The following is a 60,948-nucleotide window of genomic DNA, read 5'->3' as shown; positions in this document are numbered from 1 at the left end:
TAGAGTGTGGCCCAAATGAATTCATTGTGAATGGCCCATTAAAATTCCACCTTGCAACCCACTTACGAGCAGCCCACAAAATTTGAGCCTAAAATTAAAGTCAGGCCAATTTCACTTTGGTTTTCCCTTTTCTCTCTATTTTCACCGTTTTCTATCTCATTATTTTTTTCGACAGATATTTTCAATCTGCCCCTTTTTTTCTCTCAACAAATCATTCTTCTTATCCTCAACAAATCTTGGTGATTTGTTACCTGATTCTTCGGGAGTTTGGTGGAGGATTTGGGCGTATAAGTGCACCCTATTCCCTTTCTGTGTGGGGACGAGAAAAGGGAGAATACTTTGCGTATTTGAGTACGAAAAAATAGAGTGAAAGAGAGAAACCTTTTTTGAGAAGAAAAGCTCGACTTTTTTCGATGAATTCGAGCTTACTTCTTTAGAGGGATATACCGATGAGATTAGGGTTTGAATTTGGGTTTCGTTTTTCCTTTGGTTTTTTTCGTTGGGATACACTGTGTGTGTAAGCGTGTGTGTGGATGTTCTGAGTGTTTGGAAGCCCCACTTGGATCTTGGACGAGGACGTGGAGAACGAAGACTGAGCTGGATATTGGAACCGTCACCGGAGCAGCCGTCGCATAATCTATCATTCGCAATTTTGTGTGAATTGCTCGGTTCTGTTCCTTACCCTTATTTATTTTCGGCATTAAATAAATCATGTTTTATTCTATGTACTTGGGTATTAATATTTAGAATAAAATATTGTGGATACGTGATTGCTTCACATTTTGCTTTCATAACTTGTTTATATTAAATTGTTGTCTACGCCTATAATTGTCTTCTGTAATGGCTATTATTAGGATTAATAGTTTATCTTTAAATTATTTCCAATAAATTATTATAGCTACATATAAATTGATTATTTCTATGGCTCTGTTGAATATTGTTTCTCTGGACGGATATCCAACAACATATCTTAGAAAGAGAAGGATCTTGGTCATTCTTAAGCCCCGAATATGACGTAAGGTGGAGTGAACGTGATAGCACATGAGCGTCAAAAATGGTTTGGATGAGATCAAGGATATTGAAGAATCTAAAGGAAGCGATGGGGGGTCAGGACAATGATCGGTAGGAAATGAGGGTCGCTCGCCATACTCAATAAAAATGATCGGTTGGTCCGCACTATTGGTTCGACTGGGCCGAATAAAAGTCACATCAAACGGTATGCCAAGATTGTCCTTAAATCCATCAATAGAGAATTGGGTGACATATATTGGAAAAAATTCGCAATTCTTTCGCTCCTCGAGTTTCTTCGTCTTCAGAACATCTTTCTTGGTTCGTCCCTTTTTAGGTTTGTGGGGCAGTTTTACTAAGCAATGTGAACATCAAAAAATTCTTCAACGATATTCTAAAGTGATTAATAGGAAAGCAATGATAAGTCCCCATCAATAGGTCTTAATAGAAGATCAGAGGATTCTAAATATAGCGAATCAAGAAAAAAAAAATTGATTCAAATAAATTTATTGTTCTTCCAATCAAAACCAACAAATTTGTTCAACATCACATAAATAAAAAGCAATTTATATCAGCAGGGTAATAAACCAGACACTAGCATTTCTAATAACTATTAATTTGTTCCTTCTTATTAATTTAATGTTGATACTTGAATTTAAATATATTTAAATGAGTGGTTTGATTTTAAAATATTAAATTTTAGTAACAATATTTTTATTATAAAGATTAGGGATGCAAGTTGAAACGGAATTTCTAATTTCCGTCGGTACCGATCCGAAAATTTTCGATTTTGGAACAACTTTTTTCATTCCGACTTCCAATATTGTCCGTCTTTTTGGATTGGAATTGGAATTATATAAAAAAAATTGAAATTTCGATTTTCCGATTCTATTTAATTGCCGAAATTAATTCTGAAACATACACCTACAAATAATATATATTATATAATACTTATTTTAAGTTTCTTTTTTTGTCGGAAACAGTAATTTGATTAATGTTTTGTTTTAGGATTTCGACATATTGAATTGTTGTTAGAAGTTATATGGATATTATGATGTGGTTTATTTTTATCTATTTTTTAACTAAAATTTAGTAGTTATCAATTTTACTTTTATCGACGTGGATGTTCTTATTTATGAAAAAATATGAAAAATTTTGAAAATTTTCCCTAAGTTTTGAAAATTTAAAACTTATTTGATTTCCGATTTTTTTACGAAATTCCAAAATTTTCGCGTCTTTTGGAATTGAAATGATTTTTTTAGATTCCAAAGATTTTGGAATTCGAATTGAAATTGATTTTGTACTTCCGATTTTTTTTGGAAATTTTCCGAAAAGACTTATTCCGATCCGATCATCTTACTTTCACCCCTAATAAAAATAAATATTGATATTTTGTACAATTTTTAATAGTTAGTTAAATATCTTAAATACGATACAATACAATATGTGGAGGAAAACAATGCGCGATATATATTCGATTTGGTAAAACCGGTTGTTTCGCCGTTTCCGTTTCCGTTTCCTGTTTTGTCATGTCCTCGCAGGCCTGTTCCTGAGAATTCGGGGGCCCTAGGCGAGATTTAAAGAACAAATGAAAATAGGGGCCCCTATTTGATAAACCATTTTTTTTATTAATGGGTGTTCGAAATTGAATGTATTAAAAATATATAAATAATATTTTTCTAAAAATGATGAAATATAAGATTATGGGGGTTTGGGGGCGCAGCCCCCGGAATATTTTTTGAAATTTATGAATATAAAGTAGCTAAAAATGTGGAAAAAAATTCAAAATTAACAATATGAATTGCCGGTTCACTTCCTCCCGTGACGTATAATCTTTATAGCAAATAGACTTCATAAATATTTATAAACTTGAATACACTAATGAATATTGATTCATATTTTAGAATAAAATTAAGTAATTAAGATATTATAAATTTAATATTTAGGGGCCCCTAAGTTAAGAAAATTGTAAAAATATCTATTGATCATTTAGCTTAAAGTTATTTTAGAACCGATGTTCCAAAATATTATATATAATAAATTTTTAAAAATAAGTACTAATATATAAAGTGTAAATAAAATATTTTGGGGGCCCCAGGCAACCGCCTACTTCGCGCCCCCCTCAGAACCGGCCCTGTGTGTCCTCGTTCCCGTGTCCGTGTTTCAGAACTTATAACTTGACCATTTTGTCCAAAAATATAAAAGTTGGTCTAGGGACGGCCAAGCAATAAAGGTTCAAAGTTAGCTTAGGGACTCAATCAAAAACAAAAAGTTTAGTTAGGGACTAGAAATTAATTAACGAAAAGTTATTCAATACTGGCTCAATTTTTTACAAGGGCCCCACATATACAACTTTATTTTTTTGCCTTCAAACCCTCGCAATAATTTTGTCGATAAGCTCTGTCGTCTGTCCTTTGTCTCTCTCTCCTCTCTCTCTCTCTCTCTCTCTCTCTCTAACATTCAGACTTTTACCGTGATGTGAAGCTGACCCGGCCCGGACTTCTCTCTCTCTCTCTCTCTCTCTATCAGTGGGGCATTTTCTTTCGCTTTTCACTCTTTTCGGAGCTTTTCTCTCTCTAAATTACAGCTAGGCAGCTTGCTTCAATGGCGACCCAAGAGCTCAACAAACCTTCTTCACTCCCTTCGTACCCACAGGTTAAAAATTATACCTAATTTTCTGATTTGTTTCTGTCCGAATTTTCCTCCATTTCGATTTTGGTGTACTGTATCCTTCGAACAGCTATAATTTTGTTTCTCTCTCTTTAATTTTAATTTTTTTTTACTGGGTTGAATTGTTATCCTTTTTCTGTGTGTGATTTACTGCTTGAATTGTTATATTTTTTTTTTACTGTTTAAAATAATTGAAAATCTTCAATTTTGCAGGAAACCCTACTTAAAAAAAAAAAAAAAAAAACAACCTCATTTTTTGATTCCTTTTTCGAGAAGACAAGAATTGGTTACAGTAATTTGTTCCAATTAAATAACAATTAAATAATTTTCGGAAAAATAAATAAATTAAATAAATATAATTTGTGATCTGAGCTTTTTCTTGTGTCGAAATTCGAAAAAGCTTAGATCTTTCCTCATTCTGATGATTTCTGTGTTAACCCAGTAAAATTTCATTTTCAAGGAAGTGAAATTATGTTAAAAATGTCACCTTTTTCCCCACGTTTGATTTTTATTTTTTTTTATTTTTTCACTGCCTAGATGATTATGGAAGCGCTAGACGAACTGAAACAAGCCGAGGGGGCAAACAAATCATCGATATCCAATTACATGGAGTCCAAGTACGGAGAAATGCCACCTGGCCATGCAGAATTCTTGACACATCACCTAACCAGAATGAAGGAGGGCGGCGAGCTTCTCTTCGTCAAGAACAACTACCTCAAGCCCGGCCCGGATGCACCTCTCAAACGAGGCAGAGGCCGCCCCCCAAAGGCAAAGGAGCCTCTACCCCCGGGGGCCACTGCCCCCACCCCCGCCCCTGCCCCCGGCCCCACTAGGCCAAGGGGCCGGCCAAGGAAGGATCCAAATGCACCCCCCGCCCCCAAGAAACCGAAGCCTCAGGCGGGCCCGCCGAGCATCTCCAAGACGGGAAGGCCTAGGGGAAGGCCGAGGAAGGTCAATCCACACCCATTGCAGAATGTAGCTGAGGTTTGAATCTTTTGTGTGATTCGTTTTAGGTTGCTTTAATTATTGAATTGTATGTGTGTCATGTGTGTGTGTTTTCCTTTAAAAAAAAGACTTTTAGTGTCTTGTGTGTAGTAGTGTCGTTTGGCTAACTTTGATGTAAATTTGTGAAGTACGCTCGGTGTCTAGTGATGTTTGTGGAGTTTCAATGAGTAGGGATTTATCTAATTTTATTCGACGGGGTTCGCTTGTTGATTTTTGTGATTGTTGCGTTTATTGCCACCCGTAATCTTGGCAAGTGTCGGGCATCGTTTGATAGATTTGATTGACCTTGATATGCAATGATTTGTTTGAATTAGAATTCAATATTTCATATGATGAAGTAGAATTGTTTTTTTCTCTTGCAAATGTGGTTCGTTTTACAAGGAAATAACACTCAAATATGTACCATCGATCGATCATTAGATGAATTGTCTTGTCGAAGTTTCTACGGTTCTGATGATTTGGATGTAGAAATAAAGCTTTATTTAGGTGGGATTTGGCAGGCAAGTAAAGACATTTTCTGTCTGTTGCTAGTTTCTTTGGAAGGTTGGAATATTCCCTTTTGATTGCACAAACACACACACATCATTCAAAAACCTAGTATATAATTAATCATATGTCCTTGTCTACTAAACACTTGGGGCCCACCATGGAATCTTGATTTTATTCCTAGTGGAGTATTATTTAGGTGTCGAAAATTTGTTTCGAAGGTACAGAAACTACTGTATAGATGTGAATCGGATTTTTCCAGTTACAAATTTTTATAATTACGTCTTGTCGATATACATTGCTGCCCGTTTGATAGACTTGATCGGTTTTCATGCATTACTAATCAATGTCGATAGTCCGTCGGATTAATGATTTGCTTGATAGTGGATTTGATTATTGGGCAGATTAGAAATCGACTCCCGTCGAACGGGGGCTTGAGGCTTACTGTATTGACTGTTGACGCATCAAAAGTTATGAATTTATGTCTTTATACAAAATGAATTCCCTTACAAGAATAAATATCATCACAATAAAAAAAAACTATGATTCATCAAACTATATTGAGAATCCACAGTGACATCTCGTTACTCGAGCCCCGACACCTCATCAAAAAACAGTTCACTTGTCGGACTCTGAAAATGATTCTCCGTCCCCATAGGCATTATTCAATCGCTGGCGAGTAATGATGGAAGAAAGAAGCTGATACCACTTCGATAGTGCTTGCGCCTCGTTTTTCCTTTTCTCTTCACTTTCTCGTCTCTCTTCTTCTTCTAAATATGCCTGAAAATACATTGTTTATCATCAAATTCAACAGAATCATCGAAAACCAATCATCGGCTTTCTTGAATAGTAGCAAGTTAATTTCAAGAACTCAACTCACCTGTAGAACAGCATCCTTAAACTCCGTGCAAATGACAATACCCTCGAATAAAGGAAAAGACTGGCCGTTTTTGAATTCAAATCCAACAAAAGCATGAGCAAAATCGATACCCAGCCTTCTTGCAACATGGACTACCCTTGGCAGCCGCAGATGGACTGTACCCGGTGGGAGGCACTTTTCAGACCACACATCCACTCGACCACGTTCATTCTACAAATCATACATCCGAGGTTAGACAACCGAGATAAAAAGAGGCTTTTTTTTCTTTTCTTTTTTTAATTAAAAAGGACATTTTGACACAAGTTACGGACGAGAAACAAGTGGCGGAGGCAAAATCAGGTCAGATTTTTTTTTCTTTTCATCTCTAACAACATAGTATAGATGTCATGATCTAACTATCAGCATTCAGTACAACCTCAAAATGGAAACACGTGTCTACCTTAGGTACAATCCCGTTAACAGCTCGAGGAACAACAAGTGGTTCGGTTTGCCACTTCCCATAAAGGACAGTATTCTCTTGATGATCTTCTTCACCGTTGTCATTATCATCTGCATCTTCTTCTTTGCTACACTTCTGTGAACGCTTCAGAACCTATACGAAACAGAATAAAACATCCATATTCTTTAAACCGCTGATCAAAATCGGAAATTATTTATCAAAAAAAAAATTAATTAAAAAATGAATAATTCCACAAAAATATTATATATATATATATATATATATATATATATATATATATATATATATATATATATATATATATATATATATATATATATATGTATATATACCTTAGCAGGAACTTCGGCAGCTTTCACTTGCAACCCCTCACGCAACCACCCTTGTTTAGTATGAAGTGTTTGGACACAAGTACGAGGATACACGGCATGCCCAGAACAAAATCCCAAGACGGGTCCTTTGGGATACAGAATCTGATACTTCTTAACCCATCTTTCAATCACATACAAGTGATGATTTCTGTATGCCTAAAAAAATCAGAAAATAAAACGAGAAAAATCATAAACTGCATTTTTCTAACCATGGTACGAACACTGTTTGAAATGAAAATGCATCGTACTTGTTGATTGGTGGGAAGTGGTTCAGTAAGTGCTCGAGTTTGTAGTTCCATATCTTCTAGGGAGCTCCTGGCACCAGTTGCTCCCGACTCCAACTCCTTCAGTGGTGCAAGAACTGCATCCCACCAGATCGAATTGATTCGTGACGATGCTACCTTGTACCATTTCGTGCAATATCTGAAATGATTTTTACTATTATTAAGTAATTATATTATAGGACGGAGTACTTGTATTGGAAGATTTAACAATACAACATAAGAGTTTCGTCAGTATGTGCAGATTCTGGAGTTTCATTAAACCAGATTTGAATGCAGCGCCCTGATTTGTTTTTAGAATTATTCATAAAAAAATGCTAAAACAAGTAAAAATTTATATATAATTTTAGGGTAAATTCCACTTTCCCCTCTTGTACTTTGGCTCGATATTACTTTACCCCCTTCTACTCTCGATTGCATCGATTTGCCTCCCTGCACTTGAAAAATTGTCTCAATGTGGCCCTCGTTGTTGGTCTTGTTAGTTGTCAGACATTTGACCGTAACACCGTTTGATCTAAGATTTGAAATTACAAAAACGCCACCTCTCTCAGTTTAAATAATTATTAAAAAAAATTAAAATAATAAAAAAATCAAGACAACGAGAAAACAGAGTCCAAGACGCCAGCCACAATATATATATATATATTTTTTTTTAATAATTATTTAAACTGGGAGGGGTGATTTTTTTGTAATTTTCAGACTTAGATAAAACGGTGTTAAGGTCAAAGGGCTGAAAACCAACGACGAGGGCCACATTGAGACAATTTTTCAAGTACAGGGGGTAAATCGATGCAGACGAGAGTAGAAGGGGGTAAAGTGATATCGAGCCAAAGTACAAGAGGGGAAAGTGGAATTTACCCATATTTTTAATTACAGTATAAATTTTAGTATTATTATTTTAGTACTATTTTAGCCAATTAATCAACAAAAGATGAAAGATTTCGTACCTTCGTGTCACGTCCTTAGCCCCATTTCCAGCAAAAGCAACTACATATCTCAAAGATTTTTTGCATGCAGCAGCTGCAGCTTCTACTTTATGCTCTCCGTCTACAATCGCATTGACAGCATCGACATGCACCCATTTTCCCGTCAAATTCTCTCCACTACAGAAAACCTCCGCCCAATAAAGTGGGGCTCCAACTTTCTTCGATCCAATAGCCGTAGATATCCCATTCGATTTCTTCAGTCTTTTAGAAAGTGGAGTGAGATTCGAGGAAGTGCTCGGTGATTCTGACGCCGTACTGATTTTACAACTTTCGATCGCTGTGGCCGACATTGCCATTTCCAACTGCATCTGAAATTCAACATCTCCTTTCCTCTTCAATTCCTCGGATTTCACGGGTAACGGTTCGGAAGTTTCGGTTGGGGTTTCAGACATTTCAAGTTTTGGTTCGTCAGTGGTAAGAGAATCTCGGGATTCGAACAAGCGCTTTCTTGATTTATCTGGTGATGATTTCTCAGTGCGTTCGGAAGAACAGCTGGGCCCGGCAACCATCAGTGTCGATGAGCCGAATACGTCTTTCAGTCTCTTGCTTCCGACTTCCGTGACGGACTCTGATTTGTCAGCGTCGGGCTTCAAAGAGGCCACATCCAAAATGGAAACAAACCTGAGGAATCACAATCTTAGGTCATAAAGCATAACTATGTCGTAAATTATATACACAACAAACAAATAATTAAACATCGATTATTAGTGGTTTTCTATAAGAAGCTTTTGTGGTTTCGGGAATAAGATCACGACATTGCTCCCGAACCAAGAGTTTAGGTGATCCTACCTCCAGAACAACATTAACTTGCAAGAAACAGGCTGCAAAATCTCAGCTTCCTATGAAGAAAATAATCGCTCACAGTAAACTTTTCACCCATTCCCACTCAGCTTCATTACTTCCTAATAAGCTTATGTTCGTTAAATCATGCTTAACAGATGACAGGAGAATGGAGGTCACCATTCGAGAGGAACTTTATGACAAGTCCAGCAGGTGACCGTTCTAGACAGTAGAACATCGATAGCAACAATATGTATTACTAGAAAAAATAAAAAGAAAAAACGTAAGCACAATGCAGGTGTTATCGACAAATCTAGAACCACATGTAGCTATTACCATCGTCAGTGCATGGTGGAACTACAAATTAGCCATGTAACTTGGGGTTATGCCGACGGCCTGAAAATTGTCCTATTCAGTTATTAAAAAAAAATTAAATTTACTCCTGCAACCATTACAAGAGCTCGGAGTTGATCCACTTTTTTGCTGGAAATCTTGAAAAATAAACTACACGTAAACAACAGCATTCTTTTTTTCGGAACACACGGATTAGGGCCCCGACTTCAGCTCTTATGATTTTGAGTGCAGAAGGTTTTTGCAATTCAGTACCACATCAATCAAACAAGAGATCCTATGTTTTAAAACAAATGCCCCTTAAATTTGCTTAAACAGGTTTCGAGTCCCCGAATTTCCAACTTAAATGGTACTTCTAGTACAAGTAACATGTACTAATTATTATTATTTGCATCACCAAGAGTTTAATCCTATATCCATCTCTGGAGGCTGCTTCAAAGGTAAACCATTGGATAATAAGTTCCGTACTTTAGGCACAAGAACAAGAAAGTATGGCCAGAATCCATTGGATATTTCATAACAGAGATCCGATGACACAACGAGAATGGAGTGGAGTTATCAAACAGAATTTACAATTTTTTTGTGTTAGTAAATTTTCGTACCGAGTTGTCAGGTTCAAAGCCCTGAATAGTGCCACAGATAATGCTGCAACCTGCACGGATAATAACAAAGGAGAATCTTCAGATAAAGTACAAGACCTAATGTTCGTACATTGAATTCGTGTTTAATGCATATGCCAGCTAACTAGTGCTTTAGCTTTGATATTTATCGCTATGTAGATAAAACGTGTTTAATGAATAAGCAAGTGAAAACTAAATATGTAGCAAACAAATTCCGGAATTTGTTATTATCCCCGACAAATTGAAAAACTGTATCAATATCTTATACATTAAAATGAGCAGTAGATCCTCGTTTCTGTTACAGAATTTAGCTCTTTAAATCCATGCGTAACCTGACTACATATACCATATCAGGTTTATGTAAACTAATATCGTAGAAAATAAAAGCAGCAAAAATAAAAAGTGATATCAGCTGAATGATCCTTTTTATGATTTACAGAAGTACGCATAATTAAAAATCCCAAAAATTAACGCAAGGCACGAATTGGACATAAAAATGGGGGTAAAATAGTACCGCTTCTGGCGACCCCTCTCGAGTTTCCAACGTAGACGCCAGTGCTAAATGACATGGCGTCTCGGCGGCAATCGGACTTCGTACATGGAAATTGTTGTGGAACTGATTATAAGCAGAAAATGATCGCAGAATCCAATGTCAAAACTTAATTATCGGTTAGCAAATAATACGAAGAAGAAACCGACACGAGAGATATCATACCCAACTGACAAGAGGGGATAAATTACTAGCAGTGAGTGTGGGCGAATCGGCTATCTTCAGCAAGGATGTTGGAAGGAGAGAAAGTAGAGAAGCCTGCAATTATTCGGATATTCTTGTTAAGGAGACTTTTATTATGCTTCTCTTTATCTCATTGGCTAAAAACAGATAAAAGAAATCATAAAGAAAGAGCAATGGATGAATACATTATTAGGAGAGAGCAATGTATAAAATGGCTTGGATCAAATATTAATAAAATGGGTAAATTACAAACACCCCCTGAGGTATGGTCAAATTACGAAAAAACCCCTCTTGTTTGGATAGTTACATCTACCCCTCAACTATGAATCTTCTTACACCTCCACCCTTATGGTGTCAAATTCAACATAATCATCTAAATTCCGTAGAATGTACTCTAGTTTGTACTTGTTTTGTGTATAAATACAGTTTCTGATGCACCAAAATCTGATATATATACAAGCCAAAAAACACGTCTTATGACCATCTTACTTCAAAATGTGGAGATCGAATGGGATAAAACAGGTACAAACTGGTGAATATTCCACATAATCTAGAAGATTCCACTAAATTTGAAACCGCAAGGGTGGACGTGTAAGAAGATTTATAGTTGAGGGGTGGTTGTAATTACTCAACCAGGAGGGGGGTTTTCATAATTTGACCATACCTCAGGGGTGGTTGTAATTTACCCTAATAAAATATAAGCTAAAGGAACAAAAAACGAGACAACGTAACAATATAACCTGAATGAGAGGATCATCACAAGCGGAATCCACCAACCTTCCCCTTCCCAGTAGACAAAGCAAATGAGCCTTGTGCACAAACTCAGCAACATCCTGTCACAAAAACGAAATATGTAATTTAGATGGCACGAAGCAAACGAGCGCAAAAAAAGGAAGGCAATACTTTCGCAAATTGACCTTCTCTTCTGCAGTAGCTCTTTTAGCAGGCTTCCGCTTCGTCAAGCAGTTAGAAACATCAAACTCAACAGAAACTCCGTCGACCGAATCTTCTTGGAAATCTTTCATGGAAGATAATGTAGGAATAGACCCGTTTTCCCACTCACAATCATCATCATCTACATCATCATCCTTTGCAGGACTAAAAGCATATTCCGTTGCATCCCTGCTGTAAGATTCAGGGTCGGCTGTATCATTTCCTCCGGTGGGCCCCACGGGATTTTTCTCAATGTCGGTCGATCCTCCCTCCATCTAAAAGGTGGTCCAAAAAAGAAATATCAATAAGGGCAAAGAAAACATCAAGCTTCCCTCATATACCCTCGTTTACGCAATAATAGGAGCTAATATTAAATACTCTTATATATTAATATCCAAAAAATTAGAATTCTTGATTCTATTCGGATCCCAACTTATTTCTTGTTTCTGAAACTGTACTCCGTGACAAACCGTCTATTGTGACACGGACTTTGCTGCATCAGTCCTTAATAAATATGTAATCGGAGATAATATAACAAACACGCATAAACAACTAGAATGCTGTGCCTTTTAACTAAATCTCCATTACAACTTACGAAAGCCTTGGGGGGAAATTACGAAATATAATACAAAAGCAAATCGGCAGTTGATAATACATACAAAACGATCCTGAAAATAAGCGATGAGGAAAATACTAAAGAGCGAAACTCGCCTTGGCGGCAGATTCACAGTGACGCAAGTAACCGATATCTTCTTTATCGAACCCTTTCTTAACTCTTTTCAAAAGTTTTCCGACGGCATCTCGAGAAATGTTTGGAAGGGTTTCTGATATTTCAAAATGCAGCTATGATTACTGAAAATGCCCTTGAAAAAAGCTTCACTAAATTCAAAATAAATAGCAAAATGAACACAATAAACGAAACCATTATCGTCGATGTTGTCTGACACGTGGAGGCCTTCGATTGCTTCCATTTTCCCTACACACACACACAGAGTAAAAATTAAACTCAAAAAACCAGATTTGGTGTTAGCCCAACAGCCAAATTGCAAAAACTAACTCGGAATTTTCAAAAAAAGGAATGAAACAAAAAGTAAATGATTCAATTAAAATTGCAAATATGTGACTTGAAAAGTTTGAATTTTGTTGATTTTAAACACAATTGGTAAGACTAATTTCCCAAAATTTCACAAAACACAAAGCCCTTAGGAAAACAAAACAACTGCGTGTGTGTGTGTGTGTGTGTGTGTGTGTGTGTGTGTGTGTGTGAAAATGCGATTGAGGAACAAACCAACTGATCGGGGGCGCTTGGCTTGGCTTCTGGTTCGCATTCTGTAAAAATGGCTGGGTGGGTGGTTGGAGGCGACGGAGGCCGGCCGGTACAATTTAGAGAGAGAAACAAAACTCGCGCGAGGCGCAATTTATTCAAGAGAAGCACCACTTTGGCGGTTTAAGAGTGTCCGGCAGGCCGGAATCCCCTGTGGACCGGGTTCGATGTTTTCTTTTTCCTTTTTTTTTTGTTCTTTTTATTCTTTTAAACACAAAAACTATGTAGCACGGATACGGACACGGACACGGCGAAACGAGAAAACAGACATGGGGAAACAGAGAAAACGGCATATACAAAAATGGGGATACGTGAACTTGGGGGAAAATATATAAATATTAAAAGTAGATCGGTATATTTATAGATTTGCTATATAATCATATATGAGTTTTTGTTTATATATGAATTCTTGTTATACTATTCTATACGAACATATTCAAAAAAATTTTTAGGGTAAATTCCACTTTTCCCCCTTGTACTTTGGCTCGATATCACTTTACCCTTTTATACTCTCGATTGCATCGATTTGTCCCTTGTACTTGAAAAATTATCTCAATACGGCCATCGTCGTTAGTCTTCATACATATAAACTCTGAAATTACAAAAAAAAACCACCCCTCACAGTTTAAATAATTATTAAAAAAAATTTAAAAATAAATTGTGTCTGGCGTTGTGGACTTTGTTTTCTCATTGACTTGAATTTTTTATTAGTTTTCTTTTTGTTTTTTAAATAATTATTTAAAGTCGGAGATATGACGTTTTTGTAATTTCAGAGCTTAGTTCAAACGGTATTAAGTTCAATGTCTGATAACTAACAGCGAGAGCCACATTGAGACAATTTTTCAAGTCCATGGGAGGGCGAATCGATGCAATCGAAAGTAGAAGGGGGTAAATTGATACCGAGCCAAAATACAAAGGGGGGAAATGGAATTTACCCTACATTTTATTACCAACTATCAATTTGCAGTTGATCATTAAATCATGTAAATAATTAGGGAGACAATAAAAATATTCAACAATTTGCTCATCAAACATGTTTATAACTTTTCAAAAATTGCAAAATGACTCCATAAGGTATCCGACAGGTGTTCTCGAGTTTCGAACACAAAATGTATCTGAAACGTGGAAACGTTACAAAGTTGAATTTTCCGTGCTTCATTTTTTCTCATTTCCCCCCATAATAAATCTAGATTTGTTAAGCTAAAGTTTGCAAAAACTTCATCTAAATAATTCCAAGACAAACAAATATCACTTTATATTTTTTTTCTTTTCAAATTTTATTCTAAAATAAAAATTTCCAACAAACTTTAGACGTGATTTGCCAGTTGCTGTGTTTTATACTTTTATTTCTTCTCCGAAAATATAAACAAATGTTAATTTTATTCTCAAATTCTTTCTCCACCAATTTTTTTGTCAAAACAAAATGGAAATATGCCCCAAAATAGGGATAATCATATATTTTCATCACTAATGTTTATACTATTTTCACTTTCAATCCCTCTAAACAAAAATATTCCAATGTTACCAATTCACGACACATTAGATCCATCGATTAGTTTGACCGTTACCACCTAACATGAAATTAATGTTTAACATTAGCTAAAGATATAACATAAGTTTAGAGTCTTGTGTGGGATGATTTTTGTGTGCGCTTTGTGGGAAAATAAGGGAAAATGAAGAGATAAGATGAAAAGAGAAATGAATTTCGGTGTCAGGGGACTCTAGAGGGAAACGATTTTGATTATGCGTATGATACTATAATATAATTTTAGTACGGGATTAAAATCAACTCCAAAAGTCATGTGCGATTCTATTTATTTTAGTACGAGTCTGTAGATTTATCGAAACCGAAAATCGAAACCAAAATTAATAAAACCAAAATCGAAACCGAAATCCGAAAACCCGAAATTCGAAAACCGAAACCCAAAAACCAGGGTTCCTTAATTAAAAAAAAAAAAAGAAAAAGAAAAAAGTAATAGAGAGGACCCAAATTATTAGCCGGGTCAAATTTGGGTAAAGCCCAAACTGCGGCCTAAAATAAAGCCCATATCTCTCTCCGTCTCTATAAAATACTAATTTCCGGCTCCCTATTTTAATTACGCCTTTTCTCCTTTCTCTGAAACCCTAGCTCCTTCGTAGAAATTCTCCCTCTTCACAATCAACTAATTTATTGTCAGATCTTGTATCGCTCCTTCCTCGATTTCCTCGATTTCCTATATCCACTGCTGCTGCGGATCTTGCGTTCCGAAAGATCGAAGCTTTTTGTTTGTTGTTCTTCCGATCTCGGTACCTTTCTTCCCATGTTATATATACAACATATATTTAGATTTATTGTGAAGAATTGTGTTTATTGTTGTAGATCCTGAACTATTTTCCTTTATTTGGTGTGGGTATTGTTTCTTCCATATATGAAATCGATTTTGGCTACGAGAATTCTTTTGGGTTTCGTTGTTTGTTACCTGATTTTATGTTTATTGACTTTGGCATGTTTGATTTTTGATTTGTAATTATTTCGGATGTGTAAAGATCAATTTTTTATCGATTTGTTGGAGTGTTTCCTTTTACAAATTTACACAATTTTGTGGTCTGGTTTAATCTGTTTTGCTTAAAAAATTGGTATACGTTAGTTGGAAGAAATTGAACAGATTTTGTGTAGTGCTAGGTCAATTCTCTGAATCTGCCTCTTGACCATATCTCTATGATTACTTTTTTTTTTCACAAATTGTTTCAAAGGTTCTGTTTTTTTATTGGATGCCTTGCTTCTGTTAGTAACTGTTGCTAATTATATATTGTATATGTTTTTTGTTTTGCAGATTTACTTTTCTTTTCAAGAGACCTATTGGTTTTATTCTCAATGGCATCTTTGGATATGTCGTTGGATGATATGATAAAGAACAGGAAAACTATTGATAAAGCAGGCAGAGGAAATGGCAGGCCCCGTCGTGGAAGAGGGGCAGCTGGGCCATCCAGAGGCGGACCCATCGGTGGGAGATCGTCATTTGGGGCTCCCCGCAGAAATCCACTTGGAGTAAATGCTCGTCCGTCACCGTACAAGATTGCCAAGGCAAGCTCAAAACTGTGGATGTCTTATGCATAAATAGAGAAATCTGCTATGATGTAGTTTCGCCTTTTAATTTCGAATATGAGAGATTTGAAGCTATCAAATACTGGGAGACGACCACAGTTTCTCATCAAGGAAAAAACCCGTCTTATATTAAGTTCCTGACGGTTCTTCTATTCTTGTCGGTTTTTGTGAAAGTGGAGATTGGTGGAATTCTGCTTAGCATCTTATATAGAGGAGCTCCTTACCTAAAAACTTAAAAGATTTCAAACTTTTTACCCCATCTATATTGATAACTATTTAATCGAGATCTCTCTACTTTGTCATTGCCAATTGTAAGAGGGGACTATTTAATCGAGATCTCTCTACTTTGTCATTGCCAATTGTAAGAGGGGGGAGTTTATGATGGATTCCTTTTGTTTTGTGATGGATACCATGGCTGTACGGAATGATTTTGGGGGCGAGATTTCAGTCATATTCAATTCATGGCTGCTCACAGAGATGAATTCTTTCGCTGAATTTCAGAACGGGAGCTCTCACCTTTTGCATGGCACTGACTGACATGCTGTGGGTCAAATTTCAAGCCCCTCGTAGATTAGTTTACATTCGTCAATTTTTCAATGGATTAGATTTTCTTGTTTGAGCTTTTCCATGTGACTTCTTGATGGAACTTTGCTGATATCTACTTCCTACTTTATCTTAAAGAGCGATAAAAAAATATTATATTTTAGTCATGTTCTGACGTTCTCTTTTCCCAATCTCGATATATGTTCTGGTTTGCTCTCATCAGTCCTTCCGAAGAACCAAGAATCTCCCATGGCAGAATGGTCTGTTTGAAGACGGTCTTAAGGCAGCTGGGTTGTCAGGGTTGGATGCTGGTACAAAGTTATCTATTTCCAATTTGGATGTTGGGGTGTCAAATGAAGATATAAGGGTATTACTTTCAGCTGTGCCCCTTTGGCATTTCATTTATCTTTGCAATGGATTTCTTTTGGATAATCGCTGACAAGGACTTGCAACACAGGAGCTGTTTGCTGAGATTGGAGAGCTAATTCGATATGCAATTCACTTTGACAGAAATGGGCGTCCAAGTGTAAGTTTTGGAACTTTGTGCTGTATATTGGATCTCAAGTAGACTTGTCATGTATATAATTTTCTTGTTGTTTTTTTTCTTGCATTCATTTTAATTTTACATGTGAAACAGGGATCAGCTGAAGTGGTTTTTGCAAGAAGAAGCGATGCATTCCAAGCACTGAAGCGATATAACAATGTCCAGTTGGATGGAAAGCCTATGAAGATAGAGATAATTGGTGGCAACACGGAGATCCCACTCTCTGCCCGTGTAAATATTGTTGGTGCAGCAAATGGAAGAAAAAGGACTGTCGTCATGTCGTAAGTTACCCTTCAGTTTTTTGAATTTGTCCATCTCATTGTCAGTTGTCTTTTATTTCTTTCTTTGTAGTTGTTATTTTCCTTTTGGTTAGTGTTTCCTCATTACATTGAACTGTGTTTACGTATTGTTCGAGTCCTATAAAATCATGTATTGCAATATTTTTTTGATTTGCCGAACTTGGGTATGTTTTCCACTTTTTCATGAACTGCTTCTTGAGTTATGATGTTGTTTCTTTTCTAAGCTGTGTTCCCAATCTATTGTGGATGACAATTTTATGTACCGCTGTGCAGATCTGGACCTGTTCGTTCCAGAGGTGGCTTTACAGCACCTAATCGTGCTTCTATGTAAGTTACCGGTGTATTCATTCTTTTGAGTCTCATTACACCGTGATTGTAGATATAGATCAAGAATCAAAGTTTTTAGTTACGAATATTGTACAACTTTTGTTATTGAATTGTATGGTCCTCGTTTTTGTAGTTGTAAGAAATTGCGCACTTTAAATGAAAGAAATGTTGTTAATGTACTATTGCGAATATGTTTATCCAGGCAAAGGGGTCGTGGTGGTTCAAACATTGGCCGTGGTGGTGCTGGTGGCGGCCGTGGGCGTGGTGCTGCTGGTGGCGGCCGAGGGCGTGGAGGTGCTCGTTGGAGAAAGAAAACAGTGGAGAAATCAGCTGATGACCTTGACAAGGACCTCGAGAGCTACCATGCCGAAGCTATGCAAACTTGATCAAGCAAGGCCTCTCGTTTGATCTACTATTATGGTGTATCAGTTAAAAAGTCTTTTATCTTCAGCTTGTACAAAGTATTGGATGCTCTAACTACTATAGCTCTGGTTTTCTTGTTATTTTTATGTTAACGGATGCTATTTGCTTTGTTTTGCTTGGATGACGAACATTGATTCTGTTAGTTGTTGGCTTGTGTTAATCAAGGAAAGTTAATCTTAATCTTTCATTATGTTCCTATTATCAGAAATGTAGTGTTTTAGTCATTATTAAGTATGTTGAATTTTTGTTGTTTTGTTTTGTTCTAGGTTTGTATTGTTTGAATTAGGTAGTGTTTAGTATTTTTGTTTTCATCATTGTCCGTATGAAGAAATCGGGTGACGTACAACATACTTTGATGATGTATGAATATTTTGAAAAAAAACATGTTTCAATTGTTTTGAGGTGAAACATCCCGTGTTCTTATGTACTAAACATAGACAAGCAAGTGCGCACTCGTACAAGCTTGTGGGCAGTTGACATTGAAATTTCTTACGAGAAATTAATCAGGATCTATTTTCAGTAGCAGAATCGTCCCTTTGGAAAATCAATTTTCCCGACTCGTTTTCTTTGAAGAGCTTATCGACCAATTGGTCCTACCATTTTTACCAACCGATTTCTCACAAGTTGCGTCACCTTTATCCATTGAAGATTCTCCCTCTTCGATTTTGCGCGAGCATTCTTCTTCTTCTTCAGTGGAGCCCACAGCATGAGGTATATTCAAACTAACAGCTCTCTCTAGTGCATCCTTGTGTTCCTTTTCTATTGTCTGCTTCCTCTCCAGTTTCTGTACTTTCGGCGGAGTTGTTACGGTCTCTTCATTCATCTCCTTCAGTCTCTGCAACTTATTACATTTTTTCCGTTTATTACAATAATTTTATCTCGTAAAATACACATCTTCGTTATACTAAATTGCTAAAAAAACTCCTCGTGCTATAAATATTAGCAAAAAAAAAAAAACCCTACTATGCAATTTTTTGAGAACGTAATCCGCTAAATGGTGCAATTTTTTTGGGGCATTTTGCTCGTAAAATTGCATTCTTTAACAATTAGAATAAACACAGGGGTCCGAAAATGCAATAAACACGAATTATAAAATTACAAACCAACGTGGGACGAAAAAGTCGGAAGTAGTAATAAAAGTAAGAGAAGGTGTGGCTTTACTTACTTGTAAGGCCTTTTCTGCTTCTCTTTCGATCCAAATAATAGCATGATCCGAGGTGGCATTGCACGACAGCATGATATGCTCAAATCTTCCGTCTACCGGGATTGCAGTTCTAACTTCCGGAGGATATCTTCCACATCTGTACCAACGCAATTAACTCACTTTCCGAGAAACAATCGTTGCTTTTTTGTGATCATATACATACAATTTCCATATGCTTTACAACGGCTATTAGATACAACTACCCGTGACTAGAATTGTGAATAGAATTATAACAATCACTGAGAAGTAGGAACGCATCACGATGAAAGAAATGACTTTTACCGGCAAAATTTTCTTTCGACAATATGATATATCCGACCAGGTGCATAAAGTCTTCTTGGATCTTTGAGCTTTCTATCTTCGGATATAAACGTATCCCTCAGACACACCAGAAACAACAAGCACGGCAAACTGTCCCAAACCCATTAATTAATTAAGTCCCCGTTTTTAAATGATCGTAAAACGAGCTTTAAATAAATTTCTTCATATTATAGCAGCTAATAACAACTAACCAGAATATCGATTTAAAGATATCTTCCAACGGGGTTGGTGTTCTTGGCAAGAAGTCATCCTGAACAAAGTTAAATTACTCGTTTATTCTTCATGCTCGGGGGATTTAATCGACATGCAATATAAATCGTAAAAAACCGGAGGGAAATGTTTGATTTCGATTTTTGGTATGTTATTGTAAAGAGCAGAGTTACCTGCAAAACTCCGATAAATCCCTCGGAATTCACCGCCATTGTTGGCCACAATCACGCTCATCAGAGCTGCAACGCCGGACCCTAAAGAATGGCCAGCGAAAACCATCTCGTACACTCTCCGGTTCTCCACCCATAGATTCCTCAGAGTTTCCGACTCGGCGTTCAAAACCCATACCGCCGATTTCAGCAAGCCGTGGTGGACGAAGCCGCCGGCGAACATCTGCTTGCCGAGCCGGTTGTCCAGGAGCAGTTTGTAGTCGCTCTCTTTGACCATGTTCAGGCCGCGGATCGCCAGGACTATCTCGCGGTTGTCGTGGTCGAGGTAGATTAGGTACGGCGGCGCGTGGCCGAGGGTTTGCTCGTAGGTGACGCGTTTGATGACCCAGTCGGGGTTGAGGCGGTATCCGCCGGAGGGGGCGTATTTGGGGCGGCGGAGGTCGGGTTCGTAGACGGCGAGGATGATGCGGCAGACGCGGGGGATGGGTTCGAATTCTTCCGGGGTGGCGGTGGGCCAGGTTTCGGTGTCGTCGGAGCCGATGTAGGTGCAGCGCTTCCACGCCCACCGCGCGCACCCCAAGACGACGAGGCACTCCGCCCCGCACGACACAGACATTTCATCGAACAGGTTGAGGGCAGCTCTGGAATTCTGGAGGAATAAATATAGTGAGTTGAGAGATGGAATCTTCTGTTTGCTTGACGGTGTGAATATGCTGATTCTGTGAAGGACGACACCATTCTTGCTTTTCGGTGCGGGTGAATAATTACCTAAAACCCCTTCATTTACTAATTTAATTAGCAATAAGAATACCAAGAGATTTTTCTAAGGCTGCAGATATTTGCAAGACGAAAATTACTAAGTGCAAGACCTTACTTCATGCAAGACCAAAATATAAATAAATTTACTAAGATCAAGACTGGAAATTACAAATATAACCCCAATAATAATTTAGATATTATTAATTTAAATTAAGTTAATTGCTATTGCAAGACAAAAAAAAAAATACAAAAAAAAGAATAAAAAAAAAAAGAAAAAAGAGAGGGAACTCACTCACCCAACAAAACACCAACATCTTCTTCTTCACCCTCATTTTACACATTTTTTTCCACAAAAAAATCTTCCATATTCTCCAAAACCCTTATCACATAAAACCCTCAAATCTTACTAAAACTTGAAAAGAAGGACATTATGGATACACAAGACATAAATATGGAGGATTCTAAGGTCGAAGAACACAAAGAGGTAAGAAATATTGTACTTTGTGATCGTTTTTCTCGTTTTTCGCACCTCATTTCACGTACAAAAAAATCGACATGTACAGGTCGAAATATCAGCTTTATATCGACACTGCAGTGTCGAAAATGTCAAAATAATTCGACACTCATTAACTGTCGAATTATATTAAAATTATCGACATTCTGGTGTCGATATTAAGCGGATATTTCGACTCTAGTGTGTCGAATTATCACTGTTACAATTGTGTAACCAATTTTCCGATTTTTCTTGCAGAGTTTTGTACCTAGCGCGTGTAGTGGAGCTAATGCATGTAGGGAATTAGCTTTGGATTATTCACATGAATTTACCACCCATGAGGAGTTTGCAACAAGGGACAATTTAGTCACATGGGTGCGCGAAGTTGGTATGCGACTAGGAATGATAATGTCAGTAAAGTCTTCAAACCCGGGAAAAAATAGACGTAGAAGGCCCTACGTGGTACTTGTATGTGAGCGTGCGGGGGTGTATCGTGGCAAAAAGGTACCCGGTCAAGACGACCAAGGAAAGGGAAAAAGGCAAACAGCGTCCAAGAAATGTGAGTGTCCGTTTGAGTTGAAGGGCCAAAAAATGGGCATGGATGATGAAGAAGTTGGGTGGGTGTTGACAGTTGAATGTGGTAGTCACAACCACTCAGATTTTGAAAACTTTCAAGGCCACTCATATGCTGGAAGATTAACAAGTGAAGAGATGGCACTGGTAGAAGACTTGTCAAACGCATTGGTGAAACCAAAGGCAATCTTATCATCACTAAAGTTGAAGAATCCGACAAATGCGTCTTTAATTAAGACGGTTTATAATGCTCGTCAGAAGATCCAGTTCAAAGAGAATGCTGGTAGAACTCAAATGCAATTGTTGATGTTGAAGTTGTCCGAAAATAACTACTTCGAGTATCACATATATTTGGAGGAGACCGGCGAGGTAATGGACTTGTTGTGGACCCACCCTACGTGCATTAAATTGGCATGTAGTTATCCGTATGTATTGGTTATGGATTGTACATACAAAACCAACATATACGGACTCCCATTCCTGGAGATTGTGGGTATTACTTCTACGAATAAAACGTTCTCTGTTGCATTTGCATACCTTCGGGCGGAAAAAATAGACAATTACGTATGGGCCTTGAAGAGCTTGGCGAAGGTCATGGAAAGTTGTCATAGACCTAATTGTATAGTCACAGATCGAGAGGTATGGACAATGTGAGCGGTGGATCCTCAGGTATGGACAATGAAGGCTCAACATCGGTAGGTAAACGTGTACGATTGGCCGGAGGATCGACCCGAGTAGCTTGAGAATCGCCACGTCGAACCTTACGATTAACCAATGCCTTTCTCTTGCGCTCAGAAGCAGTTTGGGGAATACGCGGTTCCACTGGAAAAAATATAAATATAATATTAATCATTTATATAAAAAAAAAAAAATTGCAAAAAAATAAGTTTACCAGGCAATTTTCGACATCAGAGTGTCGATAGTTGTCCACAAAATCGACACAGCAATGTCGAATATTGCATATAAAAAAAAGAAAAAAAGTTTGCAAAAAATCAGTTTACCAGTCAGTTTTCGACATAGTAGTGTCGATGTTTGTCCACAAAATCGACATAAACTCTGTGTCGAAAATTGTATACAAATTCGACACAGCAATGTCGAATATTGATACGAAACTCGACACCGGGTTTATGTCGAAATGTTGTACAAATATCGACATTGAAATGTCGAAAATAGGCCCAATAATCGACAATTGTGTCCTGTCGAAATTTGTTTAAAAAATCGACACCAGTGTGTCGAAAATTTTCCAAAAAAACGACAAGTACATGTCGATTTTTGTAAAACCGCAACTCCTTCAACAATAGTGCTACAATCGAACCCTAGAATCATCAACTATGTTCTAAAACGACTTGAATTCATTATTCTAACAATAAAATCATGTTTATCACATTTATTTCTCAAAAAAAAGTTAATTCAAAAAGTAATTTTTACTTGTTTTTCGTGAGATTGTTGCGGCGGGGTTGGGGCAACAACGGAGTTCAACGGCGACGGGCGACGGCGGTGGACTTCAACGGCGACGGCGACGACGACGGGGCGACGGCGACGGGGCGGCGGGCGACGGGGCGACGAACGGTTTTTTGCTGCAATTGATTTTTTTTGTTTTCTTCAATCTTCCCTCCTCGTTTTGATTTTGTCAATTCAATTTCTTTTTTCTTTATGTTTTATTAATTTTTTTTTTAAATTGGTCTTGCAAAAGAAAATTAATAAAATAATTTTTTTTTTTGTATTTTATTAAGGTTATTATAGTCTTTTTATACTGAATTTAATAAAAAAAATTAAATTGGTCTTGCACTAAATAAATTTCGTCTTGCAAATAGTCGCTGCCATTTTCTAATTAACTAAAACACTCTCATTTGTCATGGTTATTTATATCCCAACACTTTATTTTTTCATTTTAAATATTGTTATTTAATATTTTAAATTATGTGCATGAAATTTATATAGGGTAAATTACGGTCAGTCTCTCTGAAGTCTCTCTGAGCTAATGTTAAATTACGAAAAAATCTTTCATGTGTGGGTTATTACAACCACCCCTTCAACTATGCATCTTCTTACACGTTCGCCCTTATGATGTCAAATTCAATATAATCATATAGATAGATTTCGTAGATAGTTCTCTAGTTTGTACGCGTTTTGTGGAAAAATGCAATTTCTGATGCACCACAATCTAATATTACAAATCAAAAGACATATCTTACGGTCATCTTGTTTCAAAATATGGAGCTCGAATGGGCTAAAACAGATACAAATTGGAGAACATTGCACGTAATCAAGAAAATTCCACTAAATTTGACATCGCAAGAGTGGACGTATAAGAAGATTTATAGTTGAGGGGTTTTTGTAATTAGCCAAACATGAAGAGTTTTTCGTAATTTGAACTTATCATGGGTGAAAGTAATTTACCCTATTTATACATTACCGTAAAATAAGTAAAATTACTCTTCATATATACATTTTAGTTATATGAAATTATATCTCCAATGATAAAAATATATTGGTGTCGTTATAAGCTCGATTTGTAGCCCGTTATATATAAACCCCTAAACCAAAATAATCGTACGTAAGTTTGAGCTTATAATCATGAAGACCGATAATATTTAAATTTGCTCAATTTTAGAATAAAGTTTGCCAAAAATTAAACATTAAGTTTGTTGAAGAGTGAATTCAACACTAAAGATCCAAATAGTTTGAGTAAACAAATATTTAATCAAGGCTTCATTTTAAGATAATGTTTAATATTCTTATAAAAAACTCAGTTATATTATTGAATTATGAGTGATTAAATAAATAATCACTCAATTAATCAAGTTTAGTGCCATTTTTCGACAATTAGGGGTTGATTCCAATAGTTACTAGAATAAACAAACATTCAATAAGTTCAATTATTACCAACCCTCTATAGGAGAGTTGATACCTAGTATTTACCAGTAGGACAAAGGTCTAGGATTCGAGTCCTCCCCTCCCCTACTTCACCTTGTAATGGACTTGAATTTACCAAAAAAAAAAGAAAAAAAAAAAAAAAAGTTCAATTATTTACATAATGGCTAATCTTATCAATCAAATGAGACATTAGTATATTAATCCAAAGATTGAGTATAAAAATTAGGGTTGGGACTGGATTGATTTTTATCCACCAACGGCTCTATTACCGACCATATTTTTAGGTAGATAATCAATTTTTAACTAATTCATTGGATCGGGTCGAAAATTTCAACCAACCCATTTATAACGGGTCGATTGATGGTTTCTAATATTATCAAAAGTTGGTTGACCGATAATTATAGGTCATCCAACTATATTATTATAAGTTTATTAAAAATATAAAATAAAGGCCGTGTTTCTTAAGTGGTTATTGAAATTATCAAAATAATTAGTATTTTAAATTTTAAAAACAACCAGGAAAAAAGATGACCTAAATCTTCAACAAATTTCTTGCCCAAGCTTAAACAAAAAGTTTACAAAACTCCATTAAATCTTCTGTGCATATTTGAAATTACTTTGGATTTCCTAATTATATTTTTTTGCTAAAATTGTTATTAATTATTTTGAACTGATAAACGATGATCACACCGTGGCATTATGTAGAATGTGGTATTTTTACTACAAAATTTGATTTTATTTAAGTAAACTAAGTGGCGGGTATAGACCATCAACCGACCCATTTCGAAACCAAATATTCGGTCGCCAACCATCAACCAACCCACAAAGATTGGGTCGGCAACAATTTTCAAATTTAAGCCGAAATAGTTTGACGAATGAGTCGGTTTTTAGGCTGGTAATCGACCGACCCAACCCAGTCTTAACCCTATTAAAAACTATTAAAAGTATCATCCTCATTCTTGAAATATGTGTTAAAAAATCAAAATATTTATCCAAATATTTTGCATTTATTAAAAATCAATCAGGGCACCATAGACTAATAACAGACAGTTCACTAAACATAAATAATTTAAACTCAATCAAAGAGTTTAATCTAATGTAGGTAAGTTAAACTGAAAACAAACAACTTATTTGTAGAATTTAACTTGAAAATAGACATCTCAGATGAAAATAACCTTTTTTTTTTCCGAATGATGTTGTGGTTATTTTTAGGCCAAAATGACCGCTCTCCATTTAAGATCTCTAACCAAGTTGTCCGAGAAAGGAACTTTTTTGTAATTATACTAACTCAACAAGGTGGTTGTAATTTACCCTACAATTAGCCCATTAGTAATTTTAATTATTTTCCTATTTAAAAATTACAGTAATGGAAATATTTTCACAAGCCATTCCTTGATTTATTTTATTTGTTAATTTTCTTTTTGTTCAATACGTTGTATTATTTAAATTTATACTCTTAAAAACCACATTTGATTGGAAAAATAAAATTAAACAATCTAATGAAATCCAATTATTTTATTGAAGCCCGCGTCCAACAAAAAAAAATTCACTAAAAGGCAAAATAACCCATGATTATATAATTTTGACGGGGTCGACCCGGCAATTTGTTAAGGATACCAAACATCAAATTAAGTCCAACTATTTAATTAATCATAAAGCATAAATTATTGCACCGTGTTAATTTCTACAGAAAAACCCGAGGCCTTTCCACATCATTGCATATTTCCAATCAAACTCTAAATTTTACAACAAAATTGATATAAAGTTTTCAAAAAATATATATTTACCAAGAGAATATTAATAAAAAAAATACAATCTGCATATTTAACTATCGCAAAGTAAAAGAATACTAAAATTAGAAAATAAAATAAGAAAATTAAAAAAATTAAAATTTGAAAATTGAAATAAGAAAATTAAAATAAAGAATTGAATAAAAAGCTCTCAGACAAAGGCCATATTTTGTCCACAGCAGAAGACACGAAAGGCAAATTCCTCAATGATTTTAACCCAAAGGAAACAAATTTCTTCACAAAATCCACTTCAAAATTGATTAGCAGAATCCTCTTTCATCTTAAACCCTTGAAAGAGAAAAAGATTCATACAGAGAACTAAGCCAATCAAAATCCAAAGTGAAAAAAGCAAAAAAACAATTCCTCAAACCTAAAATCAAAATCGGAACTTTGAAACACCAATCGGCTTCTCTTCGGTGTGGTTAAAGCAAATGAATCATCATCGAGCATAATAATTTAATTTACCCAAGAGAGAGAAAGATATAGAGATAGAGAGAGAGAGAGATAGAGAGAGAGAGAGAGAGAGAGAGAGAGAGAGAGAGAGAGAGAGAGAGAGAGAGAGAGAGAGAGAGAGAGAGAGAGATATGGAACCTACGAGAAAACGCAGGAATCCATTGTTAAAAAAAAAACAAAATCAGAACTGCGTGTCCATAGGTGCTTCATCAAAGACGATTAATTTGGCATCTTTTCGTAATTCCTCAGTCAATTTTGAAATGAATCGGAGAATTTTAGAGACGATGATGCAAATAATTTGTTGTTGATGAGTTGCAGAAGTGGGTGGGTATATATAGGAAGAAATTAGGGTTTGATTGAGAGTTGGAGTTGGGCCGTTTGGGGATGGATGGATGGATTTAGTAGTGGGTGAGTGGGACTGACTCAGTGGGTGCGTGGTTGGTTTTAAATGATTAAATTAAATTTATTTAGGCTCCGACTATATGCAATACTAATTCCACCTGTGCAAGACCAAATTAAAGAAATATTCCAAAAGATTTTATTTTATTAAGATGAAATGACAAATATACCCATAAATTAAATTGGCTTTTGTTTGCTCATGGCTCATGCAAGACCAAATAACAAATAATAAAAAAATACGAAACAACTAAATTTCGACATTAAGGTGTCGAATATATGTCCATAAATTCGACACCTTAATGTCGAAATTTAGTAAATTTTGGACTAATTTGCTAACAGTTAAATTTCGACACTAAGGTGTCGATTTTGTACTCCAAAATCGACACCTCAATGTTGATTTTTACCTATAAAATTCGACATGTACATGTCGAAATATGAAACAACTAAATTTCGACATTAAGGTGTCGAATATATGTCCATAAATTCGACACCTTAATGTCGAAATTTAGTATATTTGGACTAATTCACTAACAAATAAATTTCGACACTAAGGTGTCGATTTTATACTAAAAAATCTGCATCTCAATGTCGATTTTTGCCTATAAAATTCGACATGTACATGTCGATTGCGTCTGCGCGGATTTTTTTTTGGAAAAAACGATATTCTAGCTAAAAAAATGCATAATTTCTTGGATTATTCCACCGTAGATTCTTCTATTTTGATGTCTTATAACTCCATACTTGTCATCTTTGTAAGATTTGTTGAGTTTTGAGGATTTTGAATGTTTAGGTTTTCTGGGTTTATAGATGAGGAAGAAGAAAGGTTTTCATGGAGAAGATGAGAGTTGGTCTTGTGGTTTTGTGATAGGGTTTTTTTGTTTTTGAGTTTTTTGTATTGCACATTTGGAATTTTCTATTCTTTTAACAAGTAAGGGTATTATAGTATTTATATATACATTAAAAAATTTAATTTGGTCTTGCACAAGTGGAATTAGTCTTGCATATAGCCGCAGCCATTTATTTATCATATTAAGGGAATATATATATATATATATATATATATATATATATATACATTTATTTTTTATTTTTCAGACTTAATATAGATCGAATTGGGATGTTAGATGGCACACCTAATTATTTATATCGTATGTATACGAAGTGTAGATTTAACTAAATAAATTATCCACTAAAAACATGCATATGGGTATGTGTAGGGCTGGCAATCGGGCCATGTGAGCTGAGTTTGGGTCGGCTCAGACTCACATACTATCGGGTCTTGTTACTATAGGCTCAAGCTCACATATCATTGGACCTCATTAGTATAGCTCAAGCTCGACTCATGCATTTTCTCGGGTTTCGGGTTTATATCGGGCCCCATTACAATATAATTTTAATGAGTAAGAAAATATATATAAAAATAAGTGATTAACAAGAATTTGCCTCCATTAAAGCCAACCCAAAAAAACCATAACCGATCTTTGCAAGATATTGAAAAAACTTAAAAGTAAGACTGAAAGAAGTAAAAAAAGATTAGTAACTCTTATTATTGGAAACATTTTATATTCTCAAATTTAGGTGATAAATTTCAGCTATCGAATTTCGGTGTGAGTATTTTGCATTTGATTCATATTTTACTTATTGCCACTACCACCACTTAATTCATTTTATTTTTCAAAATAAAATAATCTTCTATAGCCGTAACTTGTATGTTGAGTCATAGCATTATAATAATAAATATATTATATATTATTTTACTTATTGCCACTACCACCACTTAATTCATTTTATTTTGCAAAATAAAATAATCTTCTATATAGTCGTAACTTGTATGTTGAGTCATAACATTATAATAATAAATATATTATATATTTTGTTATTAACCTAACCGGTCGGGCCTTATTTAGGTTGAGCCATAGTAGGGTCAAACTCGGCTCATAAATAAATCGGGTTTAGTAAAACGGCTCAAACTCGGCCCGACTCACTAAAATGTAATCTCGACCCAAATATAATCAGGCCGAGCCATCGGGCTTCGGTTAGGCCCAGCTCAATTGCTGGTCCTAGGTATTTGTGTTATCATGTGTAGATTTACGATTCAAATCCACCCAATTTTAATAATCGGGTGTAACATCTAATTTTTCCATTGAATTACACAAATTTCGGTTAGAAGTAATAATATCAATATCGTTTCCAAAATTATATTTTGGTTACCCTTTCACACTATTCCACGCGACTATAATTTTATACCTCCACCACATTTATACCGATTTTTACAACAAATAGTTATACAAATAGTACACCATAATACGATTTGGATTTTTTTACTTTCAATTTTATTGTTATACAAGTTCATATAATATTTGGATTTTCATTAATTTGTTATACGCGTTCAATAATTATTCATATGTTATAGACTGTTGTATTTTGGAAGTCTTTCGGGAACAGCATGTTGCACTATTGACAACCCGCAAATATTCTTGCTTGTTCCCTGGTCATTTTTTATTAGATTTAAATAGGTGTGGTGTTCTTAGTATTTTTGTAGATAAGCATACACAAATGTATGAGCAATGGTGGAAATATAAAAGTTCGGAAAAAAAACCCCAACATTTTCAACAAGAAACCCCCAACAATTTTAGAAGTGTTTGTTATTTCGATCATATATATTTCTCTCATTCAAACTTCAAATGACCTGATTCCAGCAGCATTTTGTGTAACGAGCATGACGTCTAACAATCATTGCCAACAATTTTTAGATCAAGTTTGTTGTACAGGATTTGCCAATTATATTTAACATTTACACATATGTAATTGCGGATTCTTTTGTAAAACAAAACAAGAATATAATTTATAGTGACTTATGTGGGTAAACTCAAACAATTTTAATCTTATATATAAGAGAAAGAAACGATGGGCAACCATAAAAAACTCTAATGGTATTTATGTAATTATTTATTTTTAATATGTTTTTCTCTACTAATTTTTAACTATAATTTTTAACAATTATCAATCTCCGATTTTTCATCAATATATCTCAAATCTTAAAAGATAAAGATAGAAATACGATTTTTTAAATTTTAATCAACATATTTGGATTATAAATTTTAATATGTAAGATTTAAATAAACTAATGTTCTATAAAATATGAATAATACTACATTATTAAATTTTACTATGTTAGTGTACGATATTTTCTTATTATTTATTAAATTGATTATTATTTTTATTTTTAAAATAATATCCCGTGCATCGCACGGGGAAAAAATGCTAGTTAAAATAATAGAACATATAATACTTATTTCGCTACCTCACTGCATTTTTTGGCTATGGATCTATGTAGTATATGTATCAATCCCAACTTTCTTTTATTATCTTTTCCAATCATGATTGCCAAAGGGGATTATATATTCATACTCATCATGCTATCAATCGTTGTTCGACTACAATTTTGCTTTTATGTTATCAACTGACATATCGTGCTTGTTCGGCACGCTCAAGACCCCTTGTCGAACAAGCCTCCTCGATCACCGGAAAAGAGTTTAGTTCACAAAAAACCCCAGGACTTGAGCCCCGAAAGATGCTCTGACGCTCGAGTTAGATTCGAAAACATAATTCAAGAAATAGATTAATAGACAATAAGGGAAAACAAATGAGGGGAGAGAGAAATGATGTGTATATCTTGTGTTTGTGTGTGTGAACAAATATTAAGTAATCAGTGAATTAATAATTATTAATTTATACATTAAGTAATAACTTATTTAATTTATAAAATTATTTTCAATACATATATTTTTCTTGACGCATATATTATTCTTTTTATGGAGCTCGTTTCACGAAAGGAAACTCTCAAAATAACAGTGATATTGAATAATTTTTGAGAAAACTATACCAAAATTTCTAACTATGTTAACAAAAGTGAGGGACGATATTGATAGTGATGTGAACCACACAAGAAACAAGCGACAATTAAATCATAGTTGCCACCCTTTTGTTGTGAGGTTCAATTATGGTTGTCGTCACGAGTTAAGCCCACGCGCTCTTTGAGTTTCAATATGATTTTGTCTTTCTTTTGCAACTCAACTATTTTAATTTTTTATTTACCATTTTCAAAATTAGATTTTATCTAGTTTCTATTAATTATAAGACTTAATCCCACATTGCACCTTGAAACATACTATTTTGGCACTCTGCATTTTTGCAACAAATTAATAGCACTTTGCATCCTAAAAAACACAATATATCATGCATAATGCACTCCACATGAGTTTTTAAAGCTAATAAAAATAATTTAATATTTTTAGTGGTATTTAAAAATTATATTTTTTTATCAAAAAAAGATATTTTATTAAGCCTTCATAAATCTATAAAATATGTCTTGTACAGTGTAATTTAAGAATTACTTTTATGCATTATTAATTTATATATTATACGGGGCTTCTTAAATTTTTTGAATGTGTATTATCTTATAAATTTTGCAAACTATTAATTTAGCCCGTTGTCCTAAGTCGAGACAAATTTTTATTTATTTATTTAAGCGAGATTATATTTATCGAGGTCGTACTGTATTAGTATTGAAAGCGATTATAATTGTTATTAGGGGTCTTAAGATATAAGTCCCCGGTGACAAACTCTATTAGAACTAAATGACAAGTCTAACCAAAATTTGCTTCACATCCTTTATTAAATTCATTCAAAAAATGCCCTTCCACCCACAAATTCGAAATTACACCAAATTGTAAATATACTATGATGAACTATGGTATTATTTAACATTTCTTATTTTGCATTTAGCATTTTTTTTAATTCTTACGTGGAACACGTTTTTCTTTTTTCCCCGTATTTTTTCATTATATAAAAATCTATTTTTTTTCCCCTTTCTTTTCTACGTAAATTGAAAATTATGATTTTTTTTAATTTTTTCGATCATAGTCATCTACAGAAACTCATAGGAAACCGTAGTAATCCGTAGTCACCTATAGACATTTTGAAACCCTAACCCTAACTCCTCCTACAAAACCTAGACGCCAGACACCATAGACACCCATAGACACTCACAGACATCTGTAGACATCCAAATCGATTTTTTTTAAATTTTCCCCACCAAAATCCTAGATCCGCTCCTCCACCAGCATCACCGAGCGCCGCCGTCACGCCATCATTCATGCCCAACACCGTCGTCGCGCCTTCCACCATAGATCTGACGTTACACCACATAGCCGCCGTCTCCTTGCCTCTACAACCATCCGCTTATTGCCGCCGTCTCCACCGCCATAACCACCGCCCCCCTCAATAGTGGATTGGAGTGGTGGAGAACGAAAGAGATAGAGAGAGAGATAGAGATATCGAAAAAAGAGAGAGAGAGAGAGAGAGAGAGAGAGAGAGAGAGAGAGAGAGAGAGAGAGAGAGAGAGAGAGAGAGAGAGAGAGAGAGAGAGAGAGAGAGAGAGAGAGAGAGAGAGAGAGAGAGAGAGAGAGAGAGAGAGAGAGAGAGAGAGCGAGATTGCAGAAGAGAGCGAGATTGCGAGAGAGAAGAAAAAAGAAAAATAAATATGAGAGAAACGTGACTTTAGAATTTATGGATTTAGGTTAAGGATAAATTATGGATAAAAGAAAAATTGAGGATGTGACTCATATTTATTTTTCTAAAAATGATTTAGTTCATAAAAAATATTAAGGTTGTATTCCATATCTAATTATGTTTCCAACTAGGGACCTCTAGCATATTACCCCTTGTTATTATTGCATAAAATAGAATATACACGGCATGAACCATATAATCTAATTTTTATATCTGTCCTTTGGATAATATACATATAATATATTATACATGGACAAATGGCAAATAAATCCATGACAAGGGACTTAAATGCACATAGAATAAAAAATAGTATTCAAAATAATCCCATCCTCATATCTTTTGTCTAAAATAACCCTTATAATATAATTTTCATCAATTCCATCCATTATACTCTAACTTCATAAATATTGCACATTGACCCCGGATTTGAACAAATATATCACATTAACCCCCATTTTCATAATTTCTTTATTTTTTTTTAGAAATTAATTATTTTTCTGAATTTTCTTACGACGAGATTCCGACGTTGACAGCGCGCGGTTCTCCGGCGTTGATTTTTTTTTTGAAAACACTTTTTTTTTGAATTTTTTTCTGGCCGCTGGTCTTCGGTGTTTAATTAAAAAAAAAAAACTATTATGTGTTAATAAATAAATTATTGACTGAGACAGTAATATCGAATGTCAAAATAGTAATATTACTGTCCCGAATAGTAATATTACTAATATTACTGTCCCAAACAATAATGTTATTGCACGAGACAGGAATATTACGGTCGAAAACATCAAAACTGCAGGCCAAGGTGATCAAATTAATTAATACAGGTAAATTACTGTCTCAAACAGTAATAGTATTATCAGAGACAGTAAAATTACCATCTTAGACAGTTAAATTAGCTGTCTCCGACAGTAAAATTGTTGTCTTGGCCTGAATTAATACTGTTTGAGACAATTATATTGCAGGTCAAGACAGTAATATTAATGAAAAAAAAAAGATTTTCAAAAAAAAAAAAAAAACAAAGTCAACGTCGGAGAGCAGCGGTCAACATCGACTGACTGACCTACCGATTTTTTTTTTTTTTTTTTAAGAAAAACCAGTTTTCAAAAAGAAAAAAAAATGTCAATGCCGGAAACCGGCGGTCAACGACAGCTGACCGGTGGTCACCGGCGGTGGCGGTCAAAATTGGTAAAATTGTGCTAAATTGATGTTTAAATCATGAAATGGAGTTGAATTAGCGTTCCAAAGAGTTGGGGGTAATTTTGGTATATATAAAAGAGTTTTTCTTAATTGCAAATAAGTTTGAATGAGGTGGATTAATTTGTAAGACAAAAAAATTGGATGCCCTCTTTTGAATTAAGTGCTCTTGTCATGGGCTATTTGTCATTTTTCTATAATATATATATATATATATATATATATGGGATATTTATAATTTTTGTCCTTATATTATGCACGGAAATCGATTTTAGTCCCTATTTTTTCTTTGTCACGATTTTAGTCCTCAAACTAACCATATTTTACAATTTTGGTTTGCCGTTTGATATCTGTGCTACTTTGGATGGAATAAGTCACGTGTCGAGCACTTGAGCATGCTAAAAATAACCCATCGACCCTCTTTTTGCCTCTATTTTCGATTTTACTCCAATTTCACTTTAATTCTACAATTTTAACCTAAAAATATAAATCCCAACAAATATAAATTCCAATTTCTGCTGCTCCGCCATTAATACCTTTGACTTGATTGTATTATGAAGAGTAGCAAAGAATTACAAACTAAAACTCAGCCACAAGATACGGAAAAAATAATATAATTTTTTTTAATTCTTTTGATATTTAACATTTGTAGCCCTTTCATACTTGTACAATATCAACCATATCTCTAAATTTGCAACAACGATCTCCACCTCTGTCTGTGGGGTGTTAAGAAACACAAGAACATGACTTACACCCAAGGTTGTAAAAATCGGTAATCCGGTCCGAGTCGGTCAGGCACCGACTCACGATTAATTGGTGCGGCGGTGATTAATCGGTGATAAATCGGAAATAAATCGGTTTTTAAAATTTAATATAATATATTTGTAGATATTATTTATAAATACTCAAAACATAGATAAAATTTATTTAAACATAGTTATATCTCGATCATGTATTGTTAAGTGTATATTTTTACACTTTATCGAATCTTTTTATTTGAGCTTTTGGTGTGATTTAACGATAATTGGTGCTTAAAAAGTTGATTTATTGTATTTTAGGTATAAATTGAAGAATTGGAAAAGTTTGGGGTCAAAACTGCAAATTTGGAGAAAATATGGGCCAAAAGTGAAATAATCAAAAATATGCTGAAATTGGCTGAAAACAGGCCCGCACGGCCGTGCCAAAATCAGCCTATTTTTGGCACGGCCGTGCCAAATGCTGAATTTGGGCAGAAGATTCGGCGATTCTCGCGCGGCCGTGCGAGAATTGCACTGATTTTCGCGCGGCCGTGCCAAATCACGCTGGAGGCAATTTTGTACTTTTAAACACACAAGGAAACCTAGAATCATCTACCAAGTTGGGACATCTATTTAAGCCCAAACCAAGCACGAATCAAAGGGGACTTTTGACACAACCTTGGAGCGAGAGGAGCGAGAGAACGAAGAATCGAAGACGGAGAATTGACAACTCTTCATCATAATTCTTCTTTCACCTATCTTTTCTTAATCTATGACTTTTATTACTTTTATCATGTTTTTCGTTATGAGTAGCTAAGTTTTTAATCTAGGATTTTGTTGGAACCCTATGTGGGGATTGTGAACCCGTTTTCTCGAGATTATGCAATTATGATTTTATGATTATTTCTTATACTTGTTATGATTGTTAGTGCATGAACTTGATCAATTTATGTGCTTTATCTGTGATTATTGGGATTGACTCGACAGAGCTATTTTGATAATTAGACGGTAAGTATAAGAGCCTTCGAGTAGTTTTCACCGGATGAGTGTGTCAATTGCATGTGGTGTCGTAGACATACATATATCACCTTAGGTAGCCATTTACGAGACTTGTTAGTTAATGCTTTATTCGTAAGTTGTTTGCATAGACATATAGTGAACCGTTTATGAATAATAGACTCATAATACACGCGACAGCGGGTTATGAGTAAATTAGTGTCTCGGGTTACTAATCATGAATCATATATTTCATAATTGAGGGGTTTTGGGTGAGCAATTCTTGCATAGGGGGAAGATAAAATCCTAGATCCGTTTTATATTGATATTTTCTCGTGTTTAATTGCTTTCTTAATTAGTTTAATTTATTTAGTTAATTAATTTGACAACCTTGCGTAGGCTGGATAAAAATCATAATTGTTAGGATTTGGTACTTAGGATTAAATAATTTGAGTATTCCCTGTGGGATCGACATCCGACTCTCGCGAGTCCACTTTACTACTTGTTTGCGATACGTGCACTTGCGTGTTGGTATTTAGCACCCAACAAGTTTTTTGGCGCCGTTGCCGGGGAATACGGCTAAATTATCTATTTATTCTAATATCAAATTTGAGCATTTTTTTTACTTCAGCCATTTAATTTTTATTTTTATTTTTAACTTTCATTTTTATTTTTTTTTGTTTTTGTTACATGTCTGGTTACAATCTTCGGGCACCTCAAACGGGATATGAATGGCTTCCATCTGACGAATACCTCCAAAACACCTATGATATGCCTCCGTTTTGTTCAGCATGTGGTGGAAATCATTTTTTCGATCAATGTTGGGGATCACCAAAGGCGACAAATTTCGTCGAAATTACCAACGGAGGTTATTGGAACACTTACACCAACACATACGAGCAAAGCTTTCAAGACCAAGATTTGAACGAGTTTCAACATAGAGAGCCACAAATTGATGATTTTCAAAATTATTATCCAATGCAGCAGCAGACCACTGATGAACAACTTGATTTGGTATCCATCATTGCCGAATTCATGAAGTCCACTCAAGCATCATTTCGACACATGGAGATGCAACTGGAAGAGATGACGCTCAAATTAAAATCTAACTCTCTTGAAAATATTCCAGACGAAATCGGCAATGGTTATATCAAAGAAAATTCGGGTGAAGCCTGCGGTGAGAAAAATCTTCCATGTCCAGAAAATAGTGTCGATATGAGAGAAATAGAAATTACGAAGACACTTGAGCATGATGAATCTGAGAAGGCAATCGAGCTAAACCACGAAGATGTCTCAAAACAAGAGAAGAAGGAGATGGATGTAATGATTGAAGATATTCTAGTTGTGGACCCTGTCGTTGATCTAAATGTAGATTTGAAGGCATCAATAGAGGTTGATGAGAAGACGAATGTGTTTGAAGTGGAGGTTATACGCGGACGTGAGGTTTTTGTGTACCGATTTGAGGGAGCGGGTGATGAAGATCCCATCTTAGCTTCGTACCGATTGATTACAACCAAGAAAGACTACAAGCTAAGGTGGATCCTGATATATTGCAATGCTATCCATGCCTTGGTTGCAATTGAAGTGATAGAGCTCATGGATGGATGCGCAATCTACAAGGCTTTGGATTGGACATAACAGTTTTAAGAAGCAAAGTCTGGCTAAAGACTTAAAACTTAGCGCTTCTCGGGAGGCAACCCAAGCATTTATCGATTTTCGTATTTTTATTTATTTTTATTTTTCTTAGGATTTTAGCATGCGCAAACTAATAATTTAATCTTGTTTTAATTTTTAGGTCGAAAGTCAAACACTAAGGGATTGGACGTTAAATGTGGATTAAACGAACAGCAAAGAGTGCATCCCGGAGAAGGACCTTCCGACTACTCAGGTGTATTATATCCTTGAACTTTGTTCTAATTGCATTGAGGACAATGTAAATTTTAAGTTTGGGGTGGAAAATTACTTGTTTTTATGTGCTTTAATTTTTTAGTTTGCATGCCTTAGGATTTTTTTTTTTCGTTTATTTATTGTTTTTTTAAAAAAAAATAAAAAAAAAAAGTTTGAGATAAATGTTTCGATGAATCATGATGATGAAAGATGGTTGATGTTTAATGATGAAATTGCTTGCTTTATCTTGATTTTGATCGAATTTTGGTGAGCTTTTGATTCAAAGTGTCGTAAGAAGGAGTCATTGTTAGGAATCTCGAATTATGCGTTGCTTTGGTTGAAAGTTTTGTGTTTTAAAATTTGATTTAATTTATGTTATATCATATGCTATTCGGTTTTAGAACCTGCCTTATGAATTTACAAAGTGAAATATTAAATTGTTGAGCAATTTGGGAAGTGATTTGGGCCATCTTTGAACCGTTTGAGCCTTTCAAGCCTACCTTTAAATTTTTATCATTCGAACCTTGATTGAGCCTTGGAGAAACGGTGTTCTTTCTTTTAGCCAATGTGTATAAGGTAGAATAAATGGACATTCTTGAAGAATTACCCTTTGGAGGAGTTCGGTTGGAAAATTTTATAAGGTCCTTCTTCTTCATCTACCAAAAAAAAAAAAAATAATAAATAAAAAAATAAAAAAAAAATAAAAAAAAAAAAGAAGAAAAAAAAAGAAGAGAAAGAAAAAGAATAAGAAGAGACTAGAAGGGGAAGTAAGGACTAGTTGTTGAATTATTTTGAAAGCTCGATCCATTGTCTTAAGAGCAAAAGTGGAGACTTTTGAACTCTTAAGAATCGAGTGTATTAAAGTCCTTAGAGGTGAATTCATTGTTTCAAACGCCTATCTTTCAAAATTTGGCGTAATCACCCCAATTCAAGAAGTATAGCCACCTGTACCCATATCTCCTACCTCGAACCAAAAAGCCCAACATTTGAAAGCCAAAAAGTCCCAATGATCCGAATAGCTCAATTATTTGATACTAGCCGAGTAAAGAAATTTGGTGAGTATTTGGAGTTGAATATTAATATGTAAATATAAATTTTCTCAAATTTTAATGTACAAATATGGGATACTTGAAGCGATAGCATGGTTTGTGGTTTTTAGCAATGATGAGTGAATACGTATCTTTGAATTACGAGCTTGTAAATTTTTTAGAATTTTCATGATAATTGCAAGTTCTGAAAACATGAAATTGACCATTAATCTATGTGATGAGAGGCATTTGTTGAGAGTGTTGCTGTGAAAGTTGTTAGTTTTTGCTTGAGGACAAACAAAAGATCAAGTTTGGGGGTGATATATTCTAATAACATAATAAAAGTTTAATAATAATAAGATCATAATTCATAAATATCCTTATAAAATATAAATAAAAAGGCAATTTTTTTTGAATTTACATACATTCTTGGCATACATCATTAGTTCTTTAACAATAATAATATACATAAACAAAATAAAGCATAAACTCATTTTTTTTTAATTAAAATCCCAACTTTTATTTTGATTTATAAAAAAAATAAAAAAATAAAAAAAAACCGATTTTTGACCGATTTTTTGCCGATTTTTGCGACCGAAGTTTGACCTGCCTTAAAGGTTTGACCGCCTCGAACCGCCTCAGACCGCCTCGGACCGCCTCAAACCGCCTCACAGGCAAAAAATCGATTTTTCAAACCTTTACACTAAAATCGTAAAGGTTTTGGACCGCCTCCGCCTCGGCGACCGATTAATCGGCCGCCTCGGCCGATTTTTAGAACACTGCTTACACCAACATAAAGAAGATCTATCACAAGAACAAATGGGGAATGTGAGAAAAGATGCATAGTTTAGATGTAGTAGACACTTAATTTCTAGTAGCACTTTAGGAATTAATATGTATAAATGGGAGTGATCTTCGCCATTTGATGTTGGTTTTTCTTCTCTCTCTAAATCCAATTAGTGTTATTTGAAAAGGTTTCGGGCAGTTTTCAACCCCAATCGCCCTGATCCAATCCGAGTCTTCTTCTTGAAAACGGTCGTTACACTCGTCGGAACTGCGGCAGTGCTAATTCTTGCCTTTATTTTACTGTACTTGGATTTTGTGGAGAAGGAAAATAGAGGAAGAAGAAGAAGACGAGGTGATCGGGGTTTGGGATATAGTCTTTTAATACTATACAAGTCTTTTTAGGATGAAACTGAAGAATAAAATAAAATTGGGGCTAAATACAAAATGAAGGTAAGAGAGGGTTATTTCAGCATTCTCACGTGCATAACACGCGACTATTCTGTCCAAACTAACACCCAAATAACCGGCTTACCAAAATTGTAAAAATATGATTAGTTTGAGGACTCAAATTGCCGTAATAAAATATAGGGACTAAAATTGTTTTCGATTTATAATATAGAGACCAAAATTGTAACTATGCCATATATATTTGATTGACTTACTATACAAATTTATTGCATAATGACGCACTTGTAATGCATAGTATTTGTTTGGGAAGGTACATTGATACCATGGAACATTACATTAGCAATATCCAATTGAATTAACTCAAAAGCACTTATTGGATTGGATTATTATATTTAACACCTAAATCATCTAATTAAGAATGTAATTATGCATAGTTGATAGTTACATTCCTATTTAAATATAATGTATTTTTTTTTTGTAATATACATTAATATACGTACTTATTATCCGTGGACTAATCATGCACACATTATATATAAAAAAATTATTAATTAGTTCTTCATACTGTCTGACCAACGTGTGGCAGCCCCAAAATTCTGCACCTATTTATTGACAGAAAATAAAACAAAATTCATTGTCTGAAAATTCTTTTTTACTTATTTTATTTTATTTACAGTGTTTTTATTTCCCTTTTTCCTTTTATGGGCTGGGGTTTGGGTCACAGGGTGGACTGAGCTGTTCTGTACTACTCACGAGAGAGAGAGAGAGAGAGAGAGAGAGAGAGAGAGAGAGAGAGAGAGAGAGAGAGAGAGAGAGAGAGAGAGAGAGAGAGAGAGAGAGAGAGAGAGAGAGAGAGAGAGAGAGAGAGAGAGAGAGAGAGAGGATGAGGAAACCATGCTGTGAGAAAGTGGGATTAAAGAAAGGTGCATGGGCTGCTGATGAAGACAATAAACTCATCAACTTTATTCACACAAATGGCCTATGCTGCTGGAGAACTCTCCCTAAACTTGCAGGTTCTTTTTTTATTTCTTTTATTTTAATTTTATTTTAATTTAATTTTTAATTTAGTTTAATTTAATTAAATTGCCCCATCATATGTGTGTGTGTGTGTGTGTGTGTTTTTTTTCAATTCTAATCTTCTATATCATGGTTATTAGTTCTTGTTGAGGAATTATAAAGGGCTCTCAATTTGTTAGATTTGATAATAGTTGTTCTATGCATATAAATATAAAATATACTCGTTATGCTTCAAAATTCAAATTAACCTATTGTTTTCGAGAAAATATTTTTTGTCGAAATTATCTGTCTTTTTAAATTCCAATGATGCATTAATTACTGTATTTCAACTTTATCTGGAAAACTCATAAATTATTGCAAACATTAATTATCACAAAAAGAAGAAAAAAAATTATCGAACAAATTAAGAATTATTATGAAGGATATTTTCGTCATATTATATATCTTTTTCTAAAATTTAAAACTCGCTCCATTCCTAAATATGTGTTGTTTTTCATCTTAGCACGAGTCTTAAGAATCTCAATAAATATGTCTTCAATTCAGGAAAATATATATAAATAGACAAAAATACCCTTGTTTACTAATTAATGCAGACAGAGTGTTGGAGAGTTAATAAGGGTATAATTGAAAAATATGTAATTAATGCAACATTGAAATTCTAACGTGACAGATAATACGAAACAAAAAAAAAAATCTTAAAAGAGACAGATATTGTGGAACATATAGAGTATTTTTTTTTTTAAATAGATGCAGTTTAAATTTTAATTTGAAATACAAAATGAAGGGAGCTAGTTTATATATATATATATATATATATATATATATATATATATATATATATATATATATATATATATATATATATATATATATATATATATATATATATATATATAGGTTTGATTGATTAAAGAAAATATATATGTATGAAGGGCTATTGAGATGTGGGAAGAGCTGCAGATTGAGATGGACAAACTATTTAAGGCCAGATCTTAAGAGAGGTTTGCTCTCAAAATCCGAAGAGAATACCGTCATTGATCTTCATGCCCGCTTTGGAAACAGGTTCTTTAATTTCTTCGTTTTTTCTACTATAAAGTTGTTGCTTTTATTTTAGGGTTAAATAACGTTTGCTTCTCTGTACTATTATTACTGTCACATATACTCGCGCTATTATAAAATGCGACGAAACAATCAATATCGTCCATCTTTGTTACAAAAGTTGTTCATTTCAATTGTTGAGTACTCATCGTTGCATTAGTCGTTGGTAAATTTCAGACCAAAATACTCATTTGATTGTGTATAAAGGTGTGCATTAGTCTTCACTCATTTGTACTCAATTTCTTCCCAATTTTTTACTAGTTTTCGTTCGCATCCGTTTTTTTTACCCATACTTTATGAACAAATTTTATAATCCAGAAATTATTTTTAATTTCCTTTTAAATTTATAAATAATTATCCTGTTTAAAAATGTCTTTCGGTAATTCAAATTCTCAATTCATGTTTAGGCCCAAACATAACAGTGTCATATTTTTCTAGAACCACCACTTTGTTTTGCTGTACGTGTATGTATTTTTTTTCGCCCAAGTTACAAAGTCAGAAAATAACTATTTCCATCAAGTAAAAATAAAGGTAAAAAGGTAGCTACGCATAAAAAACTAACGCAGTTAGAAATGTGGTAGTAAATTATACACACACCCCTGAGATATGCTAAAATAACTTTAAGGTCCCTGTGGAATTGATAATTACAGTCACACCCTTGAAACAATTACGAACCAATATTTCATATCTTGGGGACTGATGTGTACTATATTTATTTCTTGCGGGGCCGTCAATGCTACGATAGACGAAAATTTATAAAAATTATATAAAATAATAAGGATTTAAGAAATGTTAGGAGAGTCATGTCACCCTCTTACTCTATGTTTTTTCCACCACTGTTTGAAACTAATAGTCCATTAGAATCCTATTAGTTTCACGGGTGACTAACAATGCATTATTCCATTAGGGTTTCTAACAATGTTTCGGGATGATTGTATTTTACCAATACTACAAGGACTTTAAAATTATTTTAGCATACCTCAAGAGTATATGAGTAATTTTTTCTACAGATGGTCGAAGATTGCTTCTCATCTACCAGGAAGAACAGATAACGGTATCAAGAATCACTGGAACACACATATCAAGAAGAAGCTAAGGAATATGGGAATCGACCCTCTCACCCACAACCCTCTGCCACCACCACCCGCCGCCGATGACGAACCACCGCGGGAAGTGGCGGCGGAACCAAAGACAACGGCAGAGGAGGATGATGATCAGGCGGAGCCCACTTCATTACAGCAGTCAACCGAAGACAGAATCGAGATCCCATTTGACTCTACTGAATTACTATTCGTCAACAATTCCGATTTCTCCATTGACGAAATCCCAGTGATTGCACCCCATCAGATTCTGCTCACCTCAAATGAAAATTCATCAACCCCATCTTCATCTTCTTCCTTTTCATATTCTTTCTCCGCCTCTTGCTCGAATCCACGCCCAGGTGGCGGCGCGTGTGCTACAAACGCGACTTTTGAGGAATATTGCAGTGAGATACAGAATAGTAAGATATGGGATGATGATGATGATGACTTCAGCAATACTTCTTAATTCGGAGTGAAAAGTCAGTCTTGGAATTTAATTAATATAAAAACTGGTTATGGTTTTCTTCTCGTAGATTTTTTATGTTTATTTTTGGACAATCAAGAAAGGAAAAAAACCAAATTCAAGTTGTTTTTCTTTATTTACTTTTCGACATAATATTTTATAAGTATTTGTTTTTTTCCTCAAACTTTTTTGGCCTGAACGAGCCGAGCTCGCCAGAATTTCCAGGCTCAAGCTCAAGCTCGTGTTTAATTTTGCGAGCTCGAGCTCATCGAACTTTCATTTTCCGGGCTCAAGCTCAAGCTCGAGCTCAGCTCATTTTGTTAATTTTTTAGTTTTTTCTAATTTTTTAATATATATATATATATATATATATATATATATATATATATATATATATATATATATATATATATATATATATATATATGTATATAGAAGAAGCTCGTGAGCCAACCCGCGACCAGTCGACCAACTATAATCAGGCTCGAGCTCGAAATACCCAAACTCGAGTTCGAGTTTTTATCGAGTCAACTCAGCTCATTTACCACTCATACTCTTATGTAAATTTAGATATATTTTTTTCTATTTTTTTATTACGATATTAGAATAATACTACTAAAATGTAACGTTTTTAATATATATATATATATATATATATATATATATATATATATATATATACATTTTTTTAGCATTTTTTGTGTTTAACTCCAAAAAATCAATTAGAGCGCTGTCTCCAAACCCCAAAAAAATTAACATATCTTTACATGTATTGTTTCCAAAACAATCCGCGAAGATCTAGGACAAATGGCAAAAAGATCCATCACATAGAACTTAAATCTATTTTGGTTCACAAAAAAAACAGTCTCTCAATTAAGCCGATCCCCATGTCTTTAGTCTAAAATACCCTCAATAATATAATTCTTATCAATTCCACCCATTATGCTCTAACTTCCTTAATATTACACATTGACCTCGGATTTAAACAAATATATCACATTAACACCCAAAACTTTTTTTTTTCAGAAAATAATTTTTTTTCTGAAATGTTTTTTTTTCCGGCCAGATTCCGGCGTTGACCGCCGGAGACCGCCGCTCTCCGACGTTGATTTTTTTTTTTTTTTTTGAAATATTTTTTTCCTAAATTTTTTTCCGACCGGTCAACCACCGTTGACCGCCGGTCTCCGGCGTTGACTTTTTTTTTTTTTTTTTTGAATTTTTTTTCTTAGAAAAAAAATATTTTAATTAATATTAGTGTCTTGGCTACTAAATTATTGTCTCAGACAGTAATATTACTGTTTGGGACAATAATATTATGAATATTATTTTTCCGAACAGTAATATTATTAATATTATTGTCTAAGACAGTTAAATTACTGTTGGAGACAGTAATTTAACATCCAAGGCAGTAATATTAATTAAAATAATTTTTTTTAAGGAAAAAAAAATGTCAATTGACAATTAAATTGATGTCTCCGACAGTTAAATAACTGTCGGAGACAGTAATTTAGCAACGAATACAGTAATATTAATTAAAAATAATTTTTTTAAGAATAAAAAAGTCAATTACCAGTTAAATTACTGTCTCCGACAGTTAAATAACTATTGGAGACAGTAATTTAGCAACGAAGACAATAATATTAATTAAAATATTTTTGAAGAAAAAAAAAAGTCAATTAACAGTTAAATTACTGTCTACGACATTTAAATAACTGCCGGAGACAGTAATTTAGCAGCCAAAACAGTAATATTAATTAAAATATTGTTTTTAAGAAAAAACAAAATTATAAAAACAAAAAAAAAAGTCAACGCCGTAGACCCGGCGGTCAACAGCAGTTGACCGGCCGGAAAAGAATTCCAGGAAAAAAAAATTCAAAAAAAAAATAAAAAGTCAACGCCGGAGATCGGTGGTGGCGGGTCAAAATTGAAATTAGGGTTAAAATTGGTTAATTGATGAAATTGGGATAAATTGGGGTGTAAATCATGAAATTGGAGTTAAATTAGGTTTCAATGAATTGGGGGTAATTTTGGTATATATAAAAGGATTTTCCTTATTTGCAAATAAGTTTGAATGGGCTGGATTTATTTGAAAGACCAAAAAGTTGGATGTCCCTCTTTTAATTAAGTGCCCTTGTCATGGGCCTATTTGTCATTACCCCGAAGATCTAAATGAGAGACCATCTTTACTGTACATATCTAACCCATTCCTTAACCATAAGTCCACAACTGAATTTCAACATATTTTTTGCAAAATGTATTTTCTGTTAACCCAAGAGCTCCTTTTATTAATTTTTTTTTCTTTTGTTCATCTCCGGATTCATTAATATTTATGGCTCATTGTATCATATGACATTACAAAATATAAAATATAATACAAAATACTCAAATTATTATACTCAAATATAAGCAATGGGGGTTATTTTTTAAACCTTGCACTTGAAATATTTTTAAATTTTTTAAGCCTTACACTTGAAATATTTTTAAATGAATGGCTGTGGGATTCGAACTCAGGACCTTTCATTTGGTCTGGCTCTAATACCATGTTGAATGACCATCTCAACCAAAAGTTTAAGCTGTTAGTGAAATGTATCATTTAATATTAATATCTCCAATATCCAATTTTAACCACCGGGCGATATTTCTTAATTTTGCGTATAACTGATGAATTGCTAACCTACTTCATGGAAAAAGTTCATCGATTCGATTTGGTATTTGCAAAAACTTCTAATAAATAAAAGTAGATGCTTATAAATAAATGTACGAATAATCGATGGAAAAAGTCTGCCAATTCGATTGGGGTGGTGTTTGTTGAAAAAAAAAGAGTAAAAGTTGTTGATTATAAATAATTGTTTTTTTCCCTTCTATATGTACGTTAAGGGTGTTTGCATTTTTAATGAAAATCAACATTAAATAATTAATTTGCAAGTTGATGATTGTGCAAAATAAAATTTAATTTACAACATAGTTTTTGTATTACAACTTATAAGCCCGAAAATCTTTTGTACATATGTTTTAGATATATTATGAAAGTATCTTATTTTAAAGGGGCTCTTTGACATAACCCATTATTACTTTTTTTAATGGGGATAACCCCAAAATATTTTAGATCATTTGAGAAAAACTCATGTTCCAATTTCAGCCATTATGTTTTCCAGCTTTACCCCGCCCGCCACTTCATCACTAGATCACGCGCTCCGCGATTTTTTTTTTTTCCTTTTTTTAATCGACTATGAAGCATAGTCGATTAGTCTTAAATCGACTGTGCTTCATAGTTGATTAAGGAAATTCTTTATTTAAAAAAAAAATTGTTCTTTAATTTATTTTTTTATATCAGGTTTATTATTTGACTATGATGAAGCATAGTCGATCTAAGTCTGCTACTAAAAATAACAAATCAAAACTGCAGAAAAATGCAAAATCAACTCTATTTTACAAAAAAACAAAAATATAAGAACATTATAATTGATTTATACAATTGAAATCAATAAACAAAAAAAACCAAAAAAAAAGAAGAAGATTGGAGTCGATCAACCTTAATCGATACCAGCGCATAGTTGATTAAGAATCTGCTACTAAAAATAACAAATCACAACTGCGAAAAAATGCAAAATCACCTATATATACAAAAAAAAAAAATATACAAACATTATAATTGATTTATACAATTGGAATCAATAAACGAAAAATCCAAAAAAACTAAAAAAAAAAAAATTGGAGTCGATCAACCTTAATTAATCGACTACCAGAACATAGTCGATTAACTTAATCGACTATGAATATGTACATAGTCGATTAAGGTTTCAGCCTGCGCGAAATTTTCTACACGCGCCGTTATCCGCCCAATCCAACAAAAAACCCTAAACCTGCCTCCCCATCGTCACCACACCGTCGCCACACCACACTTTGTCAACCATAGTGGGAGTTCGATCTCCCGGTCTCCCAGTTTCAAGAAATAAAATCCTCCATTAACGACTTTACTAAAAAACTCCATTAAAATATAACAAGAAGAAAAAAAAGAGAAAAAAAACACAGAGAAGAAAGAAGATGAAGAATCTGAAAATTCATACTTTGTTCCCAACAAACTGTAATCATGTCCAAATCAACAGAAAATTCTGACATATATTTGCATAAATTAATCCCAAAACAAATTGGGTGTTGTTTTTTTCTCTCTTAATTTCTTACGCGATTTATTGTAAGAAAAAAATATATATTAATGTGTATATGGCTTCAATCCCGTTGATGATATGAGTGACGATATTTTCCATTTGTACAAAGAAGAAGAGGAAAAAGGAGGAGAGAGAGAGAGAGAGAGAGAGAGTACAAGAAGAAGAAGAAGATGAGGAAAAATGAGAGAGAAAGTGTGTCTGTACGTGAAAAGAAGAAGAGAGGGAAAAGGAGGAGAGAGAAAGAGGAAGATGATGAAGAAAAAGGAGGAGAGAGAAAGGAAAAAATACGTAAAGAAGAGAAGATGAGGAAAAATGAGGTGAGATAGTGTATTGATCAATTATTCAATTAAGGATAATTTTGGAATTATGAAATATTATTTGGGTGGAAAATTAGATAAGGGGGTTTTATCTAATTATTTTCAGGAGGGGGTGTTTTCTTAACTACATTTCCTAGATAAGGGGGTTCTTGCTAATCAACATATCTTTGTACACGAATGAGTTTTGTTTTATTTATTTCTTCTTGTAATCAACTTTTTAATATCTGTAACACTAACTTTTCGTCTTACTTCTTTAAAAATAAGTGGTTTTAAACCAATCATATGAACATTGTATTTAGGTGGTGTTTGTAAATGTTTTTTCAAAGTGATTATGAACTTTTTTTGGTTGAAAATACTTTTCTTTTAAACATTAAAAAGTTCATAATCACTTTTGAAAAGCATTTGCAAACACCACTTTAGAACGGCTTGTATATTTGAAAACTCTTATGTAATTAACTTAAAAATGCATTTGAAACTCCCAACCTTATTTTCTTATCCAAATTTCGCTTCATTAGGACAATTTAGACATTTCATCAAAATAAACTAAAACTAAAGTTTATTTACAAACACACCAACTTTTAAATTAAATACTTAAAAGTTTTCTCTTTTTTCTTTTTTTTTTGGCTTTATTTTATTTTTATATATAATCTTTTTGTTAGCAAATACCCCGACATTAAACAGAGCAATGTGTATGTACATCTCATTTTTAGTTTATCCCAAAAGGCAAAAACCCATTGGTTGATAATATTAGCGTATATATTATATATAGGCTTAATTCCACTTTGCACCCTTGAAATATACAATTTTGGCACTTTGCACCCTCGAAATAAATTAATAGCACTTTGCACCATCGAAATACAATAAATCATGCATAATGCACCCCAAATGAATTTTTAAAGCTAAACAATATAAATTTAATATTTTTAGTGATATTTTTTTAGGATGCCAAATGTCAAATATTTTTTTATTCATCAATCATTTTGTAACTATAAAGTTCAAAAATAAAAATACATTCCATCAATATATTTAAAAATTATACTTTTTTATCAAAATAAAATATTTTACGAAAAAAAATCATTAAGCTATTCGGTTATGAAATTATCTGAAAACCATATTTTCTTCCAAACATTTTCACCTAATATTTTCAAACAGTTACATAAAAGATCCACAATCGAATAATTTACTGATAAAAGCTTATGTTTTATTTTTCTTTTGTAAGATATGTAGTTTTTTCAAATAATCTGGTGTAATTTTTATTTTTTTCGCACTCTGTCCGCTTTAAATTAGGTTTTTTTGAGGTTCAAGAAAATAACAATATTTTTTTATTATTTTGTACCCCGAAAAGAAAAACACTAATGAAAAATAAAATTGCCTTTATTATTCAATTGAGGGTGCATTGTGAATGATTTATTGTGTTTTGAGGGTGCAAAGTGCTATTATTATTTTTCGAGGGTGCAAAGTGCCAAAATGGTATATTTCAAGGGTGCAAAGTGGAATTAAGCCATTATATATATTATGTATATTATTATTATTATTATTATTATTATTATTATTATTATTATTATTATTATTATTATTATTATTATTATTATTATTATTATTATTATTATTATTATTATTATTATTATTATTATTATTATTATTATTATTATTATTATTATTATTATTATTATTATTATTATTATTATTATTATTATTATTATTATTATTATTATTATTATTATTATTATTATTATTATTATTATTATTATTATTATATGTGAGAGACACAATTCTCTCTTTTCTCCAATTCTATTTCTCCTATATGGCATCAGACACTAGATTAACCTAGCCGTCACCATCACCCTTCTCGTCTAAGCCGTCGCCCCTACCTTTTTCTCCATGGCCGGCGACGCTTCTTCTCTCTCCACCGCCCCTCTCAATCCTTTGCATCTTGCTCATGCCATCTCCAATATCAAATCTCTTATCCCCGTTACTCTAGATCTGAAAAATCCCAATTATCAAAAGTGGAGCCACTTTTTCACAATTACCGTCGGTCGTTTCTGCCTCTACGATCTTCTCCATGGAAAACCCCGACCGGATTCAATTCCGCCGATGAATGGCAATGCGCCGACTATCTCCTCCAATCTTGGATCTACGGCACCATCTCCGATGATTTGTCCAGCATGGTTCTCTAAAAAACCTCCACCGTCAGTGATCTATGGACCGCCATCTCTTCTCTCTTCACCGATAACAAAGATTATCGAGCCATTCAACTTGAAGAAAAATTCAAGTCCCTCAAGAAAGGCACTCTCTCCATTAACGATTATTGCCAAATAATTAAAACCACGCGGACAAGGCTGATGTCGGAAATCCAATCTCCAACAAACAACTCGTCCTACAAACCCTACACGGCCTTCCGAAAAATTAAGGGACCGTCGCCAACCTCATCTCCTTTCAGAATCCCCTTCCCACATTTCTACAAACTCGATCGCTTCTTCAAATGGAAGAATCAAGACTTGCTGAACCGGAGCAGACCGCTGCTGTTTTCTACGCCTCCAACGCGAACTGTACATCCAACAGTTGCAACGGTTCCTGCAACAGTTCCCGCGGAGGTGGTTCTTCGCGCTATCAGCGCGGGGGTGGCCGATCCAACTGTCGCGGAGGTCACAACACTAACTGTCACCCATGCAGCACTACAGCTACCATATTGCTCATGGCGCATCTCAACTCTGGCGCGCACCTTACCGACAACCGTCAGTTCTGGGATCCGCTCCAAATACATCGGGCCACACATCCACTCCAGCGGCTCAAGCCTACTTTATTGGACCACCTGAACCCTACACCGACCACTCAGCTCCTACTCAGGTTCATCCGCACCAGCAGCCATGCCACAGCTCTAACAGTTCCATCAATAGTTGCAATAGTTCCTGAAACAGTGCCAACGTGGTGGATCTAGCAAATCGTTTCAATACGGTGACACTTCAGCAGCCTACCGAGTCAGAGTGGTTCATGGACAGCGGGGCGACCTCTCATATGGCACCACACTCAAGTAATTTGAATTTTGTTTTTAATCCTGGCAGTAATTTCCCCAAACATGTCGTCGTCGGTAACGGTTCCACCCTCCCCATAACCCACATAGGCCACACAATTCTTCCCACCACCCATTTCCGCCTCACAAATGTCTTTGTCACACCCAATATCGTCAAACACCTTATCTCTGTTCGAAAGTTCACCCGCGATAACTCATGTTTGGTTGAATTTGACCCGTTTGGTTTTTTTTGTGAGGATCTTCGGAGTCGAGTCGAGATTTTCAGGTGCAATAGCTCCGGTGACCTATATCCATTTGGCGTCCCTCCTCCCACTTCACCTCCCACTTCACCTCCCGCTGCTTTCCTCACCATCGCAACACCTTCGTCTCACACTCTTTGGCATCGGCGTCTAGACCATCCCGGCAAACACGTCATGTCACGTTTATTTTCTAACACTTTTCTTTCCCATAATAAAGACCCTAGGGAGTCTCTTTGCAATGCCTGTCAATTAGGCAAATATTTTCGTCTACGATTTTTTTCTCAAAAATCTACTAGTGTTGCTCCATTTCAAATTATTCACGCTGATTTATGGACTTCTCCTGTTTCTAGTCTTACGGGTTTCAAATATTATCTTGTGTTAGTTGATGATTTTACCCATTATTTATGGACTTTTCCTCTTAGAAATAAATTTGACGTTTTTACAACCTTTGTCAATTTTCATACACTTCTCAAAACTCAATTCCAACATCCCCTGAAAGACTTACAAAGTGATAATGGTCGTGAATTCAAAAAATGCAGATTTTCAAAACTACTTCACTAAACACGACATCCTAAATCGGTTTTCGTGTCCCCACACCTTCCCTCAAAATTGACACGCAGAACGAATGATCTGCACTATAACTAACATGATTCGATCCCTCATCTATCAAGCTCATCTTCCCCATACTTATTGGGTAGAAGCCCTTCATATGGCCACCCACCTACTCAATATCTTACCTACCAAAACCACACAAAACCGGACCCCTCACGAAGCTCTTTACCTCATCAAACCTACATACTCGCATCTTCGAGTATTCGGCTGTCTCTGTTATCCCAACCTCACCGCCACCACACCACATAAACTCGCCCCCCGTTCTACTCATTGCGTCTATCTCGGTCATCCTTCCTCTCACAAAGGCTATCGTTGCCTAGATAGATCCACTAACCGAATCATAATTTCTCGTCATGTTACCTTCGACAAAACTCACTTTCCTTTTGCTGAGTCAACTCCCCAAAAAACACATTTCCTACCTCTGCCTTGGACGAAAACACACCCTCCATGTTCCTCCTCCCTCAGACTTCGTCTAACTGTTGCAACAGTTCCTCCAACTGTTCCAACAGTGAACCACCCTATTCCAACAGTTCGTCCAACAGTCATATAACACAGCCAACACCTGTTTCACCTGCAACACCACCTCTCGACCACGACCAGCTCACAACCCTTTATCCCACTTCCACATCTCCTTCTCCTACTCCCACACTTCTCCCACCTCCCCCTGCTCACCCTATGGTGACTCGTAGTAAAGTGGGCATCCACAAACCGAAAGTCCTTTTCTCTCTCGTTGCGTCATCTACCTCTTCCATTCCCACCAACTATCGCCAAGCTCTTCTTGACCAAAATTGGCGAAACGCCATGATTGAGGAATATACTGCTTTTAATTAAAAACAATACTTAGAATGTTGTGCCCCGCCCCCCGTTCACTAATGTTATTTCTGGTAAGTGGATATATAAACATAAACTCAAGTCTGATGGCTCCCTTGAGCGATACAAAGCACAGTGGGTTGTTCGCGGATTTCACCAGCAGGCTGGCATCGATTTTGACGAGACTTTTAGCCCAGTTGTCAAACCAGCCACTGTTCGAACAGTTCTCAGTATTGCTCTCTCACGATCATGGCCAATCCACCAGCTTGATGTGAAAAATGCCTTCTTACATGGCAATCTCTCTGAAACTGTCTACTGCGAACAACCTCCCGGATTCGTTGATCCATCTCGCCCCACTCACGTGTGTCGTCTCAACAAAACACTCTACGGTCTGAAGCAGGCACCACGTGCTTGGTACAAGTGTTTTGCATCTCATCACTACCATGGGGTTCAGAGAATGCAAGTCCGACACTTCACTCTTTGAGTACTGTCGCAACAGTTCACGCGATTGTCGCAACAGTTCATGCGCCTACCTTCTACTGTATGTCGATGACAGGTCTCCACACCTGAATTGCTCCGCTCTATCATCGCTGCCCTTAATCAAGAGTTCGCAATGAAGGATCTTGGCGATCTTCACTACTTTCTCGGCATCTCAGTTACTCGCTCGTCGAATGGGCTATTTTTCTCTCAATGCAAGTACGCCGACGAGATACTAGAGCGTGCACACATGGCTTCCTACAACCCTTGTCTTACGCCTGCTGACACAAAAAGCAAGTTGTCTTCGACCACTGGACCCCCCGTTGCTGACCCTACTCTTTATCGCAGCCTTGCCGGTGCACTGCAATACCTCACATTTACCCGTCCCGACATCTGCTATGATGTGCAACAAATATGTCTATTCATGCATGATCCGTGGGAACCTCATATGGCTGCTCTCAAGCGTATCCTTCGTTATATTCCTGGCACTCTCGACTACGACCTTCTCCTCTTCCCCAATCCGGACCTCTCTCTTATCGCTTACTCTGACGCCGATTAGGGTGGCTGTCCTGACACTCGTCGTTCGACACCGGGCTATTTCGTTTTCCTCGGCAACAACCTCATCTCTTGGTCCTCCAAACGACAGGTCACTACTTCTCGATCTAGTGCGGGGGCTGAATATCGAGCTGTCGCAAACGCCGTCGCCGAAACGACTTGGTTACGCAACCTACTTTCTGAGTTGTTCTACCCACTTTCGAAAGCCACTATTGTCTACTATGACAACGTCAGTGCCGTCTACCTATCCAGCAATCCTATTCAACACTCTCGTACAAAACATGTGGAGATCGATATCCACTTTGTCCGAGACAAAGTTTCTTTGGGACACGTTCGCGTTCTTCACGTCTCATCCGCCTACCAGTTTGCCGATATCTTCACGAAAGGACTCCATACTCAATTGTTCCAGCAGTTTGTCTCCAGTCTCCACGTCCTCTCCTTTCTCGTTTCGACTACGGGGGTGTATTAGCGTATATATTATATATATTACATATATTATTATTATTATTATTATTATTATTATTATTATTATTATTATTATTATTATTATTATTATTATTATTATTATTATTATTATTATTATTATTATTATTATTATTATTATTATTATTATTATTATTATGATTATTATTATTATAATTATTATTATTATTATTATTATTTATTATAGTTACCTTGTATAATAGGTTACCTTGTGTAATAGGTTAGGGTTTCCTACATGTAACTGTATATATGATTAATATACGTGAGAGACACAATTCTCTCTTTTCTCCAATTCTATTTCCCCTATAGATAATTCTATTGGCATATGTAGTTATAAGTATTTCTAGACAAAATTGCTTGCTTGGTTGAATTTATTTTAAACAGGTGATAAGCTCTACGTTTAATTTTTTTTTTTTTTTGAGTAAATTCAAGTCCATTACAAGGGGAAGTAGGGGAGGGGGGGACTCGAACCCTAGACCATTACCCTATTGGTAAAGGCTAGGTACCAACTCTCCTAATGAGGGTTGGTTAGCTCTACGTTTAATAAGATATTTAAAAGCTAATAAGTTATTACATCTTATTTTTAGAATTAATTTTTAAGTGTTTGGTTAATAAGCTTATTTACTATTTTTATTCATTATAAAATTTTAAATAAAAAGGTGGGATAAACTCTAAACCTGAACCTAATAATCAATGCAGGTATTGACTCTCTTAATAAGTGTTGATATTTTTGAAATAGATCCGTTGTTAGAAAGAAAAACAGTCAAAAATATTTTTTATTTTTTATTTTAGTCATAAATAATAATTTTTAATTTATATAAAATAAAAATTAATATAATTATAATTATATATTAAATTATTATAATTTCGTATTGTATGTGCTGTGATTAAATGTATTTAGCAACTTTTAAGGTTATACATACTTCTTTTGATATTGTTATCAATTGTATTAAAAATTTATAAATAGGTAGGAGGGGGTAAATATTACATTTTGATAGTTGGAGGGGTAAATATTAGACACACCATAATTGAAGGGGAATGTGTATTTAAGTCTTTAAAATATTAAATTCTGTTGGACTAACTTTGAACCAAATTTAGAGCTCTCACCGGCCAATTAATTGGAATTTAATAAAAAAAATGTCCATCCAACTAATTGTATCTCTATTAATTATTTCTTTTATTTGAGATAATTATTTTGTGAAATAAACTATGAGTTATAAATAGCAAAATGGCTTAAATAGTAGCTGCTACATGAAAAATTGAAAAAAATAAGAGTTTTCGTTCCTCAAAGTTGTACTGATTTTACATTCAGTTCCTCATATTAAAAAAACATATTTGGTCGTTCATGTTTCAATAATTTAGCATTTTTGGCCATTTTTCGTCAATTTACCATTAATTTGATAGTTAAGGCAGAAATGGACTCACACTTGAGTCTACTAGTACTAACAAAAAATTAACGGAAATGACTAAAAATATTTAATTTTTGAAACATAAAGGACTAAAAGTTAAATCAGTACAAACTTGAGGGGCAAAAACTGTACTTTTTTCTTAAAAATTCTAAATTGATAGATTTAAGAAGAAATTTTTTTTTCTAATTAAAATATGGCAAATTACGGCCACCCCTGAGTTATGGCAAATTACGAAAACCTCCCTCATGTTTGGGTAATTACAGCCACCCCTCAACTATGTATTATCTTACGAAAATACCATTCCACAAAAAAGTTTTTAGGGCTGTCAAATTGATAAAATCGAACCGAAATTTTGGTACACCAACATTTCATACTGCTTACCCAACTAAATATACAATTTGAGTCGGTAAATAACCGAATTACACAAAATTTTATGTAAAAATATTTAAAATAAGCTTGTGTCTATAATCAGCCCTTAATATATTGAAAAAAGGCGAAGAGCCCGCATGTGTGTAGTTCAACTAGTTCTGGAGGTGGTAAGTTGTTGCAAGGTCCTAGGATCGAATCCTGACAGCCGCAGTGTGGGAATTTCAACTCCAATGAGGGTTGGTTCCTTGTGGGCACTAGGTCCGGGTCCGCTACCTTAACGGGCCGTTGAGTTACCATGATTTACATTCCTCCATCAATCCTTGTCAGGCCCTTTTGTCGGGCCAAGGGATGGGGGCCCTGTGGACGAGGGATTTCGCCTTTTGGTGCAAAAAAAAAGGCAAAGATTATTTCTTTTTTTCTTTTGACTACATTTAAAGCATGATATTACTTAAACCGTAACTACTACATAGGCCATTTATTTCTTCCAACTAACTATATCATCATCACCGTCACTAATCAGCAATCACCATCACCACTCGCAGGTGTTTGTGAAAATGTCTGAACGAAAAAACTCCCACCCCGGCGACAAGCGTCCGGCTCTCCCATTGAAGACCCGCATCAGTCTCTTCGTCATCAACACCGCCAGCGACGCCGCCCGCCGCCGCGACGGCACCGTCAACCGCCGCCTCCTTCATTTCTTCGACAACTTCAGTCTCCGGACGCCGGCCAATCCGAAACCCCGGAACGGCGTCAGAACCTCCGACGTCGCCGTCGACACTTCCCGCGACCTCTGGTTCCGCCTCTTCGTCCCTTCACACTCCGAATCCGCCGGATCTGATTCCCAGCTCCTCCCCTTAATCGTCTTCTTCCACGGTGGAGGATTCGTCCATCTGGCGCCGGATTTCAAGGCCTACGACGCCGTCTGCCGCCGCTTCGCGCGGAAGACGCCCGCCGTGGTGGTGTCGGTCAACTACCGGTTGGCCCCCGAGCACCGGTACCCGGCTCAATACGATGACGGATTCGACGTCCTCAGATACATCGACGACCGGAGGGATATCTTGCCGGAAAATGCTGACCTGTCGCGTTGTTTTCTTGCCGGTGACAGCGCTGGAGCGAACATCGCCCACCACGTGACGAAACGCGCCTGCGAGTCGAAATTTACTCACATCAAGGCAAGCATTCATCTTTCCCCATCCCCACCCCATTCCCAATCATTCAATTATTCATCTATGGTTTATTGCTCCATGCTTTCATTACAATGTGTTTTTATTATTTGATTTTATTTTGATAAAAATAAGCGCAACTTACGGCCATCTCTAAGGTTAGTTTAAATTACGGAAAACACCCCTTATATTTGGATAACTGTAACATCCATCAATTCTTAATAAAAAAACATCTCATTTAGTGGGTAAATTTAAAACATAAGAGTGGACGTGTAATACATACATAGTTGACGGGTGATTGTAATTACCCAAACATGAGAGGGTATTTTCGTAATTTGAGCATACACCAGGAAGGTGGCCGTAATTTGCGCTAAAAATTATAAGTGTTCATTTGGCAATATTTATTCTTAATATGATGTTTCATGTTAGAATATTCAAGTTAATATATATATTTCAATCATCTATTACAATAGAAAAAATAAAACAAAAAACTAAAGAAGATTTGGCTAAGTTATATAGAAATATGATTTGTGTATACGATACGATTAGGGAGAGTTATTTGAAATTCCTAAGTTATTGCTTTGAGGTGTATTTTTCGTGTAAACTTCTTGACTTATTTTGTATTTTTCGTCTCATATAAGGTCGGACCCTACAATATGTTTTGTGACTAGTAATTCCCACCGTGCGATGCACGAGGTTGCATCGTTGTGTAAGAGAGAGAAAAGATTAAAAAAATACACTCCAAATGCATTATGATTTTGCAAGCGGATTTATAAATCTGATTTGGAAAATAGAATATGAAAATAAATACTAATAATTAATTTTAAAAAATTACATATATGCCATTAGAATTTCTTAAGTTGCCCTAGTATTTCTTACTTTATATACAAAGATAAATGAAAAAAGTTTATTGTTTTTGCAAAAATAATAAATTATGTTTAACCCATCACCAAATTTTCTTGTGTAAGCAAAATTTTCATATCATACAGAACTTGCATCATCGTATATCAATTTTTTATTTTATTTTTTATTTAGATAATTGGATTAATATCCATACAACCCTTTTTCGGAGGAGAGGATCGAACCGAGTCGGAGCTAGAGTTAGCCGAAGTTGACGCAATTGTGTCAATCCGGAAAACCGATTGGATGTGGGAGGCGTTCATGCCGCCAGGTGGAGGAATGGACCGCGACCACGAGGTGATCAACGTTAGCGGCCCTAAGGCTGCCGACATATCGGAATTGGATTTTCCGGCAACCATGGTGGTGGTGGCGGGCTTCGATTCACTCAAAGATTGGCAGAAAAAGTACTACGAGTGGCTGAAGAAATCGGGCAAGGAAGCCTATCTTGTGGAGTACCCAAAAATGATACATGCTTTCTACGTTTTCCCAGAACTCGAAGAATCGGCGCAACTCATTTCTGAGACCAAACGATTCATCGAAAAGCAGTGTTCCAAGGTCGTCTGAGTAGACCCCTTAATAATTAATTATCTTATTCTCATATATGTATTCCATATCGTTTTAATAATTTCGTACGATTATTGAACTCGACTATTTTTTTTCTTTTCATTCAATAATATTGGAAAACATAGAAAAGTAATTCGATGAAGTTGCATGGCTCTGTCACCACATGTGCACGCAAATGACTGCAGTTATCGTATTCCCAAGAAACGAATGCGTTGATCAAGTCACTCAAGAATGAACTCTCTCGTCATCGTCGTGTCTAAATGATCTCGTTGAGTCTACATACATGAGATTTAATTTGATCTCCGACCCCGTAAATCATTATGAATACCTGGGAAATGTAAGAATGATCCAACCATGCATTTTTGTGATCATTTCTCTTTCTCACCAAGCAAACAATTACGTCTTGTTCTACTTCGATTTTAGAATGCATTGATCAATTTTCGCGATTGATACTTGCGCTACTGCCAACTTGTCGAGGAGATGAAACTTTGAATTTAAAAATAAAAAAATTTGACGTTCAGAGTTGTCCTTTGTAAATACAACTACTAGGTCATTATAAACATTATTAGTAAACGAAAGGAATGATTGCACAACGGTTTCTAGGGTAGCTGTCAAATTTACGTATATACCACCTATGCGTTTCAGCAGCCGTAAAGGAAAGATTTGCCACCTGCAACAATACAAGTATTTACAATTACGACATACTGTGAAGCATCATCGTCCACATTTACTTCCCATGAATTTAAAACGTACCACAAATCCGAAGAGTAACCAAACTGTAATATCAGAAAATCCACTAGCAATCACAAGCCCTCCATACATAACCTCCATGAGAAAAATGCAAAAAAATCGTAAGACCTAACTAGAATTGCTTCGGAGAAAAATTGCAGGCTTTTAGTACTACTATTTACAGGAAAAATAAGAATAAAAATACTTACAATTTCTGCAAGATAATGTGGAGACGAGACATATTCAAACCAGTCGCCGTGAGGAATTGTATAGTCGTTGACCTTTTGATTATTCTCCCTTAAAGAGCCCTGATTTTTTTCGGGGAAAAATCAAAGAGAAATATTACGAGGCTAACATAAAAGAAAATATTACTCGTGTACTTACTGACAAACACGCACATATCCCAAATGGTGAAGAGAAAATATAATTATTGTTGTAACATAAATAATTACGAGGCAAGCATAATAGAAATCATATACTTGTCAACATTAAAATATAAGAACGGGGCATAGGAGCCTTACAAGAATAGCATGACAACGGCGTTGATGAATCCAACCCCAGGAGAAAAAAGCTGCACCGATCCAGACATACCATTTGAGGTGTATAAGCGGATTCAAATGCCCCCACAAATCATATTCTGTAACTTGCATTCTATCCTTCCCTTTGACAACAAACTCTGCAGACATATTTGTCACAAATTCGAACACCTCCAAAGCATATGTGGAGCAGAGGGATAGTGGAGCTGCCGTATAAAAGCTATAGCCAGAAAGATAAGTGGTAAGTGGAGGTGAACCTTTTTTTTTTTATGGTTTGTTTCTAATTATAACTACAGGGATAACATGGGATTTTATTTTATATCAATATTTCAAGATAATGATGAATCTCCAAATACACTTTATTCACTATATTACGGTATTACCTTCCTCCTAATCAAGAAACATACAATTTCTGTAAACTCATATTTTATTGCTATTAAACAACACTTATTTATCATTAGAAACTAGGTTATTAATCAACCACCCGAGTAGAACAAACACGTTACGTTATAGAAAAGGGCAAGACTTACAAAAGTCCCGTGAGATAGCCGACAATATGCATCCGAGCTGAGGGGCTGTACTTGAATACGTAAATACCTTCGAAAAGGCGCCGTAAAACTTGAGTTTCCATCAAGAAAAGCAGAAACACGGATTTCCAGATCCCGTATTTGTATCCTCTCAATGATAAATGAGATTTATGCACAGAAAGCTCATGTGAAACTCCAGTCAATTGGCTAGCTATACTCGAATATAGCACTGGCTCGGAAACTATTGGAGCTGTTTTATATGCATACAGCCATGTGGCAACAAGCAGAAACGTAGTCCATATTACTGCCAGAATGTAAAAGTGACAAAAGAGTTTTTGAGGTACCGAGAGTTTCTGCATTACAAAAGACCGGTCAAATTGTTACGCTAACTAGAAAAATCACGTTGGAGGGAAAAATAAAGAATCTTGAATTCCAC

General features: G+C 35.1%; 7 protein-coding genes and 1 pseudogene across 8 annotated transcripts in view; 5 read left to right on the top strand and 3 right to left on the bottom strand.

The window, feature by feature from the left end:
• Positions 1–3,372: 3,372 nt before the first annotated feature.
• LOC105965318 (HMG-Y-related protein A) lies at positions 3,373–4,876 on the top strand. The gene is made up of 2 exons (XM_012989859.2): positions 3,373–3,663; positions 4,216–4,876. Exons 1-2 carry the CDS (start codon positions 3,613–3,615, stop codon positions 4,666–4,668), a joined length of 504 nt encoding a protein of 167 aa, XP_012845313.2. The 5' UTR covers positions 3,373–3,612; the 3' UTR covers positions 4,669–4,876.
• A 698-nt stretch (positions 4,877–5,574) lies between these two features.
• Positions 5,575–13,197, bottom strand: RAD4 (DNA repair protein Rad4 family). Its single transcript, XM_012989672.2, has 14 exons — positions 12,853–13,197; positions 12,487–12,540; positions 12,276–12,388; positions 11,549–11,839; positions 11,372–11,464; positions 10,614–10,706; positions 10,413–10,514; positions 9,881–9,930; positions 8,109–8,768; positions 7,129–7,303; positions 6,842–7,036; positions 6,489–6,641; positions 6,050–6,259; positions 5,575–5,949 (listed from the first exon to the last, which is right to left on the bottom strand). The coding sequence occupies exons 1-14, from the start codon at positions 12,890–12,892 to the stop codon at positions 5,788–5,790; spliced, it is 2,391 nt and encodes a 796-aa protein (XP_012845126.2). The 5' UTR covers positions 12,893–13,197; the 3' UTR covers positions 5,575–5,787.
• A 1,754-nt stretch (positions 13,198–14,951) lies between these two features.
• Positions 14,952–18,289, top strand: LOC105965121 (THO complex subunit 4D). Its single transcript, XM_012989641.2, has 7 exons — positions 14,952–15,174; positions 15,702–15,952; positions 16,740–16,883; positions 16,974–17,042; positions 17,154–17,341; positions 17,633–17,686; positions 17,889–18,289. Exons 2-7 carry the CDS (start codon positions 15,743–15,745, stop codon positions 18,070–18,072), a joined length of 849 nt encoding a protein of 282 aa, XP_012845095.1. The 5' UTR covers positions 14,952–15,174; positions 15,702–15,742; the 3' UTR covers positions 18,073–18,289.
• Positions 18,290–18,523: 234 nt separating this feature from the next.
• Positions 18,524–20,761, bottom strand: LOC105965122 (uncharacterized; annotated as a pseudogene). The gene is made up of 4 exons (XR_016033293.1): positions 19,826–20,761; positions 19,596–19,724; positions 19,275–19,410; positions 18,524–18,944 (listed from the first exon to the last, which is right to left on the bottom strand). The product of XR_016033293.1 is annotated as an uncharacterized LOC105965122 (transcript).
• Positions 20,762–21,224: 463 nt separating this feature from the next.
• Positions 21,225–22,493, top strand: LOC105964934 (protein FAR1-RELATED SEQUENCE 5-like). The gene is made up of 2 exons (XM_012989441.1): positions 21,225–21,257; positions 21,525–22,493. Exons 1-2 carry the CDS (start codon positions 21,225–21,227, stop codon positions 22,491–22,493), a joined length of 1,002 nt encoding a protein of 333 aa, XP_012844895.1.
• A 19,411-nt stretch (positions 22,494–41,904) lies between these two features.
• Positions 41,905–43,724, top strand: LOC105964933 (uncharacterized). Its single transcript, XM_088821372.1, has 2 exons — positions 41,905–42,044; positions 43,091–43,724. The coding sequence occupies exons 1-2, from the start codon at positions 41,905–41,907 to the stop codon at positions 43,626–43,628; spliced, it is 678 nt and encodes a 225-aa protein (XP_088677498.1). The 3' UTR covers positions 43,629–43,724.
• A 12,782-nt stretch (positions 43,725–56,506) lies between these two features.
• Positions 56,507–58,862, top strand: LOC105965118 (putative carboxylesterase 18). The gene is made up of 2 exons (XM_012989638.2): positions 56,507–57,265; positions 58,292–58,862. Exons 1-2 carry the CDS (start codon positions 56,648–56,650, stop codon positions 58,718–58,720), a joined length of 1,047 nt encoding a protein of 348 aa, XP_012845092.2. The 5' UTR covers positions 56,507–56,647; the 3' UTR covers positions 58,721–58,862.
• A 332-nt stretch (positions 58,863–59,194) lies between these two features.
• The window catches only part of LOC105965119 (polyprenal reductase 2), a 2,857-nt gene continuing 1,103 nt past the window's right edge, over positions 59,195–60,948 (bottom strand). Inside the window, exons 2-6 of the mRNA XM_012989639.2 lie at positions 60,516–60,865; positions 59,971–60,205; positions 59,659–59,757; positions 59,474–59,545; positions 59,195–59,390 (exon numbers count right to left, since the gene is read on the bottom strand). Of these exons, the coding sequence (XP_012845093.1) occupies positions 59,286–59,390; positions 59,474–59,545; positions 59,659–59,757; positions 59,971–60,205; positions 60,516–60,865 (861 nt within the window). The 3' untranslated portion in view covers positions 59,195–59,285. The remainder of the gene's footprint in view (positions 59,391–59,473; positions 59,546–59,658; positions 59,758–59,970; positions 60,206–60,515; positions 60,866–60,948) is intronic.

Source organism: Erythranthe guttata, chromosome 8, assembly GCF_056151865.1.
Source record: "Erythranthe guttata isolate IM_541 chromosome 8, IM_541, whole genome shotgun sequence".
Lineage (NCBI taxonomy): Eukaryota > Viridiplantae > Streptophyta > Magnoliopsida > Lamiales > Phrymaceae > Erythranthe > Erythranthe guttata.
Note: the sequence above shows the minus strand (reverse complement) of the source record. Positions and strands in the feature narration are given on the sequence as shown.

Coding starts and splice junctions, on each gene's coding strand:
- LOC105965318 (XM_012989859.2), top strand. CDS start 3,613: ATGGCGACCCAAGAGCTCAACAAACCTTCTTCACTCCCTTCGTACCCA. Junction 3,664..4,215: donor CACTCCCTTCGTACCCACAG/GTTAAAAATTAT, acceptor TTCACTGCCTAG/ATGATTATGGAAGCGCTAGA.
- RAD4 (XM_012989672.2), bottom strand. CDS start 12,892: ATGCGAACCAGAAGCCAAGCCAAGCGCCCCCGATCAGTTG. Junction 8,769..9,880: donor GCTTTGAACCTGACAACTCG/GTACGAAAATTT, acceptor GTGATTCCTCAG/GTTTGTTTCCATTTTGGATG. Junction 6,642..6,841: donor CTGCCGAAGTTCCTGCTAAG/GTATATATACAT, acceptor TGTTTCGTATAG/GTTCTGAAGCGTTCACAGAA.
- LOC105965121 (XM_012989641.2), top strand. CDS start 15,743: ATGGCATCTTTGGATATGTCGTTGGATGATATGATAAAGAACAGGAAA. Junction 15,953..16,739: donor CACCGTACAAGATTGCCAAG/GCAAGCTCAAAA, acceptor TGCTCTCATCAG/TCCTTCCGAAGAACCAAGAA. Junction 17,687..17,888: donor GCACCTAATCGTGCTTCTAT/GTAAGTTACCGG, acceptor ATGTTTATCCAG/GCAAAGGGGTCGTGGTGGTT.
- LOC105964934 (XM_012989441.1), top strand. CDS start 21,225: ATGGAGGATTCTAAGGTCGAAGAACACAAAGAG. Junction 21,258..21,524: donor AGGTCGAAGAACACAAAGAG/GTAAGAAATATT, acceptor TTTTTCTTGCAG/AGTTTTGTACCTAGCGCGTG.
- LOC105964933 (XM_088821372.1), top strand. CDS start 41,905: ATGTATGAAGGGCTATTGAGATGTGGGAAGAGCTGCAGATTGAGATGG. Junction 42,045..43,090: donor CATGCCCGCTTTGGAAACAG/GTTCTTTAATTT, acceptor TTTTTTCTACAG/ATGGTCGAAGATTGCTTCTC.
- LOC105965118 (XM_012989638.2), top strand. CDS start 56,648: ATGTCTGAACGAAAAAACTCCCACCCCGGCGACAAGCGTCCGGCTCTC. Junction 57,266..58,291: donor CGAAATTTACTCACATCAAG/GCAAGCATTCAT, acceptor TTTTTTATTTAG/ATAATTGGATTAATATCCAT.